Source organism: Fundulus heteroclitus, chromosome 21 (genome assembly GCF_011125445.2).
Source record: "Fundulus heteroclitus isolate FHET01 chromosome 21, MU-UCD_Fhet_4.1, whole genome shotgun sequence".
Lineage (NCBI taxonomy): Eukaryota > Metazoa > Chordata > Actinopteri > Cyprinodontiformes > Fundulidae > Fundulus > Fundulus heteroclitus.
The window spans coordinates 34,459,647-34,520,594 of NC_046381.1; the positions used below are offsets into that span (position 1 = coordinate 34,459,647).

At 40.2% G+C, this 60,948-nt stretch overlaps 1 protein-coding gene and 2 long non-coding RNA genes across 3 annotated transcripts; 1 reads left to right on the forward strand and 2 right to left on the reverse strand.

Moving 5' to 3' along the window:
- Window positions 1-16,727: 16,727 nt before the first annotated feature.
- On the reverse strand, window positions 16,728-48,323 carry LOC105920207 (B-cell receptor CD22-like). Its single transcript, XM_036125118.1, has 7 exons — window positions 48,260-48,323; window positions 47,698-48,063; window positions 31,636-31,935; window positions 28,118-28,375; window positions 27,916-28,000; window positions 17,160-17,199; window positions 16,728-17,056 (listed from the first exon to the last, which is right to left on the reverse strand). The coding sequence occupies exons 1-7, from the start codon at window positions 48,321-48,323 to the stop codon at window positions 16,817-16,819; spliced, it is 1,353 nt and encodes a 450-aa protein (XP_035981011.1). The 3' UTR covers window positions 16,728-16,816.
- LOC118556829 lies at window positions 38,769-39,460 on the reverse strand. The gene is made up of 2 exons (XR_004927403.1): window positions 39,061-39,460; window positions 38,769-38,850 (listed from the first exon to the last, which is right to left on the reverse strand). It is a non-coding gene; the product is annotated as an uncharacterized LOC118556829 (long non-coding RNA).
- On the forward strand, window positions 39,643-40,729 carry LOC118556824. Its single transcript, XR_004927397.1, has 3 exons — window positions 39,643-39,868; window positions 40,362-40,455; window positions 40,660-40,729. It is a non-coding gene; the product is annotated as an uncharacterized LOC118556824 (long non-coding RNA).
- Window positions 48,324-60,948: the final 12,625 nt, after the last annotated feature.

The window sequence follows — 60,948 nt, forward strand, 5'->3', positions numbered from 1 at the left end:
GTTTCACTTTCTGTTGCCGAGCAAGGGGGAGATGAGTCAGTGTTATAGGGAGGTCCCATCTGTCCCAGTCATCCAACGCCTCTTCTGACGGCCCATGTTCCTCTCTGTCGACCTCTGGGGGCGCCACAGGAGCAACTGGTGGGGCAACCACTGGCTTGACTTCTGCTGGATAAACAGCCTTGATACGCTGGACTTGTCCCAGCACGGTGCGTGGGCTTAGTGTGATGTCATGGCTGGTGTCATTGATGACAGGCAGTGCTAGGCGAGAATATGTCCCTTTTCTCAGGGTTATCATGTTCTCTGTCATACTAAGACCATCTGGCCAGGGGATTTGTTCGCTGGGCATAAAAAGCGCTTCTTGGTTGGATGGCAGAGATGTCGTCCTCACTGAGCACTTCACGATTCTCATCCGGCCCGCAGGAATCACTTCCTTCTGTCTCCCCATTCTCACCACCCCATCGCTGCACTCGGGGTCACTGGCTTTAATCGTTTTCACAAACATTTCCGTCTTCTTACAGTCAAAAGAGAAAGCTGCGCTAACTGCCTGTGTTATTACCTCATGTGGATGATCCATCCCACTCTTCAACAGCTGTTCGATAACATTGTAGCCAATGATCGGCTCCTCCGCAGCGCCTTGCGCATCGGTCACCAAAATGGGTACCTGAAGCGTGAACTGCGGGGCTTGTGATGGCTCTAGCTGGAACTGTACTTCCACCCATCCCCGGAAAGGGATATCAGTCTGGTTGACGGCTTTTCCGACCAGCGCCCCAGGGCCCAGCATCTCTCCAATGTTCCGAACTCTCACCTTAGGAATGTACTTCTTCCTCCATGCTTCACTGATGAGGCAAACTTGCGATCCAGTGTCTCATAAAGCCTGAGTCTGGACACCATCCAGGTAGCAATTCACCACACACTTCTTCCCAATGAGTCTTAACAGCTGAGAGCAATGGCGGGGGGAGATGTGGCTGACATACACCGACCCTGCCAGACCCCCGCCTGGTCCCGCTCCTCCTGCGAGCAGTCTCTCCTCCAACTAATGAACACTTTCCCTGAGGATAGCCTGGGTGCGTCGTGACTCATTCAGCTGTGCGTCGTGACTCATTCAGCTGTTCTTCAACCTCAGGGGATGTGCCTCCTATGCTTTGGCCATTCTCATCGAATCTTGGAAACTCATCTGCATTTTGGCATACTGCTTTTGCAAGCGCTCCAGCTCTTCTTCATTGCCTCCATTTTCTTCATCCCCCTTCGGCGCGTTTTGTCTTAGCCGCTTAGCCGTAGCTAGCAAATCACGAACAAATGTTTCTGCTACTTCCTCATCCTCACTTTCTACTGCCTTATCCACAGACTCATTTATTGCTCGGATCAATGTGTGCCTCTTTGCTTTGTCTGGAGAAACTTTTGCTTGGATACACACCTCTTTTAGCTGCTCGAACGTAAGCTGACACAGTAGCTCGGTTAGCTGATCTTGTAGCCGCTCCAGTTCCATCTTGTGTGTTTAACCCCTTTTTCCTTTTCTTCAGACGTATTTTTGCATCACGTTGAGTCCCTGTTCGGGCGCCAATTTTGTTGCACACTTAAAGAAAGGAAGGTCCTCAATCGTGTGCTAGTGCAGTTTTCTTGGGTTTATTTTTTTAGTTACAACTCCGTTACAAAAAGCTACCGTTTCTTCTCTTCTTCTTCGCTCCTTTCTTCTTCTTCTTCTTCTTCGCTCTCCTTCACTCCAATCGGCTACGCAGATGTATATCTCAGCTTATACTGCCATCTAGCGGTCAACTACCGTCACAACAGCATAAATAAGCAACACAAAGCCACAAACTATTTTTGAGCAAACGCGATAAACAGTTTTCTGATCCATACTGAATAAACCAATTTTCTGTGGGTCCAGGCTGGAGAGCAGGGGTCCACTTTGCTCCAGGAACTCAGGATCCAGGATCAGCCCAGGAAAGGAGTCCGTTGAGTCTGGTTGTCTCTCTCCCTCACAGTAGTCATGGAGGAGGCTCCTCTCCTTGGCTGACAGCTTTCCCCTCAGGAAGTCCAGGAAGCGCCGCACCAGCCTGGCAGACCGTACCCCCATCACGGAACCCATGGCCTCGACGTTGGAGAGGGACGGCCCCGCAGTCTCCACCAGCTGTTTCATGGCATATTTACATGTCTAAAAATGCAGCTGGCCACGTCCCTCCACACTAAGTCAGGGGACCCTGCTAGGTATTTCTGGACAAAGCTGCTGTTCTTCCGGCCAGGTGGACAAGGCCCTGGCCCCCGTCTTCATGGGTAAAAACAAGACAGACTGTGGCACCCAACTATCAGTCCAGTTAAACTATCCACACTTCTGAAGAATCAAGTGGGGGACATTAGTAATGCAAAAGTTCTAAGGGATGGAAACTTATTGATAAGTTGTAACACAGAAGAACAAAAAGACAGAGCATATAGGATGAAAGAAATAGGAAAGTATAAAGTGACAAGCATGATTCTGATACAAGAAGGAAGTAAATGGAGGAAGGGAGTGATTTGGGGGATCCCGATTGAGGTTTCAAATGAGGAAATCAAATCTAATCTCAGAGTAGGAAGAGTTAAAGATGTAAGAAGGCTTCGGGCCTTTAAAAATGGAGAAAAAATTAACAGTTAAAGTGTTTTGATAGAGTTTGATGAAGAAAGACTTCCAGAGAGAGTCTATTTAGGATATTTGACTTACAATGTAAGAGAAAATGTCCCACGACTGATTAGATGCTTTAAATGTCAAAAGTTTGGACATATAGCACAGACATGTAAAGGAAAGAGAAGGTGTACACGATGCGGAGAGGATCATGAATATGAACAATGCAATAAGAGCAGGCAGCCAAAATGTTGTAATTGTGGTGGCAGCCATAGTGTGGCATATGGGGTCTGTGAAGTAATGAAGAGAGAGGTGCAGGTTCAACAAGTCAGAATACGCAACAAACTATCCTATGCAGAGGCTGTTAAAATGGTAAAGCAGAGAACAGATGTCGGGGCGGAAAACAGGATGAATATAGAGTTAAACCAAACAAAAGAAGATAAAGTATGTGTGGATTTAAAAAAGTTAGTCACTTTCATTGCAGGGGTTATAAATGCAACAATGGCAATTAAGTCAAAAACAGAAAGTATTCAAGTCATTGTGAAAGCGGCAGCAAATCATCTTGACATTAATGAATTAACATGGGAGGAAGTGAGGGATGACCTCAGAGCTCAGGCCAGTCAGGAGGCAGCATGGATAGGATAGCTACACTATGGTCTGGCTTCTTCAATGGAATTTTTATTAAAGAAGGGTTCCAGTTTAGAGATGTTAAGAGAGGAAATGAAAATGAATTTGTAATTGTGGAGATTTGGATAAATGCAGATCCATTTATTATAATAAACTATTACAATCCATGTAAAAGATTAGAGTTGGATAAATTAAAAGAAATTCAGGAACAAAATAGAAATAAAGTTATTTGGTGTGCAGATTTTAATGCCCATAGCAATTTATGGGGAGGGCAGGGAACTAATACGAATGGAGATATATTAGAACAGTTGTTGAAGATAATCAATTAGTATGTATGAATGATGGGAGGGGAACAAGAATAGATGTGCATACAGGAAATTGCTCAGCTATAGATTTAACTCTGGTGTCCAGAGACTTAGCTGGATTATGTGAGTGGGAAATAGAGCAAGACACAATAATAGGCAGTGATCATTTTCCGATTTTTTGTAAAATCCTAATTCATAAAGAGAAGGGGGAGGTAGGGAAGAAGGAAAGATGGATATTTGGTAAGGTAAAATGAAATATATTTAAATATATATGTGAGAAATATATGGATGAAGTCAATATAAATCTAGATACAAAAAGTATAGAGGGGAAGATTAGGGAAGTTATATTGAAAGCAGCAAAGATAAAAATTCCTATAAGTAAAGGTAAGAACAAAAAGAAAGAGGTACCTTAGTGGATGAAGGAGTGCAGTAAAGCAATAAGGAAAGGAAATCGGGCTTTTAGAATATTGAAAATAACACATCATTTTAAAAATTTTATTTGATATAAAAAAACAAGCAGAAGTAAGGAAAGTTATTAAGAAGTCAAAGAAGACAAAATGGAGAGTTTTGTGATTCAATAGGCAGAACAACTCCTATAGCGAATGTATGGGGAATGATTAAGAAAATGTGGGGAAATAGACCAGAGACAACATATCCAGTTCTAAAACATGAAGAAGGAACAGCGGTAACAAATGAAGAGAAAGTAGAAGTAATGGCAAGAACATTTGCAAAGATCCATGGCTCAGATAATTTAACTGAACAGGGAAAATTTAGGAGGGAGCAGACAAGAAGGACAAATGATTTTATTTTAAAAAGAGAAACAACTCCAGGTAATGTCATGGATGTTTATTTTTCTATGCAAGAAATGAAGAGTGCAATATTTAGATCAGGATTAACAGCACTAGGAAAAGATCAGATATGCTATATTATGTTAAAAGACTTTGGGAATCAAGCTGAAGAAAAACTTTTAGGTTTATATAATAAGATTTGGAAAGCAGGAAGATTATCTTCTAATTAGAAGGAAGCAATTATTGTGCAAATACTTAAACCAGGAAAGGATCCAACAAACCCTTCAAGTTATAGACCAATTGCACTTACTTCATGTTTAGGAAAGATTATGGAAAAAATGATAACAGAAAGGATTACATATTATGTAGAAAGTAAAGGATTGTTGTCTTCATGTCAAAGTGGATTCAGAAAAGGAAGGAGTACAATGGATCCAGTTGTGTGTTTGGAATCAAATATTAGAAAAGGTCAGATTAATAGGGAAGTAGTGTTAGCAATATTTTTTGATATTGAGAAAGCATATGACATGGTATGGAAGGATGGCTTGCTTGTAAAATTATATAAAATGGAGATTACACGAGGAGATTACAGGAGGGGCTTATAATTGGATTAAAGATTTTTTTGTTCAATAGAGTTATACAGGTACAGATGGGAGTAACAAGATCTAATAAATATAAAATTGATAATGGAACTCCACAGGGAAGTATTATCAGTCCTTTATTATTCTCAATCGTGATTAATGATGTTTTTACAGAAGTAGATCAGGATGTCATGCAGTCATTATTTGCTGATGATGGAGCCTTGAGGAGGAAAGGGAAAAATGTAAGATTAGTGTATGAGAAAATACAAAATGCTATTAAATCTGTTGAAAATTGGGCTTATAACTGGGGAGTTAAATTGTCAGTAGATAAAACAAAGACTGTTGTATTCAGTAGGGAGAAAATTTAAGAAATTGATTTAAAAATGTACGGAGAAAAAATAGAAAAAGTAAGTAAATTTCGTTTTTTGGGAATCATATTTTATTTTGAACTTTTATGGGGTGATCATGTAAAGTATATTAAAGGGAAATGTAAAAAATATATATAATATATAAATATAATGAGGTGTTTAACAGGATTAGATTGGGGCGCAAATGGGATTAGTTTAAAAAAGATTTATGTTGCCTTGATCAGATCAGTGTTGGATTACGGATGTGTAGTTTATAGGCAGACTGTGAAAACAGTGATTAGTAAATTAGAAGTAATTCAGAATCAGGCTTTCAGGTTATGCTGTGGAGCTTTGAAGACATCTCCATCTTTGGCGTTATATTTAAGACAAAAGCAAATTATGATGAATTATTGGCAGAGTTTACAGGGACATAAGGAGGAGAATAATCCAGCAGTAAGAATCCTGAGACCTTGCTGGGAGAGTGGAAAAGCAAACAGACTGTTTTGCATGGGCAGCAGATAAATGCAGTAGGGAAATAGGTATACAGGGAAAGAGATACTGTGCTGTGGTGCCTTATCCAATTACACATTTTTGGTTGTTTCCTTCTGCAAATGTTGATCTAGAGGTTTATAAAGAAATACAGATCAATAAAGATAATAACTGGGTAAATTTTGTAAATGACAGAATTGAGAATATGTATAAATCCTTGTATAAATATATACAGATGGTTCAAAAGATTTAGTTTCAAATAAAACAGGATTTGCTTATGCTATTCCTGAACTAGGTGTCTTCTAGTCTGACCATTTAGCTGTATATACAGTGGAAATGTTAGCGATACTCATGGCCTTACATTGGATAGAGCAAAATTAAACCACCCACCACCATGCCGTTCAAGACACCGACCTGCCGCCGGTCAAGACCCGACGGCCACTAAACCCCACAAAACCCACCAAAAACCCTAAAAAACGAAAGAACACTAACTATATACATATTATGTACATACACTCAGTAAAAAAGGATAGAAAAAAGTTAGAAAAAAAACCACTCAAACAGAGTTTTCTCACACGCTCTCTCTACCGCTCCTTCACTCACACTCCTTCCACACGAAGAAGAAGAAGAACTGCTAGCCGACTGGCTGCAGAGCGACATAAACACAGCCAGGCCGAGCAGGGCGGCATTTTCAAATGCTGCTTTTTTTATTGTAAATTCTACAAATGACAAGAGCACCAAGGTGACACAGGACCTAAAATAACATGGAGTCATTGATGAGGGTGAAGACAGCTAAACAGCAGGGTAAGTCGTTATTATATCTGACGTTTGTTCATTTTCGAAGTTAGGAAACGCGAACAGCGTTTGGCTCGGTGCTGTAAGCGGAGTCTAATGCAGCTGTTAGCTTGTTAGCTGGTTAATGACAGGAGCTCGTTTGCGTGTGTAACCTTCCCGAATGTGATTAAAATGTGCTCGGATTAAAAGAAAAAGTATTCAGAATGCACCGTACATATAGACAGACAATCAAATAATCCGACCATGACTTGCGTTTACTCGCACCAAGCTTTATTCAAAATAAAAACTCTGACATTAGCAGAGTTGATGATTTCCATAAAACAGTAGAAGTTTTTTACTTTGTGAAAAAAAAAACAAGCGCAGAGGTGCGTTGGTTGGGCTGTGGTTCCATTCTTTTGCAAAAAAGGTGTTATATCCAGTGTTATTTAATTTAAAATTTCAAAAGAGTTTTGCGGCTCCCAGTGTTTTCTTTATTCTGTGAAACGGTCCAAATGGCTCCTTGAGTGGTAAAGGTTGCCGACCCTTGGACTACACAGACAGGGAATGTTGTACTACTTCTTTAAATAGAAAAAGAAGAAGACGAGAAGGAGACTATGAAGCAGTAATCTGAAATATACATCTGTGTTCTGGACCAGGGGCGTTACTGTTAAGGGTAACCAAACATCATCTTTTGTCCTGATATGCTCAGTTTTCACGTTCTGTCTGGGGCATCAAGGGGGGGATTCATAGATCATGTCAGGTTTTGATCGTTTTTCACGGAGACCAGTAGGCATGTGCTGTGCTTAAATGAATCGCTGAGATGCATTGAATACAGCAGCCTTTATTTCATCTCTGAGCCGCTGCTATCTGGGTGTTTCTTCTCCGCTCACAGATGGAACAGAGGGGCAGTGCTGCTACCGCTGTAGATTACATGATGTCAAAGGGCAGTTTTGATATCATCAAATTTAAAAAGAAATTTCCATCATATGTCGGGACAAATGTGTGGTGGAGTGTCCCACGTGCCTAAGGGTTTCTGTGTAAAATAAAGGTACCATAGATCTCGTAGGCCACATGTTCACTGTGCCAGTTGACTGATTTTGTTGCAGTGGTACTAAGACATTTTCTCAAGCAAGAGTAGTAGTAGTTCAACATAATTCTACTTAAGTAAAGTAAAAAGTGGCTGACCAAGTTATTACTCAAGTAAGAGTAAAAAAAAAAGTATTCAGTAAGAATAAAATCTACATTTAATATGTTAAAATGTATGCCATTGAACCTAAAAAAACATAAAGTTGGGTACACATTCTGATATTTTAAAGACTAAAATAAAAACAATATTTAAAAAAACAATTACAAAATAGCAGACTGAGGTAGAAAAACACATTTTGAACCTTTTTTTTTCCCAACATGAAACTTATGTACTTACAGCAGCTCATTCACGTTCTTTATTCCGTTAAGTTACTACAGGTGGGTACAGTAGCCAAAAATGTTACTGAACTAGGAGTAGCGATACTTCTTAATAAGATTATTAAAGTAAAAGTAAAATGCCACGTTGCCCCACAGACTGTCCAGGAGTTTGCAGAGATCCCTCAGGAGACAATCCGCCACCTCATCAGGAGCATGCCCGGGCGTTGTAGGGAGGAAATATAGGTACGTGGAGGCCACACACTCTACTGAGCCTCATTTTGACTTGTTTTAAAGATGTTACATCAAAGTTGGATCCAACTGTAATGTGTTTTTCCACTTTAATTTTTTAAATGTCCATGGGCTCATAAATCTGATTTTGATTAATAATTTCTGTGTGATCTTGTTGTCAGCACATTCAACTATGTAAAGAAAAAAGTATTTAAGAATATTTCATTCATTCGGATCTAAAATGTGTTAGTGTTCCCTTTATTTTTCAGAGCAGTGTATATAATCTTTAATTTAATTATTTAAAAAATATATGAGGGGCTGGTTTGAAAATTATCTCTACATTAGAATATTACAATACAGTTAACTTCCATTCAAATATTTAAATACAGTGAACATTGTATCTTTATACATGTACTTATTGTTGTATGTTTAGGGTTTGCAACAAAAAAAAAAACTTGTGAAAATCCATTAAGTATTCGGCGAGTTTTGCTTGAATAAAAGCGCTGACAGTTCAATCCTCCTACTATACATATTATGCTGAGCAGAGCTGCCGACCGCCCCAAGATGGTGGCCCCAAATCTCTTATGCGCCCATAGGTGAGAGCAGTTTTCTCTTTATAATGTCTATGGGTGATCATGCTGTCTAGTGAGCTACTAATGGGGAATCTGCTTGTGCAATGTGATTTGAAAGACACTTTGTCCAAAGACTTACTTATTTTGGTGAGCAACTGAAAACTGATGAGCAAAACCAACTCTACAGCAAAATATGGGGAGACATTAATAAAGAAAACAAAAGACTAAAAGTTAGGTAAATACCTGTCTTTGTGAGAATGACTTATTATAACATTGAAAAGAAAATATTACTTGTTTTCTTATAATATTATTTAAAATGTTTAGTTGTCCTAAATGACTCAAAAACATTAGTTCTAGTCATCACAGGTTAACTTTCTAATACAGAAGTCATTTATATCATTATTTAATTGCAAAGATTTTAAAGTTGTTTTTTATACTTGTACACTTATGGAAGACTATCTGAGGTTTATTAATTAACTATTCTATCGAACCACACAGAGAACACGCAGGCCCAATGATTGGCTCAGGAACCAGGAAGTAAAGACGGGCTACACACTGCACTGATTTAGTCCTTGACCGTACCTCTTGGTATGAAATGAGAAAAACGTGACTAAGACTAAGACTATTGATGGACGCGACAAATGAGAATGATTTAGGTTGATTTTACAGTAAATATCTTACTTATAGCTCCTTTAAATTATAAGTCTGCCTTAAGTAATCAGAGTATCATTAAACTGTTTCAGGACTGAGTCAAGTGTTCTCTTCATTGCAAATCAATGTATGGTAATCTGGATAAAAGCTGAAAATTAATAAAGAAGGATGTATCTTCTGACAGTTTGTTCAAAGGGTGCAACATGTGTGTTCTGGTTCAGGCAAATACTGATGAGGATAAACACCCATTTTGCTGATTCAGTCTGCCGATGCATGAGGACGGGAGGTAAGGTATCTCCTGTTAGACGGCGGCAGCTGTTTGCTGACATATAGACTGACGAGATGGATATGTGAATAATACACTGTGATAACATAAACCAATGATGGATGTGGGCAGCAGCTGGGAATCAATACTGGTGGTTGTATCAAAGATGTTGAAAAAAACGAAATAACATTGTCATTGACTGAACTGAGAGCTGTGGGCAGAGCTAGGACTTCAGACCAGTGAGTTACAATATGTTGACTCTTGAGATCTATTCTGAATTACCAAGCCAGTATGTGACAGTTTAGAAAAAACACTAAGATCCTGACAGAGCAGATAAATGTGCACAAAGACAGTCTCAGGCCCTCCTGAGCCCTCTGGTTGACAGAAAATGTACTGCACCTAAAGAAACATCGCTACAGCCACCAAGCAGTACTGCAGGCTAAAAAAGAGAGCACATTTAAATATTGAAACTGTATACACATAACAAATAATTACCTTTTCTTAGAAGGTAATACCATTTTTGGAACCAAATTTCAACCGATACACCCCAAATTGTTGTCAAGTTTGGATGACAAAAACACATAGAAAACTAACTTAGATTTGTTGGAGCAACACTTTACCAAAAAAGGCAAAACTGACTTTCTAGCAATTGTTTGAAAACATGTAGGCGTGAAAATAAAGCAACATCAGTGTCAAACAGTCTGTGCATTATGTCATATCTTTGCTCCTCAATCCATCTGCAGCTGCTCAGTTAGGAAACTGGAGCCCACTGTCATGCCTATTTCTCAAGTTAACATCTCATATGCAAGATCAACATGAGACATGTCTCCATGTCAATAAAAACATTCATAGAATCTGACATTTGTACGTTATAAAATAAACACAGCTTACGATTTTAGTAAATGCTTACAAATGGCTTCAAATACCTTCCCATAAGTGTAACTCTACGTGTAGTAAAAGTAGTAAATTGAGGAAGTGTCAGTTTCCATGACCTATTATTCTTCTTCCCTCAGCAAGTGTTACTACATAGCCTCGGCAGCAAGCCAAACATGATTCAGGAATTCAAAGAGCTTTCAAACTGTTATTTCAAGAGTCAAGAAGCTTTATTGTCTTTATTTTCTTTGTCATTATGTGTTAACATAATGTTGATGAGGGACACACCAGCTCAGAATGCACATAATTACATGTATCATGCAAACACAACAAGACATGATTTAACTGTTGATTGTACTGGCCAACAACAACAATCCCTGAGCGGTTTAATGGACACCTTTCCAAGTCAAAAAGATAGCAGTCTGTGCAATAAATGTAGTTGCAAAAATTGTGCAATTTGCATGGATGTCTAAATAGACAGACTCTAACAGACTGAAGTGTGTGAATGCACATTTGCAAGTGAGAGACAGTATAACCTGTTTAATCACACTAGTGCATTTGTAACATCTCCTAATGTTCTCCAATTTACACTATTTGTTGTTATTTCAACTTTTAACTTTTTGTTCTCTGTCTTTTTTCTCTTCATAGTAGGTACACCTGGTCAGGCGTTCTTTTAGTTGTGACATCATCCAGGTGAGTCAGATCACCCGCTATTACCATATAACATAGAAAGGATTCCTGGATCAATGTGTGCTTCTGTGGTTTTTGTGTCTCTGCCGTGTCTTCTTTAACTCCCAGTCGGTCACAGCAGATGACCGTTCACACTGAGCCTGGTTTTTCTTGAGGTTTTCCTTCCTGTGAAAGGGGAGTTTTCCTCTCCACTGTCGCTTCTTGCATGCTCAGTATGAGACATTTCTGCAAAGCCATTAACAATGCAGACAACAATCCGCTGTTGCTCTACCCTCTTTCATGAGGAGTAAATGTTGCTTGTCAAGACTTTATGCAATCTACTGGGTTTCCTTAGATTGGAAACTTTTTGACCAATCTGTATGATTTGATTCAATTTGACTTTGTAAAGTGCCTTGAGATGACATGTGTTGTGAATTGCCGCTATACAAATAAAATTGAATTGAATTTCACATTATTGAATCCAGTACCGCGGTAGTTCAAAATACTTGGGCCGTGGCGCTCCTTGATAGACGACCAGTAATCCCTTTTTAACTTTTTAAGCCTCTTCTGGCACTGCTTTTCTATTGACTGATAGCTAGCAGTGGCAAAAAGCTTGTATAAGTCTTTAATTACTTTTTGTTTTGGATTCTTAAGTCCAGCTCCCATTGTATTTTCTCTTCAGCTACCAAGCAGTGTTTGCACCTTGGACCACGTTGTTGATTTCAATGCTTCTATTTCCTTTAAAAGTCAGAATACACTCAGTCGCTGTTGTATATGATAATGGTAAATGGACTGAATTCAAACAGTCAAGATACATACAGAGATTTTTGTTGCTTGGTGCCTTGGAAAATTAAGAAATGATATGTGGATACACCATGTAGCCTAAGATTTTTTTAGAAAAAAGCAGCAAAAATTGATCACTGGAGAGTTTGCTCAATGCCATGACATGTTCCATGGACTACAAATTACAAAAACAGAGTGGGTCGCTTGGTGTTTTTTTGTGTCACATCCATAGTTATCTCATTGGTTCTAACCTGTTGACGCTGGCCCTGTTAGTCCCACTTTTGAAAATGAGCTCTACCACCTCCTTTCCAGACTGATACACAGTGTATACAGACTATGTAAGTCTGGCTGGCAAGGCCAGCTTTAACCACTTAATGTCTGGATTAGTGTAACTGTTTTGATTGGAGTTAGCCACGCCTCTTATTTTATCTCATCTTAAATGCTATTGTTTAATCCTGTTCTCTATTATATAGACCTTTTTATACAGCAGTTTGGTCAGCTGTTATGTTGTTTTGACGTGCATTAGAAATATAGTGATATGATATAGTAACAGGAATAAATCAAAGTGCAAAGACTACATGAATGAATGAAGAAACGAATACACAAATATATGAATTAAATTGGCAAAGGCAAGAGAACATAAGCAAAAGGGAAATGTTAAAAACAGACAAGATAGAAAACCAGAAACTCAAACCCCTAAGAATCATAACAGAATATTGTTTACTTTTAGTATTTCCTGTCCTGAAAAACAATGCATGTAAAAACATTGTGGCACAAAACACATGCTTGCCACAAAGAGAAATAAATATTTTTCTAAACTCATGTGTGATGTAATACTTTTTAAACAAGTCTTACCTGGTGTGGAACTGACTATTTGAATGTTATTATAAACCTTGTTTTGACAAAAGGATATTTGCTATTTTCTGATGTTGGTTTCATGTTAAGTGGGAGGATTTTATTTATGATACCCAAACAGACACAAGAAGAAAAACAAGAAGACATACCAACAAAGAATTGAAGAAGATATGACCATTTGAATGTTGACACGCTGAAAAGAAGATTACTGAGAAAACAGGCTTCAAAGAGTCAAATAGTCCTGAATATCGCCTTTAACAGACATATTATGGCAACAACAAAACACCGCTATGTTGGTTAGTATCTGTCGGAGAGACTCGATATGATGATGCATTGATTTTTTTACCACAACCCTGAAGGATTGGCAAGAAATCTCAGTGTTGGATACAAACTTATAGCCGAGAGGAGTTTACTATGGAATCTGACCAAAGACACATGTGTGCGCTCCACATTTCCTCGGTGGTAAGAAACCAAAACTTGAAAGTCCAGACCTAACATTGACGAATGCGACGTTTGTGCAGGTAGGCTACGTTTATTTGTCATTTTCTCAGTGGAATGAAAACACATAGTCCACTTATTATATGGTAAGTCACTTTAGGATTGTTTTTCTCTAAAGTCACTTGCAAGTTTCGTGAGTCGGCGGTTTAAGTTTCCACCACCCACCCCCACCCGTTCAGTGCATGTCAATACAGGGTCCAGATCAACTCACAGCACTTTTAGTTCATGTAAACATAATTTACAGCTCTACATTACAATATGTGTTAGATCTGTGCATTGAACAAACATCTTTCAACTGTCCAGAAAATTACAAAACTATTAACGGGGACACATAGATAAATACAAAACACTAAGTAAAAATGTGAAACACTTGTAAATGTCAAACAGTTTAAGTTTTTTTTATCTATGTGTTTTTTTCTCTTCATGCACAGTGGTATCTTTAATAGCTTGTTCTGTTTTTTAAAGGAACATTTCAAAAAGTGTTTTATGGGCACTTGTTAAGATAACATTTCTCTTTGCCACTACAAAACAAAGAAATCCAATATCCACATATAGCAGCAATCCATCACCGAATAGAAAGAGATTATGCACTTCTAGTAGTTTGAGTGTTGGTGATCAATGTTTGTGGCTGCTCAGAATGCATGTATGAATAAAGGTGTTCACATCTATACGCTACATTTTTCATACTAATAAGCTAAGCCCACAGTTGAAACACGAGAAATTTGTATTTTCTATGTCTTGTGTTACATTAAAAACACCTAACAAAATAATCTGTCACTTAAATCATGTTTTGAAATTAAAAAAGAAGGTTGAATAATACATGGCTTTAATTTCAGTATGATGCATCATAATATATTTCTTTAAAACTTCTCAAAATCACCTCATGTCCGATGATTCCCATGCCCTCCACACACTTTCAGCTGCTAAATAATTCATCCATTCCCAAGAGAAAGTTTGCTGTAAGTCCAAATCTTTCTTGATCTTCCTCATCTTCGGTTAACATCAGCCAAGGCTGGACAATATGGCTTAAATATAAAATCTCAGATTTTATCATACCAAATCTGATTTTAATTTTTGCTCCTAGTATTAAACAAGGTAGTTTGAAGTTAAACTTCAAACTAACTTGAAAAGAAGTAAACAAATATATAGTGTACCATCTTAACATTAAATAAAGTTTCCTTTTTGCAACATTTTGACAATACATTTTCCTAAACATAAGAGATAACATATAAATAATTATATTGAAATTGAGGTAGCTCTTGCTGAGAGTACACTTTTTCAGTGTATCATGCATTGCTGATGGGAGACTTGGCTCTGCTGGAGCAGCTCAGCTCCACCCAGCTACCTGCTGACACCAAACCTGATGGACTGATGGATGCTGAGGTGTCTTTAGGAGCATCTGAGGAAAATGGGACACACATTAACTTTACTGATCAGAAACAGCTGAACCATGACGTGCTGACAGGATCACTTTTGTCTCTGCTGTCTTGTTTCCTCCATTCTGGCGGAACAGCTGATGCTGTATCCATCTTGTGTGTCTGCCAGAGTGACACACATGAGAAGCCTGTTGTGTAATTATACACTGTTTAAAGTTATTTACTGTTCAATAAATAACTCTCTGTCTGTTAAGTATTGTCCGATGGATATCAGCTCTAAAGCTGATATCAGGACCATAGTTGAAAGGGATGAGTCGAGCACTGGCGATCTTTTAACAGAAAAGTCTGCACACACATAGAATAAGGAGTGACAATTTCTCTTCAAGAATTTATTACAGAAATAAAATGAACATCCAGAAAACATTACTATATAATGCTGTTTATCTGAATTAACACTATATTTCAATCAAAAAAATCCTTACGATAGTGCTATATTTTCTTTTAATGATTGTTAAAAGTGATTTTATATTTGAATAAACTTAGGCTCACGCTTACTATTGTGCTTTGCAGATGATGCCACCAAAAAAAGAAAGAAGACATAAGGAGCTATTTCAACACTCAGACAGTAAGTACCATAGGATACCATACCATACCATACCAGCTTTATTTATAAAGCACTTTAAAACAACCACAGTTGATACAAAGTGCTGTACAATCCAAAAACACAACAAAATAAAAATAATTATAATTAAAAGTAGTTTGAAAAATAAGACATATACTTTAAACTAGATCTCGCTGGTGTTGAAAGCCAAGTTAAATAGATGGGTTTTAAGACGAGCTTTAAAAGTGGACAGAGAAGGGGCCTCTCTGACCTGCAAAGGTAAGTCATTCCATAATTTGGGGCCCATAACAGAGAAAGCCCTGTCCCCTCTGAGCTTCCTTTTTGTTCTCGGTACCTCCAAGAGAAGCTGATTTGCTGACCTGAGAGACTGATGGGGTATGTGGAGTTGAAGAAGCTCAGTGAGGTAAGCCGGGGCAAGATTATGCAATGATTTAAAAACAAACATAAGAATTTTAAAATGAATCCTAATCCTAATAGGATGATATAAAAGGTTGTGTTACATTTAATCCTATAATACTAAAAACACACTTGTATAATAGTAGCATTATATGATTATAGGAAACACAGATCCAGTAATAATGATGCAGGGCAGCTTGAAGGTGAAGCTGTTGGCCCTTCAGTGATTCAGGTGATGTCTAATTGATTTTAATTACAAATTAAGTAGCAGCTTTTTATTTATATACAATATAAATATCAATTTGTATTTGATATGGCTGAAGTTAGGAAACTCAAACAATGAGTGGTGATGTTGCAGCACAGTCCGAACCTTCAGGGCTTCAGACGAGAGTTTATTTTTGTTCAGTATGAGTAATTGGATTCTGTGATCTCTTTTGGAGCTCATAAATGATGACACATTAATTTTAGTATAGTTTGCTTGATTTACATGTTTGTTTGGTTGATTAATTGCACATAGGAAACTCAAGAATCAAGGCAGGACAGTATAGAGGAGTCTGAGGGAGATGTTCCTGGACAATCAGGGCTTCAGGTGAGGTTGTTAATGTAACTGCTTTAATAATGAAGGAATGGCCTTTTGTAAGAGCTTGTAGTTAATTTGTTAGCTAGTGTGAAAACAGAGTTGTATGATTTTCTTTGCTCTTTAGGGGACAGCCAGTTTGAGTGAAGGTAGACCTCAAGAGAGTCAGTGTAGTGTCCTGGACATGGGCAGTAAGCCATACCAGCCGGATTCAAAGTTTGTTGAAGTGCAACAACTTAAAAACAAGACATTCAGATTCCAGACAAAGTGGTACCTTCAGTTTACATGGCTGCATTATAGCCCTACACTAAAAAAAGTTCTGTGTTTTGAATGTGTCAAAGCATACACCATCAAAAAAAAAAAAAACACACTGGAGAAAAAGAATTACCCTACTTTTAAAAAAATAGGAGCATGCATATTGCATAGGACCAATGACATCAAAATGAAACTTGAGACCAGTAGTGTCCCTACCAAAGTTGAAATCAAACCTACGCCCTTGATGCAAAAACAGAATCAAGGTCATGTTTCTTATCTTACAAAACAGCATCACCTTTTCATCACTTGGGCGTAGAGATTCTCTGGACTTTCAGCTGACTGTTTTAAGGAGTTTTCTGCCCCTGACACTTTGACCTGTGAGTACACCGTCTCCTGCTGTTCGTTGCCTTTCACGGGCCCAGAAGAAGCTTCAGAAATCTTTTGGGTGAAGTTCAAGTCTCCATAGTGGAGTTCTCCCTCTGTTGGGTTGGCATCTGACACCTGAACAGCAACATCCACCCCTCTTTGACTCTGTGGGAAGCAATAGAATATTTGTTTTGTTTTGTTTTGACATGCTTATGCAGTAACAAACATGAAACCTCACTGCAGTGCTGCACACAGAATAAGTCCTAACCTGAGTCTGTTGAGGAGTTGAACGTCTGTATTTGCAGCACCTGGAAGACAATAGAATGCTGTCAAATAAAATGTTGCTGTGTTTCAGTTGACAACACAAAGACTGAACAGAGTCAAGACTGATGTGAAACATACAGAAGATAAACTCCAATATAATTCATCAGATTATATTCCAGTTAGCGGAGAATGTTGGTAAAACTAAACGATGACTGAAAATATGAATTAGTATTTTTCAAAGACAATCCAATAGCGAGCGAGGCGCGAGGCGAGCGGAGATAGATGAGAGAGAGAGACAGAACAGACAGACATACACAACAGAGGAGAGTAGAGACATACAGAACAGACACACAGAGAGAGAGAGAGTAGATACATACATGACCGGTGACACAACAGAGAGATAGTAGCTTGATAGATAGATATATAGGACACAGATAGATATATATACACATATAGTATAGACACAACAGCGTATATAGAGATATATATAATATAGTATATTATATGATATATTATACACATATATATATACACATATATATATATTTCAAGCAATTTTCAGAATTGGAATGAAACATGTTAATGCCATGAAATGTTAAACTCTGTCCAATAATGGCTTAATCACAAATCATAACGCCCTGATGTTTACGCCATGTGTAAACAAATGTGTAAATAAATACGTTTTCACCTCAAAATATTTTGTTTGCCTCTAATTAGAAGGGGTGGAGCCAATTTTACATTTTAATAAAGTCGTAAGTTTTATTTAATTTTTCACTCTCTCACACACATCTAATCTTGAGCTTTCACGCCAACAACAATAATTTATATGTATATTTTTGTATGCTGTTTATATCCACGTTAATACACAGTTCTGTTCTTTCTCTCGGTGGGGGCGGTCGCATTTTCTTGCTGCTCCTGCTGCTGCCCCCCCTCCCTGCTGTCCCTACTTTTGCTATGTCTTGTCTTTCTGAGCTCTCTCTTCATATCACCTTAATTCTGAAAACTATGGATCTGGTCAGCTGGTCTCTCAGTGCAATTGATCACATTTCTTTGACGGGAAGGCAGGGAAAAGGGAACCCGTCCTGTCTTGACGGGCCATAGTTCATGGGATAAATCCTACATTCTTGGAACAGATGGAAAATTGTGTTTTTCAATTTTGTCAGTCGAGGACGTTGAAGATATATACATGTTTGGATTCATGATACTCAGATTTATTCTATTTGTATTTGGAGGATATCTGATGTATCTACAACTTCTGAGGTTGTCGGTGGCAATAATGGCCATGATCAGGCTCCCGGACGCATTTGATGCGATCACTAAGGCTGTGAACCAGCAGAACCACAACTTGGATGCGATGGAACACAGGCTGGCTTCGGTGGTTGAACTCAGAGGATAGAGGTAGCATAAAATCTGGATGGGAACGCAGAAAAATCCCCAAAAAATTGGAATATTGGATTCACCACGTGGAGCCAGTGACAAAGGACTTCAAAGCTGACGGAAAATGTGTGCAGCTTGCTCTCAAAACAAAAAGTGTATTTGGATTTCAGCAGAGGTGTCATGTAACGAAGTACAAATACTTTGTTACTGTACTTAAGTACATTTTTTAGGTATCTATACTTTACTCCATTACTTATTTTTCTTCCTACTTCTTACTTCTACTCATTATATTTTCACACAAGTATCTGTACTTTCTATTCCTTGCATTTTTAAAAGTTACTCGTTACTCTTGGCTTCAGTTTAAAATTTATAAATATTTATTTCACGTAATGTGTGCCATCCAATGCAGATCATTGCCGCCATCCACACCTAGTGAGAACTAATGTAATTGGATGAGTCATATAACGCAAACACTCATTGGTTAGCTATTCGTCTCTCTCTACGATTAGAGAGCAGCTCAGGAGCGATAGAGAGTAGCGAGCGAGGCGAGAGAGCGCTCGCGAGCCGAGAGCGAGCGATAGCGCGCGAGATAGCGAGGAGCGAGAGAGCTCGCTGAGAGAGAGAGAAGCTCGATACCTCTTCCTCTCTCTCTCTCTCGGCTATCTCTCTCTCTCTCTCTCTCTCTCTCTCTCTCTCTCTCTCTCTCTCTCTCTCTCTCTCTCCACACAAACTACATAGAATGTTTTTGCACCAAAGGGTATAGTTTGCCTTAGATATTTGATGGAACTCACACATTTATGTTCTGGCAATTCTGCAGGATTGAATACTACCTTTGTTTGGAATTGAATTCCAATAAAGTTTGAGAGAGAACATGCTCCTTGAGTGACTTTGTCTTTGACTAATCGGTTAATGATTATGTTGTGTCTTGGGCCACATGTAGAACTAATCAGTGTTTAAATTATGCTTTCAATTCATATAGTGGCATTTTTTTAAAGGTTACTTTATACTTTTATACTTTAAGTAGTTTTTGGAGCACATACTTTTTCACTTTTACTTGAGTAAAGAGGTCAAGTTGATACTTCAACTTTTACCAGAGTGTTTTTAAACTGCAGTATCTATACTTCTACTTAAGTAACAAATGTGTGTACTTTTGACACCACTGGATTTTAGCTTCCCCACTTATTAAAAAACTCCCCTGGATATTATGGCGGGAAGGCCCAGAACTACTCCCTCCCCACTCCCTCCTCCCCCCGCGGACACCTGTGGATTCATTCAGAACTGTGACACTGGCTGAAAAACTTTCCATCATATAAAGGGCAATGGCCTCTGGGCAGCGTTCATGGACAAACTACACACACTCACTCACACACACACAGAACTGTTGCTCAAATACTACATGGGACTCACACTGCGACACCAATGCCTCCAGTGTAGCCCTCTGCTAGAATGTTGTCTCGTCATATGTGCTTTTCTCGAAATTTTGTTGTTTTTTAATATCTCAAACTGTACCCTTTAAGCGTAAAGTGTGAAATATGCCTTTTTCTTCTCCCTCCCCAAATATGGCTCCTATCTTTCCGCAGAGTTAAAAGGCAGCGCCCTATGGAAACCACGTCAGGCGGGGTCCTTGGCAGTTTGGAAGAATGTGCCTAACGGCAGCGTTCTTTGGCAACGCATGGCCTCAGTTGACCGTTCCGCCCAAATGTATGTGATGCACGTTTGTACTGGAACAGTAATTTCGATTACAGTACAAATTGTACTTTACAATAAAGACTGATTGATTGATTGAGGGGTTTTTTAAAGCCTGGAAAAAAGTTTTAAATTTCCAGGTAATTCCAGAGTCTTACATTTTTCTTGCAACTGGGGCAGGAGCTTAATAGCCTTGAAGAGACTGTTTGCACAGCTTCATGTACTGACACTGTAACTCCAGGGTACTTCGTTTAGCAATGTGATTCAGCCTTAGTTTGTTAAATATAAAGACAACAAATTAATAAGCATTAAATGTGGTTTATGGGTTGGGTTTCTGCAATATTATCAGTGTGTAAAAACTCATCTTCAGAACCAATCTCTGTTCAAAATGGTGATCTGCCCCATGTAGAAGTCCCAGAGAATTTCAGTTTTCTTGCAAGCCCCCCTCCCCTATTCAAGTTTGTGTATTCACTCTACCTTGCTAACTATCCCAATTGTAATGCAAATAACCTGTGACGGGTCCTAGTTCCTGAGCTGAGAACAGGTCAATAGCCATGCTTTTCCAACCAGGCAAGGCAGAGCCTATTTATATTGTCCATTCCCCAACAGACTAATTTATATTATAAAGCTCACTATGTGAAAGAAAGAGCAACTTAGAGAATAATAGTGTTTTGTCTTGTCTCGTCTTTTTATGTCATTCAACATTTCAGCTTAGAAAATGACAAACAGTATGACTTCAGTATTGGAGTAACATTTATTTCATCCAAGGAAAAGCACTACATATAAAGCTACAATTGTCCCATTTAGCAGTTTCCACAAACTCAAAGTGAGTCCTTCCTGCATTTGCGACAGGTATACTTTGTGCAGTGCACACAACGCTCAGTGCTGTGGTTCCTGTTGCAGAGATTGCGCACCTGGCTCTGTGTTGTTTTACCATGAGAACGTCTCTTCATCTCGCAATGCTTTCTTATCTTTTCTTCTTGTATTGCCTTTTCCTGCATAAACCTCTAACAAAGTTCATCAAATTGTCCCTAGTTACAGTCCTGCCCTGGTCCATAAATGGCTCCATCAGTTTCACAACAACGTTCTCAGACAGCCTTTCTCCTGTGGGGTGGGAGGGATCTTTTCCCAAATAGGGGATGGCATTACACATGTATTTTGTGTCCAGATCCACTGCAATCCAAAACTTAATTCCAAATTTATCAGGCTTGGATGCAATGTATTGCAGAAAGGGACAACGAACCTTTGATGGAAATAACTAATCATCAACAGTAACATGTTGCCCTGGACTGTAGGACACACAGTTCTGTACAAACTGTTGCCAGATGTTTGAAATTGCAGCAAATTTGTCCGTTTTCACACGTTCCAAACGAGTGTCTTTGTTGTAGAAGCGCAGATATTTCATTATCAGGGGCGCATTTACCATTAGGCGAAACTAGGCAGTTGCCTAGGGCCCCCAAGTTCCTGGGGGCCCTGATTATCCAGCCAGGCTTTGATAATGATGTTGTTCCACCAGACTGAGAGAGTCCAGCATCATCTACTCTGCTGGTAAGCAGTCAGCACAGTATACTTCCTTAAGATGACCCAGGTCTGGCCAATCAGCTGTCTGATCGTGCACGCTGCTCAATAGTACTGAGAGGACCGCTCCAGTGTGAAGAACAGGATCTTGCCAAGAAATGGAGACTGGGGCAGATTTACTTCCAGCTATTATTTCATTCAAATAAAAAATGGAGAATAGATAAGCAGATCATGGCTTGTCAACTAGAAAAAGGGACAAAAGAAAACATTGAGGAAAACAACAAGAAAAGGTATAAGTGAGGGACAAAATAATAATAGAAAAAATAATGTATATCTGTTCTATTAAAATTTTAGTATCTGTACATAATGGGTATATATACAGTGAGTTCAAGAAGTATTTGATCCCTTGCTGATTTTCTTCGTTTGCCCACTAATAAAGATGTGATCATTCTGCACGTTTAATGGTAGATGTATTCTAACATGGAGAGACAGAATATCACAAAGAAAATCCTGAAAAAAAATCTAAGGAATATATATTAATTAATTTGTATTTCATCGAGGGAAATAAGTATTTGATCCCTCAGTATGCATTAGGAGTTCTGCCTTTCACAGAGCAGTTAGACACTCCCAATCAGCTTGTTACCTGAACTGAAGCAACCTGTTCTCACTACTCACTTGTGTGAAAAACACCTGTTCACAGAATCAGACAATCTGACAGATTTTAAGTCTCCAACATGGGTAAGACCAAAGAGCTGTCTCAGGACCTCAGAGTCAGGATTGTTGACCTCCACAATGCTGGAATGGGCTACAAAAAGATTAGCAAGGTGTTGGATGTGAAAGTAACAACTATTGGTGCAATTGTTAGAAAATTTAAAGAGTATAACATGACCATCACCAGACCTCGGCCTGGTGCTCCAAAAAAGATTTCACCTCGTGGGGTGACAATGCTCCTGAGAACGGTCAGAAATAATCCTGCAACCACTAGTCAGGAGTTGGTAAATGACCTGAAGGCAGCTGGGACCACAGTGTGCAAGGAAACAATTGGCAACACTTTGCGCAACAATGGACTAACATCCTGCAGTGCCCGAAAGGTACCCCTGCTCAAGAAGGCACATGTGGAGGCGCGCCTTAAGTATGCCAATGATCACCTGAAAGATGAACCAAGTTATTGGGAGAAGGTTCTGTGGTCAGACGAGACCAAAATTGAAGTTTTTGGCCTCAACTCTACCCGCCATGTGTGGAGGAAGAAAAATGCTGCCTATGACCCCAAGAACACTGTGCCCACCGTTAAGCATGGAGGTGGAGGCATAATGTTTTGGGGGTGTTTCTCTGCCAAGGGTACAGGGCTACTTCACCGCATCACTGGGAAGATGGATGGAGCCATGTACCGTACAATCCTGAGGGACAACCTCCTCCCCTCTGCCAGGAAGCTGAAAATGGGACGTGGTTGGGTCTTCCAACATGATAACGACCCGAAACACACAGCAAAGGCAACAAAGGATTGGCTCAAGAAACATCACATGAAGGTCATGGAGTGGCCCAGCAAGTCTCCGGACCTCAATCCGATTGAGAATCTATGGAGGGAGCTGAAGGTCAGAGTTGCCAAGCGACAGCCCACCAACCTTCCTGATTTAGAGAGGATCTGCAAAGAAGAGTGTGCCAAAATTCCCCCTGGTGTGTGTGCTAAACTTGTGGTTAACTACAACAAATGTCTCACTGCTGTACTTGCTAACACAGCCTGTGTTTGGCTAGAGGGATCAAATACTTATTTCCCTCAACGAAATACAAATTAATTAATATATATTCCTTAGATTTTTTTTCAGGATTTTCTTTGTGATATTCTGTCTCTCCATGTTAGAATACATCTACCACTAAACGTGCAGAATGATCACATCTTTATTAGTGGGCAAACGAAGAAAATCAGCAAGGGATCAAATACTTCTTGGACTCACTGTATATATATATATATATATATATATATATATATATATATTGTATATATATATATATATATTGTATATATATAGATATATATATATATGTTTATATATATATATATATATATGTTTATATATATATATATATATATTTTTATATATATATATATATATATATATATATATATATATATATATATATATATATATATATATATATATATATATATATATATAAAGGGCTGTCAGTTTTAACGCTATTAACATGTTAACTTTGTTAGACTATCACGCCGAAGAACGCGTCAAAACACACAACGTTCCCTAATGTGTTTTTCCCCGCAGCACTCTACGGACTGTGTTTTCTTTTACCCTCTGCGATTTCCGTATGCTAAAGACGGTAGCATAACAGACACGCGCTCACTGTTTCCAAATCTGCTTATTTTATGAGACTTTGAGCCTCAGACTTTTTCTAAAGTCGCTTGTAAATTTCATGAGTCACAGGTTGCATTTTTTTGGGCTTGTTCCTGAAAGTGAAGTCGCTTATTTGGGCTCTAAAAATAAGTGACGATAAACAGGAGTTATAAAGAGACCTGCTGCACTACAGACACTTTGAGTATAACCAGCTGAAATATCCATCCGCCTCGTAAGGTGCTGGAGCGCATTCCTCCTCTACAAAAATTGAGGCAGTAAAGGCAGAGGGAGCCACTCTGCCCATATTTCCTGTAGTTTAGGGTTTCAGTAACCGGTGATAACGGCTGAAAGTAGATTACGCGGTGCAGATCACCATTTTGAGCAGAGAGTGGTTCTGAAGATGAGTTTTTACACATTGATAACAATGCAGAAACCCAACCCAAACCGTATTTTATTGCGGTTTATGGGTTGGGTTTAATTTTACAATTTAATTTTAAATTGTTGTCTTTGTATTTGACAAACTAAGGCTGAATCCAATTGCCAAATGAAGTACCCTGGAGTTACAGTGTCAGCACATGCAAGTTGTGCTAAACAGTTCTCTTTCAAGGCTATTAAGCTCTGCCCCAGTTGCAAGCAAAGTGTAAGACTCTGGAATGACCTGGACATTTTAAACCTTTTTCCAGGCTTTGAAAAAAAACTGTGTATGAACGTGGATACGTGGCATGAAAAAATATACTGTCATGAAATGATACTGATGAACCCATACACAGCCACACACTGAGCCTTGTTTTTGGAGTTTTATTGAAAGAGAGTGAGTAGTGGAAGGATAACCGGAGGCTTTTCCAGACTGGGGCTGAGTAGAGAAGTGGCAGGAACTGGCAGGCAGACGTAGAAAGCACAGGCAGGCAGACGCAGGGAGCACAGGCTGGCAGACGAAGGAAGCACAGGCTGGCAGACGAAGGAAGCACAGGCTGGCAGATGATGGAAGCACAGGCTGGCAGACGTAGGAAGCACAGGCACGGCTTGGGAGCGCCAGTGTGCTCGGGCTGCGGCTTGGGTGCACTGGGTGGTGCAGACTTGAGAGCAAACCTTGCAGGCTTAAGAGCAGCGGCGAACCCTGCAGACTTGAGTGCGCTGGGCAGCGAACCCTGCAGACTTGAGTGCGCTGGGCGGCGTACCCTGCAGACTTGAGTGCGCTGGGCGGCAAACCCTGCAGACTTTAGTGCGCAGGGCGGAGGCTCGACTGGCGACTTGGGACCAGATGGGAGGCGCCTGCTTTAGAGCCATGGAGGCCTAGGGCGGCTGTTTGAGAGTGCTGGTGGCCTCGGGCAGCTGTTTGAGAGTGCTGGTGGCCTCGGGCAGCTGTTTGAGAGTGTTGGTGGCCTCGGGCGGCTGCTTGATAGCGCTAAAGGACTGGGGCGGTGACTTGGGTGATCAGATGAGGCCGGCGGAGGACAGCCTGGGCACGGCAGGGACCGAGGCAAATGTTGCGGAGGACGACGCCGACAATGCAGAGTCTGGTGCGGGCGTTGCGAAGGCCGCTGGACCCCCTCTCGAGACTTGAAAGCGATGACAGGAGGCGAGTCTTCCTGGACCACCTCACTGGACTACGGAGCACTGGCTGGAGGTGGGTCCCCCTGAACCACCTCACTGGACTGGGGAGCGACGGCTGTAGGCGGGTCCCCCTAGACTGCCTCACTGGACTGGGAAGCGACGGCTGGAGGTGGATCCCCCTGTACCGTCTCACTGGATTGGGGAGCGATGGCTGGAGGGTCCCCCTGGACTGCCTCACTGGACTCGTGAGCGGTGGAGGCTGGCGGGTCCCCCTGGACCCGGTCCTCGTGGGACTCGTGAGCGGATGTGGCTGGCGGGTCCCCCTGGACCCGGGCCTCATGGGACTCAAAGGCGGTGGAGTAGAGCAGCTTCCCCTGGACCTGTTCCTCACAGGGCTTGAGAGCGTCGGGCGGAGGCGGGTCCGCCAGGACCCCTCTCGGGTCTCAGGAACGTGGACGGAAAGTGGACAGAAAGTGAAGCAGGCCCTTCAGCATCCACCAGACCCTCGGTGACAGGCATGGAAACTAGCCAGCTGGGGAACAGGTCATCCCTGTTGCCATAGAAATAGTCCCATAGCTGTGACTCTTCGAGGCGCGGTGCTCTGGCTGTTGGAGATGTAGTCCTCCAAACCACAGCTGCTGATCCTACACAAGGAGCCAGCTGAGTGTCATTGGGGTGGCGACAGAGATGACGTGCCATTGACAGGCGTCTATTTGGGCTTACCGGAGCAGTGCTGGAGGCGTCAGGCCAACTCACCGAAGGGAAGGAGGCTCTAACAGGTGGCCAGGCAGCACTGGTGTCGGGCGTAGCCACAGGTGGATTGGTGGTTGTCCTCTTGTCTGCGCTGAGAGGTGCCGTGCTCCAATGCGGAGGTGGCGACCGGCGACAATGCAGCAGCGGGAGCTGTAGTGGAAGCAACAGCATGAGCGGACAGCCTGGTGAGCGGAGGTCTTGGTGGTGGCGGCCTACGTAGGATCTCAGCATAAACTGCCTGCTTAATCCACTCCACCTCCTCGGCAAGGCCGATTATCCCCAGGTGGGAACAGTGTGCGACCTTATCCCTCCAGACTTCCCATAAGCCCTCTACTGCAGTAACCCGGAACCAAGGCGGATTGAGGGTGGCGTAAGTGTCCAATAGTCCCATCAGTTCCTTAAAAATATCCTCCTGGCTCAGTGTGGGCACCAGGATTGTACTGGGGGGTCGGATTATACTGTCATGAAATGTACTGATGAACCCGAACACAGCCACACACTGAGCCTTGCTTCTGGAGTTTTATTGAAAGAGAGTGAGTAGTGGAAGCATAACCAGAGGCTGTACCAGACTGGGGCCAAGTAATGAAGTGGCAGGAACTGGCAGGCTAGATGGAGCCGGCTAACTGTCAGGCAGACATAGGAAGCACAGGCAGGCAGACGCAGGGAGCACAGGCACACAGATGTAGCGAGCACAGGCAGGCAGATGAAGAAAGCACTGTCAGGCAGACGTAGGAAGCACAGGCAGGTAGACGCAGAGAGCACAGGCAGGATGAGGTTTGAGTGAAGACAATCCCGCTGGGAATAGCAGACTGAGGAAGTTTTAAGTAGGAGGGTTAAGAGGTGAAATCAGTAACGGCAGGTGACAGGAATCAGTGGTGGGCGGAGGAATTGGGCTGAATGAATGGTGGAAGGATCTGGAACTGTCCAGGATGAGACAGGCAAAACTGAACCCTGACATATACAAAAATAATATTGTTGGGGTGAAAGCTCAGAATTAGATATGTGTGAGACAGGGGGAAAAAATTAACATTAAAACTTGTGACTTTATTAAAATGTAAAATTTGTATTATATGTAAATGCTTAATACCATTTCTATCTAAGTGCCAAAAAAAATATTTTGACATGAAATATTTATTTATTTACATATTTTTTTACACATTGTGTAAACATCAGGCGGTTATGATTAGTGATTAAGCCAATTATTGGCCAGAGTTTAACATTTTATGGCAACAGGATGTTTACATTCCAATTCTGAAAAGTGCTTGAAAAATAAAAATATTTTTTTAAAAGCATGTTTTTTACTTGTGGAATTTATTGCAAAATTACATTTTAAAATGTCCAAATAGGCTTTTACACTTTCAGAAATAAAAAGATAAAATATGCGATTAATCTCGAGTTAACTATTAAAATTATGTGATTAATCGCGATTAAAATTTTTAATCGTTTGACAGCACTAAAATAGATATACATACCTATAATGCTATTGATTTCCTTGTAATTAATCAAATATATTATGATACTCACCACACAGACACAACCAGGACAACAATAAGGGATAAGGCCACTGATATCCCCACTGTGATCGGCAATAAGGGCAATAAGAGTCCATCTGCTTTTCAGCAAACAGGTAAAAAACAAAACTCGTCAAATCAAACTTTAAATAGGTCATAATGAATGTTTCATTTTAAATATTTGAGCAAAATTCAGTGCAGTAGAATATATTTACCCTTAGTACTAACAAGGATCACAGATGATGTTCCTTGGCCCAGATCATTTGTAGCCACACAGTAATACTCTCCTCCATCAGTGACATTGAAGCTGTAAACCTGCCCCAAGGATACATTAATGGCCCCATGTTTGCTGTTCCTGAACCAGGAGAAGCTGGCAGAAGGCTTGGCTCTACTGGAGCAGTTCAGCTCCACCCAGCTACCTGCTGAAACCAAACCTGATGGACTGATGGATGCTGATGTGTCTTTAGGAGCATCTGAGGAAATGGGACACACATTAACTTTACTGATCAGAAACAGCTGAACCAGGATGTGCTGACAGGATCACTTGTATGAAACACTGAGAGTCATTTTTGTCTCTGCTGTCTTGCTTCCTCCATTCTGGCAGGATATCTGGCAGAACATCTGATGTTATATCCATGAGGGGTGTGTATGTGAGCTTCACTGTTGCATAGTTTGCTTATGATAAGCAACTTTGGGCTTGTTTTCCTCTAAAGTCACTTTTAACTTTGGTTTCTTTGGTTTGTTTTTGAACGTGAAGTCCCTTTTTGGGGCTTGACTTTTTCTAACAGAACCCCTTTTTTTGTTTATTGCACTGCACAACAAGAGCTATTAGCCGGGCTAATATAAACCGCCCATTTGCACCATCATCCCTGAATATTTTATGAGCAGGAAAAGTCCCGGTGTGTAGAAATACAGGTTAGGCACGCAGCTGATCCGCGTTGCCTGCTGATGATGGGAGGCATTTAAGCGGAAGGCTGCCAGCAGAACACCGCCAGAGTGTTAACCTAGTGTGATACACCTCGATTGGTCACTGTCTCTCGACAGCCTTCCCTCGTTTCATGTTTCTAACACTGTGTCTCTTGTGCACCAGGTTGCCTTGCTTCGGATCCCACTCCACAGCGCCTCTCACTTCCCAAGCCAAGTCCCAAGACCTGCCAAGAACCCCTTCGGTCCTTCAGTCGGTAGCCAGGCAGCTCTGCCTCCTAAGCCGCTCCGACAGATCACTCCCACCTTCCACCGGCCCACCTTCCTGCCCCACTGCCACCTGCTCCGCCGGCCCGCTGCTGAACCATCACCAGCTGCTCGCCCTTGCTGGTTCCACTCTCTGCCAGCGTCTAACCTCTCCTTCTCTGACCCACAGTTTACCTGTGTGTTCTCGCCTCCGAGTCCCATCTGCGGAGGCCCAACTGACGCTGCCGCCAGCTCCCGTCAGCTCCCGTCGTCCTTTTGAGCTTTCCCCTTACAAATAAACACTGCTAAATCTGCACTTATTCTCCTGTGTGCTCTGCATGTGGGCGAAAGCCTTAAAAACCATGAAACTGGGTTTCTCGTTTGAACCATGTGGAAATGAAGTTCCTGGGGAATCGTCATCTTATAAAATGTCATGATTTGGTATTTTGTTTATTTTTGCCTCTGGACTTATCTGAACTTTAGCCTGTCACCTCTCAGCCACCATCTACCTGCTTCTGCCAACTCATCCCGGCCAGAACGTCCCTTCTCTCTTTTCTTCTCATGCAGTGTGATGTATCCTGTCTCTACCAGATCCTGTGTGCTTAGCCAGCTTGCCTGGATCTGCGTGCTGCAGTTCTCCGTGATTCCCAGCCTCTTGCTCTGCCTATGCTGGTGTCTGTCTTGTCTAAATGACAGTGGGCTTGTTGAAGGAGTTGTAAGATGGCATCTTCAACTCTAGCTCAATGACAATAAGCAAACTGCAGGGGGTCCTGATAGCTGCTTGTTTGCTTACTCAGGTGGGCCAAAAGGACTCTCTTTAGTCATGATTTGGGATCTCAGGACAACAGTTCTCAAGTCAGTGAGGATAATGGGTGAGTTACTTTGGTACCGGGACAATGCAGGAGATCTTCCACAACACTGGAACCATCTCCTTGGTCATACTAAGGTTGAAGACGTGCTGTAGAATCACAGAGACCTGTTCTGAACAGGTCTTCAGGACTTTGGAGTAGACACCGTCTGGACCTACAGCCTTATTCCAGTTCAATCTCTCCAGCTGCATCTTCACTTGACTTCTAGATGCAAAAAAGTGGAAGGGGGTAGGCAAAGGCAGAAGCACCACATTCTGCTGAGAACAAACATGCTGAAGCAGAAGGATCCATGGCTGAGACAGAAGATAAAACAGCCGAGGTGTGACTGAGAAGTTTAGTGTCAAAGGAGAGTGACACTATTTGACTGTGGGCAGGAGAGAAGGAGGCCGAGCTTGTTCCTGAACTGAACCTGTTGAAGAATGTGTTCAACTCATTGGCTCTGTCCAGACATCCACCTATCTGATCCTCTTTCTGCTTGTAAAACTGTGATCTTCTTCATCCCTGACCACACATCTCTTTTATTGTTCTGCTATCGGCAAAGCAGACTGAACATTTTGAAGGAGCTTAAAGGTCCTTCAATGTTTGTAGCAAGATGTTGCAGATATTTTCTGTTGTTTAGTGTGTTATCTCTTCTGCCATTATCCGTTGGGGTAGCATCAGATGCAGTTGAAGCATCAGAGTAACTGACTTGAAGAAAGCTTGTTGAGCTTCTTTAATAACAAAAGTTGACTCTGTTCTGGGGACTCCTCTATTACCTCTGGAGATGAATTTACAAGGAAGTATTCTTCATAAAACTAAGAAAATTATGAACAACCCTGATCATCCTCTTCATCAGATTGTCATACAACAGAAGTGTCTTCAGTGAGAAGCTTCACTCCACTGCAAGAGAGCTACAGGAGATCCTTCCTGCATGCAGCCATGCACAGCTCATTGAAGAAACTCCAATAACACGACTTATACCAACATTGATTTTACCTTTGAGATTCAGAATGTATTTCTTTCTCAAATTTGATACAAAAATTAATAAGTAAATACACAACACAGTGATAGTGTTATTTACACACAATAAGTGATTCGAATTTGTCCTTCATTCTAAATGTGCCAGCAAAATTGCTGAGCACAGATTTATCTGTTGTAGCAACTGTGGAGCTTACTCCACAGTTGCTACAACATGTTGAAGTTTCTGCAAAGGAAAAAATTTTCACAAATATTATAGGGTGAGGCTGCTTTCTGAAGTTACCATTAAAATATAATCCTGCCTAGAAACCCCCCAGCTGTTTTACATATTAGGATCTAACTTTACACATTTAGCTTGGGTGTAACTGACATTCAGAAGCCTAAAACAAATGCACATATTGTATATACTGCCCCTGTTCTTAACTTCACCCCACAAGATGATTTTCTGCTATATATCGTAGTTTGGTGGTCTGCTTGTCTGGCTGTTTTTCTTTTCTTTTTTTTTTTTAAACAATGTGAGTGTTGGAATACAAATTTAAATTCCTTGATTGTACTCAGAAACTTGACAAAGTTTAGTCAGTAGCATTGAACCTGTAAACATGCCCCACAGATACATTAATGGCTCCATGTTTGCTGTTCCTGAACCAGGTGAAGCTGGCAGGAGGCTTGGCTCTACTGGAGCTGCTCAGCAGGGCTCAGAAACAGCTGAACCATGACGTGCTGACAGGATCACTTACATGAAACACTGAGAGTCACTTCTGTCTCTGCTGTCTTGTTTCCTCCATTCACAGGATATGTGGCAGAACAGCTGATGTTGTATCCATCATGTGTGTCTGACAGAGTGATGTTCTCCTGGATTTTAGTTGTAAAGGTTCCCTCTGTGTTTTTCTCTGTTTGTCTGTGAGAGTCTTTTTGGAGATTCCAGGTGAGTTCAGGAGGTGAGTGTGGACAGGGAGTCAAAGCTGAGCAGCTGATAGTGACAGACTGATGCTCCTTCAGATCAGCAGGGATGTTAATGCTGGGACTCCAAGGAGAATCTGGGAGTTCACACAAGACATGGTTTAAACGGTATTTATTTTTTCCTGTTATTATTTCACAGTGCAAATTTTAGAGGCAACCAAAAGTGTGACACACAAACAAAATTACACAATAATAAACACAATAAATACTTTTTGAAATAATTTTACAATAAAAACTGCAAAACCTCATATTCTGAATGAAGTAATGAACATGTGATGAAATGCTTTAGTTTTTACCACTCTGAGCTTCCTTGTGGTTCATCACTTCATGTTATTTTACTACTAACAGTTGCCTGAGGAATATTTAGTAGCAAGGACATTTAATGACTGAGTTTATGGCACAGGTGGCATCCTATCATGGTACAACTCTGGAGTTCACTGAGCTCCTGAGAGCGACCCATTCTTTCACAGCTGTTTTGTAGAAGCAGTCTGCATATTTAGCTGCTGGATTATATGCACCTGTGGCCAGGAATGAAACATCTAAAATCAATTATTTGATGGGTGAGTGAGTACTTATGGTAATATGGTGAAAAAAATAAAGTGTTCATAAAGCAGTAAAATACCTTGTTGCCTGTAAAACAGCTGCTAATTATTGTTATGCCATTACGGGACGTGACAAACTGCATTTCCCATGATGCAAAGTGGTCAAAATGGCCACCAACTCACATCATGCAACGCGGCCCAAAATGGCCACCGACCATAGCAACCATAGACATAATGGCCGTTTCTCAATTCACGAGAACGCGAGTCCGTACTCGCGTTCTCGTCAAGTCTGTTCTCGGTAAGAACACAGGAAGATCGGACTTGACGAGAACGCGAGCACGCAGCACGTATTGTGCATTGGAACAGAAGTATACTCGTAACGTCATCACACCCACAGCGCTTGAGCATTCCTTTAACGTTCAAAACTATTTATACACTACACCATCATATCTTATTGAAAACGTTTTTTATTTAAATTAATTTCTAAAAAGTATAAAAAATATCTAAAATAATTACAGAACTGTGGGTATAAAACCAGCAATAGCGGGAATTTCTTTGGGAGTTGTAATTGTTGTAGTTGTAGAGGCGATTGAATCTTCTTTAAAAAAAATAAGCACTTTGTAGAAGCAAAATGAGCAATACGAGCAATGTTGCTGTTGCTTCGGTCGTTGGTCAGCTTTACCAGCAGGCTGAAGAGGAGGTGATGCAGTTGAGGAGGCAAATCCGAGCAAGGAGAAAATTGATGCAGCAGAGGAGGCTCAGAAGGCAGGCTTTGCTCACCCATCTATTGCCAACTGGTAGGCATTTTAAGATTGACAGCCTATTTCCTACTTTTATCTTAAAAAAAAAAAACATTGATGATGATATTAAAAACGTGATCAGGTTGAGATTGTGACTATTTTCCCTATATTAATAAAAATGAAGACCCAGTTTTAACATTAATAACAGTAGGGTTAAGCTACTTTATTGCACCTCCTGACCTTCACAGCATTGATCATTAAGGAAGGAAAAAAAAAAAACATTTTTATGTCTGTCCACCTTTACAGTGATTAATCTATAAATTATGTGCAGTTAGTTCAGCCCATTTTTTCAGTGAAATGGTAAAAATACCAGAGAAGGGAAGCCATTTGTTACATTTACTATACTTGACTCGTTTTACAACACTATACATTTTATCTTTTCTTTCTTGAGAACTATAATAATCTGCATGTTAAACAGGTATAGTTTTATGCATAGAAAACGTGACAAAAAACAATTAACATTTGGCATTTTTTATTTACAGGAAGAAACAGAAACAAAATATGTGAGGATAAACACCTCTGTGCCGATCCTCCAAATATTTTTTAATGAAGGGGACCTGAAACCAGCCTTCTAGCTAAACAGGGCCACCATCGTCCTCCTCCTTCAGCTGCTGCCCATCCAGAAGGTCCATGGATGGCCACAGGAGATAGAGGTGCTGGTGACCCTCTGCTGGCTGGTCTGTGGTGCATCCTATAGGGAAACAGCTTGCCAGTAAGATCTCTTACCTTCTTGTCCTTAAATAGAGCCAACAATGACACACAATTGATACATAGATTATATCAATTGGATAGAAGATTAAGACAGATCAGCATATTACCTAAATTACAAGTTAATTTTATATTTGGTACAGGTCAAGTGGAGGCACGCTACAACAGACACCACGCCAAGGCTGATTAACATCATTGAGCGTGTCTTTGGTGGTCTGAAGACACGGTGGCGTTCCATCTTCTTCAGGGCGTTGGAGGTCTGCCTGACGTTTGCCCCAAAAGTAATCGCTGCCTGCTGCATCCTTCACAATATTAGTATAGAGGCAGGTGACCAGCTGGACGTGGAGGATGAGGAGGTGGATCCAGAGGAGGACGAGGAGGTTGACCCAGAAGACAGGGAGCTGCTCCAGCTGGCTGCATGTTTAAGTGAACATGAGTACACCTGACCTAACGTAGATCAGTTCTAGTCATGTTCACATGCTGCTTCATTTAATTTTTAACCACCTGGAAAAATACATAAAATAATGCGGAAATTAATTTCCATTCCAACTATTTTTAATTGTAAGTTTATAGGCATTGTCTGTTTGTATAAGATCTTAATGAGTTATTTTGTTGTTTTAAACCATGTTAGTAACTGTTAATAATTTGTTGAATATATTACACCTTCATTCTGTTCCAAAGATAAAACATTTGTATAAAATAAATTTCTGTTTTTTCATATACTATTATTACTATTATTTTCTTTCCCTCTTTCTCCTCTCAATTATTCGTGTCCTGACTCAGAAGAAACTCACTTAGATAGGAAAAACATTCATAGAATGTATTTATTTATTTATTTTATATGCTGCTGCCGTCCTAGGGAGACATTTACAATTTATTCCAGCAAGTATTGAGTTAATAAAGCAACACACGTCAGTCAGATAAACACAAAACAAATAAATCATAACCAGCGGTACTATGCACACTACTTTTTTTTAATTACGCACCAACTCTGTAAACAGGCCACATAGGGAAGCTTAAAAGTATAATATTCTCGCCTCAAACGATCTTAAAACGTACTTTTGAACAACAACAGCAGCAGAAAAGGAAATTTTTTAACTTACCGCTGTGAGCTCTGTTTGCGCTGTCTCAAATCAAGCTGCGGCCGCGGTGCATTCTGGGCAAGCGGTCAGTCTGAAGAACGCACAAGTCTGCTCTGATGCATGCTCGATAAAGAGGGCGGGCGAGAACAACATCCGGGGAATTCGGCGCGTTCTCGATTTGGCGTTCTCAGCATTGGAACAGTGCTCGGGCTGAGGCTGATGACGTATCACGAGTACACGAGCACACGAGAACGCTCAAGAACGCATATTGAGAAACGGCCAATATAAGAGTAGACCCCGCATTGACTGTCGCTGCGCAGGAATTACGGGCGCCACCTTGGGGCGGTTGACTTGATACCTAATCCTGCTGATTCAAGCTGACACACTAATGATGCCTCAGCACTGTGCGGCTCATTTTTGTTTAAATCGAGGGACTATTTATGTCAGGGCTCGAGGGATAACTTTCACAAGCAAGATAAAAAGACATTGTTTATATTTTTGATCAGAATGTAAGTTTTCTATAGGAGATACAAAGTTAGGGTGACCATATTTTCATTTGGGAAAACCAGGACACCTCGGAGCGGGGGGGGGGGGGGGGGGGGGGGGGGGGGGGGGGGGGGGCTTGTAAGGCAAACGCGGACGAGGACGTTTGGTCACCCTATACAAAGTTGTTGTTAGACATTAGTGAATAAACAGCATATATATATATATATATATATATATATATATATATATTATATATATATATATATATATATATATATATATATATATATATATATATATAGTGAACCCTCGCTATATTGCGGTTCACCTCTCACGGTGTCGCTGCTTCACGGATTTGCATTGATGAGCCGTTCATTACAGTTCTCATCAGGTGGCGTGTCGGTTTATAATAATCTTTTTGCCCAGAAGAAAAAATAGTGACAACTACCGATAAAAATGTGTTCTTCTCCCGAAAAAAAAACTCACCTGCACCGCGGGCTTTAGAAGAAAAAAACGCTACAGACCGGAGTCACGGATGCAGCGCCTCAGTCAAAAGAGCAGTGAAATACACACGAGTCACTATTTGTCATACTGTACTTTGTATTTTTTTATATTAATTTTTCATTTTCTCCCGTTCTAATCCAATCACTCGGGTCGCGGTGGGCCGCGCTGATCTCCGCAATTTGAAGCCTTCAGTTCGTATTGATTAAAATTATTATTTTACAACTTATTTGTAAATAATAATAAAAAAACGTTTATATAGTACTTTCATTTGTTAAACAAATGCTTGGGCCGGTAAAAAGGTTTTGTTCTATGGTTTCAATATACTATAGTGTATTTCATTGTATATAATAATTGTAAAAAAAATAAATAAAGGTTACTACTTTACAGATTTCGCCCATCACGGGTTCTTTTTGGGAAGTATATGTACATATGTACATGTACAAATGTGTTTGTTTATATAGCAATAAAAAAATTATAAAGATGTGTGCGTGGCTGTGTTTTGAAACATACATACATCATGTCAGAATATTATATTACTTTTAACCCCACTAAGATTATTTAAACGCATTGGACCATTTGTTATAATAGCTATAGTTTTAAAGTTTTAAGCAAAACAAATGTGAAAATTAGTTCAACATTAAACGAGTTATAGTTGATTAAAATTGATTCTGCACCTGGTTAACACATTAGACTTAGCGGAGTTGTCGACCGCCCCAAGATGGCGCCCCTAAATCTCGTCAGCGCCTATAGGCGAGAGTGGTCGATGCGGGGTCTACTCTTTATATATGTCTATGATAGCAACGAGATCATAAGCTGTAGCTGTGTCTCAATTCGGCGGCTGCGTCCTTCGAAGGACCCAGCCTACACAGCCTTAGGAGGACCCAGCCATCGGAGGATGCTCCGGAGGATCCTCAGCCGTTGGTAAATGGGACGGTCTAGCCTTTGGAGCACTTCCTGGTTGCGACACGACGTCATCACGTCTACCCCAAGCCCGGCGAAAACAGCACCAGCGCCGATAAACGACGCAAAAAAATGGATATTGATTTTTTTATTTTATTTACTTGTTATTGGTGGAGGAGAGTCGGTTTAGCCGGCTTCGGCGGCAGTAAAACCGGCGACGAATTTTTCTCAGGCTGGAGGAGCGCAGTGGAGAGGTAACATTTACCTGCTATTATTTTCACCCACAGGGGCCTGCTAATGATCATAATATACCAGTTATTAAACAAACGCTTGTCAGCAGATTGATGAATATGTTTAAATATAAAATGTTATATTTATTTGTAAGACTTGATATAGGCTTGTTTGTAACTTTAGTAATTGAATTGAATAGTTAAATGTGTACAAACCCTGTAAATAACTGACTTAAATCACTACTTTCACTATCACTAATGTTGTGTTGAGAAGCCAAACTAATATTGAGAAATAAATCATTATTTGTCTAAATTGTTATCCCCTTACTGCCTGATTTTATTTGTAATTATATAATGAAAAAATAATACAGGAAATATAAATCTAAATATAAAAACGTAAAAAAAAAAGTTAAATAGGGGATCTAGATGAAGTAAAATAAGTAAAGGCCAGAATTGTTTGGTCACAAATTAGCAACACCAGGCGTTAAGGGGTTAACATTCACTAGAATTATATCAGCTAAAATGACATTGCTATCATCTAATCCTGTTGTTCTTAATCTTCATGTCTCTATCCAGACAAGGCCGATGTACCGCTGCATCAACCCTAAATGCACAACATCTGCCTGGGAGCCGGTGACATCATGGCCCCATACGATGAAGTGCAGGACGACATGCCAGAGGATGAGGAGGGGGAGAACGTGTTGGAGGCAGTCAGTGGTGCTCCCTGGCGGGACCAGCTGTCTGCCGAGGTGTCTGCCCTGGAGGAGGGTCTACCCGACCACGATTACATTTAGATGGCAAGTATAATCACTTTTTAGCTTTTCTCATGTAAGGGTTATGAAAACAGTTGTAGTAAAGTCATTTTCTGCGTCGTCTTAAACATTTTTTAGGAACATGGCAGCCGTCGATTGGGTCAGCCCCTGCAAACCCTGATGGACGATGTGGTGAACAGTGGAGAGAGGCATCCCCCACCCCCCAGATGATGTCCCACTCGCAGTCAGAAGACTCCAAGGTCATCTGTGTGGCATCCCATCCAGTCCAGCAGCACCACCAGAGACTCCTGCTCAGTCAAAATTGTGTATATATATATACATATACATATATATATACACACACATATATATATATATATATATATATATATATATATATATATATATATATATATATATATATGTTCTTTAGTAATATTTATTTTATATCTTCTGTAAATAGTTAAAATGTTTTTGATAGTTTATTGTAAATACTTGTTTCCCTAAAAATAAATAGATGTTATCACTGAGAAGTTGTTGTAAGTTTACTTAAATTGTAAAGAAGTGATGAAACAGATGATGTAAAAGGTTAAAAGACTTTAAGAACACACAGACAACAATAACTTTTATAAACAATTTAATAATTTAATTTAACAATAACAGCAACACAGAACCTGAGGATAAACCATGGCCAGGTGGCAGCAGTAGGCTTCTCACTGAGCCCCTGCCCTGTCCCTGGATCTTTGCACTCCTAAAGTAGAGGAAAACAATTTGTGTCAACAGATGCAATTTTCTGTAGTGTTTCTTTGAAGCTAGAAAAAAGGAGTGTTTATATATATATATATATATATATATATGTGTGTGTGTGTATTTCATTACATTAGCCAAACCTGAACATACTTTGTATTTTTTTTCCAAGTTGTCCCACTTTTTTTTGGCCTGTTGTGGCTCAACTTCACCCTCCAGGCCCGTGTTTTGCAGGATTGTTCTAAACAAGAGAAACAAGAAGAGATAAACACACAAGGATCCCTACTATCACAACTATAAGATTTATTAAAAAAAAAGTAACATCTGGGCATCATTTGATGTGATCAAAAGATTATATTTGTACGTTGGTGTTTGAACAGGACTTCTTTGAACTTGTGTGACTTTTACATATAAATGCAACATGTATATGGATTTATGTCTCAACTATTACCTCCATCAGACTGCGGCAGTGTTTTTGGCCCTGGTAAAGAGGTGGTCATTTTGCCCACGGAGTTTTATCAACTCCTCTGTATGCTCCCTGCTCCCTAGAACAAAACGACATGTAAAGCATATTTCTGTTATGTCAACAGGAAAAATGACTGTTCTGTATAATTACGCTGGTATTGTTCTTCAAGTGAATTATACTTTAAACCTTATTATACTGTACTGTAAATTAACTATACGTTATTAAGTATTCAAACAAAACGTTTGCAGTATTGACAGCCCAGCACAGCTGGACTGATGTTATTTCTTCAGCTGCATTAAGCTTTGACAGTTCTAATCACTTGTAATAAACTGTATGAGAATAAATTGATCGGATTTGTGAGGGACATGGCTATCAGCACAGTTACAATAAGAAAATTTTGACATTTTTATTCAGTCTTTTAATGTTGCTAAAAGTCTCGTATCAACAGATTAGCTCTAAGCTTTAGCTATAGCTGGCCTTACAAATTCCGGTGGCTCCGTTACCGTCATGTATTTTAATAATGTTCAGTTAAAAAAAATAAAAACAAACTACTTACATAGCTTTGGCAAAAATTCTGAGGACGCTTAAAATGCAGCCTTCAAATGCGTCCTCCTTTTCCCCGAATTCTGAGGATGCACCGCGACCATCCTTACTGGCCTTGCCTGCCATAATATTTCCCAGGGTGCTTTGCTCGCTTTTTTTTTAGTAGTTTAAGAAGAAGAAAGAAGGCGGATTTTCATCAAGACTAAAGGAAAGCAGCAGCAGCGCTGGCAGTAGTGCTGAGTACAGCTATGTAAGTAGTTTGTTTTTATTTTTTTTAACTGAACATTATTAAAATACATGACGGTAACGGAGCCACCGGAATTTGTAGGACCAGCTATAGCTAAAGCTTAGAGCTAATCTGTTGATACGAGACTTTTAGCAACATTAAAAGACTGAATAAAAATGTCACAATTTTTTATTTTAAACTACATCTTATTGTAACTGTGCTGATAGCCATGTCCCTCACAAATCCGATCAATTTATTCTCATACAGTTTATTACAAGTGATTAGAACTGTCAAAGCTTAATGCAGCTGAAGAAATAACATCAGTCCAGCTGTGCTGGGCTGTCAATACTGCAAACGTTTTGTTTGAATACTCAATAACGTATAGTTAATTTACAGTACAGTATAATAAGGTTTAAAGTATAATTCACTTGAAGAACAATACCAGCGTAATTATACAGAACAGTCATTTTTCCTGTTGACATAACAGAAATATGCTTTACATGTCGTTTTGTTCTAGGGAGCAGGGAGCATACAGAGGAGTTGATAAAACTCCGTGGGCAAAATGACCACCTCTTTACCAGGGCCAAAAATACTGCCGCAGTCGGATGGAGGTAAGAGTTGAGACATAATTCCATATACATGTTGCATTTATATGTAAAAGTCACACAAGTTCAAAGAAGTCCTGTTCAAACACCAACGTACAAATATAATCTTTTGATCACATCAAATGATGCCCAGATGTCACTTTTTTTAATCTTATAGTTGTGATATTAGTGACCCTTGTGTGTTTATCTCTTCTCATTTCTCTTGTTTAGAACAATCCTGCAAAAAACGGGCCTGGAGGGTGAAGTTGAGCCACAACAGGCCAAAAAAAGGGGGACAACTGGAAAAAAGACAAAGGAGGGGCAGGGGGGGCGAAGGGAAGGAAAGACACACACACACACACACACACAGAGACAGAGAGAGGAGAGACAGAGACAGAGACAGAGAGAGACATGAGACAGAGACACAGACAGAGAGAGAGAGAGACATAGACAGTAGAGAGACAGTAGACGATGACACACAGATATAGAGAGAGATAGTAGAGAGAGATACACATAGAGATAGAGATAGAGAGATATATATAATAGGAGATATATATAGATATAGATATATATGATATATATAGATATATATAGTATATATATATCTAATATATATATATATATATATATATATATATATATAAACACTCCTTTTTTCTAGCTTCAAAGAAACACTACAGAAAATTGCATCTTGTTGACACAAATTGTTTTCCTCTACTTTAGGAATGCAAAGGGCCAGGGCAGGAGGTCAGTGGGAAGCCTACTGCTGCCACCTGGCCATGGTTTATCCTCAGGTTCTGTGTTGCTGTTATTGTTAAATTAAATTGTTTATAAAAGTTATTGTTGTCTGTGTGTTCTTAAAGTCTTTTAACCTTTTACATCGTCTGTTTCATCACTTCTTTACAATTTAAGTAAACTTAGAACAACTTCTCAGTGATAACATCAATTTATTTTTAGGGAAACAAGTATTTACAATAAACTATCAAAAACATTTTAACTATTTACAGAAGATATAAAATAAATATTACTAAAGAATATATATATATATATATATATATATATATATATATATATATATATATATATATATATATATATATATATATATATAATATACAATTTTGACTGAGCAGGAGTCCCTGGTGGTGCTGCTGGACTGGATGGGATGCCACACAGATGACCTTGGAGTCTTATCACTGCGAGTGGGACATCATCTGGGGGGTGGGGGATGCCTCTCTCCACTGTTCACCACATCACCCATCAGGGTTTGCAGGGCTGACCCAATCGACGGCTGCCATGTTCCTAAAAATGTTTAAGACGACGCAGAAAATGACTTTACTACAACTGTTTTCATAACCCTTACATGAGAAAAGCTAAAAAGTGATTATACTTGCCATCTAAATGTAATTGTGGTCGGGTAGACCCTCCTCCAGGGCAGACACCTCGGCAGACAGCTGGTCCCGCCAGGGAGCACCACTGACTGCCTCCAACACGTTCTCCCCCTCCTCATCCTCTGGCATGTCGTCCTGCACTTCATCGTATGGGGCCATGATGTCACCGGCTCCCAGGCAGATGTTGTGCATTTAGGGTTGATGCAGCGGTACATCGGCCTTGTCTGGATAGAGACATGAAGATTAAGAACAACAGGATTTGATGATAGCAATGTCATTTTAGCTGATATAATTCTAGTGAATGTTAACGCCTGGTGTTGCTAATTTGTGACCAAACAATTCTGGCCTTTACTTATTTTACTTCATCTAGATCCCCTATTTAACTTTTTTTTTTTTACGTTTTTATATTTAGATTTATATTTCCTGTATTATTTTTTCGTTATATAATTACAAATAAAATCAGGCAGTAAGGGGATAACAATTTAGACAAATAATGATTTATTTCTCAATATTAGTTTGGCTTCTCAACACAACATTAGTGATAGTGAAAGTAGTGATTTAAGTCAGTTATTTACAGGGTTTGTACACATTTAACTATTCAATTCAAATTACTAAAGTTACAAACATAAGCCTATATCAAGTCTTACAAATAAATATAACATTTTATATTTAAACATATTCATCAATCTGCTGACAAGCGTTTGTTTAATAACTGGTATATTATGATCATTAGCAGACCCCTGTGGGTGAAAATAATAGCAGGTAAATGTTACCTCTCCACTGCGCTCCTCCAGCCTGAGAAAAATTCGTCGCCGGTTTTACTGCTGCCGAAGCCGGCTAAACTGACTCTCCTCCTCCAATAACAAGTAAATAAAAAAAATAATTCAATATCCATTTTTTTGCGTCGTTTATCGGCGCTGGTGCTGTTTTCGCCGGGCTTGGGGTAGACGTGATGACGTCGTGTCGCAACCAGGAAGTGCTCCAAAGGCTAGACCGTCCCATTTACCAACGGTTGAGGATCCTCCGGAGCATCCTCCGATGGCTGGGTCCTCCTAAGGCTGTGTAGGCTGGGTCCTTCGAAGGACGCAGCCGCCGAATTGAGACACAGCTATAGACATAATATAAGAGTAGACGCGTCATTGGGCGGGTTCTGCCTATGCTGCGATGCGTCTGAGCGTCCGCCATCTTAAATGTGGCAAATCTGCAGTTACTCAGTCACTTAAACAGTATCAGAGGGACTTTAATCTCTGAATATACTTTGTATTCGTAGTATTTTTTTTGTAATATTACAAGTTTATTTTCGTATCCCTTTAGCTTCATTCTCCTGAATTTATTCTCCTAAAGAATAAAAATATTTAAAATAATCTTGTCAGGGTTCTCTGTGTTGTCCTGCTCTAACTCTACTCCTCAGGTGTGTCTAGTTGGCTGAGGGGGCGTGGCCCACACCTGCAGCTCGTTGCAGGCGGCTTCCTCTGGCTTCTTAAGCAGAGCGCTGACAGATGGAAGACGCCAGAGCCTTAACCAGTCGTGGTACGACGTGGCCTCTGACCCAACTCCTGAAAACCTGCTTGTGAGTTTTTTTCGTCTTTGAACTTTGACTAATTTTAGATCTCCCTGTTTTTGTCACAGTTTTGGTGCTTGGATGCACTCACCTGTCTTGACGTCTTTTCCGAAGAACCAGACCTACAGAATCCTCTTGCTCAGATTTTGCTCTGGCGCTCCCCTCATACTCCCTGGATGTTACCCAGCGGGGCCTGAGATTCCCCCTCTCGGATTCTACTGGTTCTTCCCTCACTCTGGTCAATCCATCTGTCACCCACTTCCGAGGAGGCTCGCTCTGGATCCCTCACCAGTAACATCAGCCACCCTCAGCCACTAGCCACCGAACACCAACAGGGGTAGGATCACAGAGTTCCCTCGGCGCTACTTCTCCCCGGTTAGGTCCGCCCAGCTTTATGGTAAGCAGGGCAGCTTCTAGTAGTTCTTCTGGTTCACCTTTCAGAGTCACTTACTCTTCTTCTCTTTGCAGTCTCTCCAGCCGTGACGTTCTGACCCTGCCGAGTTTTCCGTAGTCCCGTCCGTTATATCTACCTGTTTCCTAAATAAACATCTTAAAACTGTGCTTTGCTTCCCGATCGTATCTGCATGTGGGCTCGTCATCTGAAAACCATGACAAATCTAAGCTGGCCCTATTACTCCAGGAGTGAAATAATTCTGCAAGCTGTGATTATTCTGGAAATGTTCCCCCTTAATTCTCATAATATGATGTTTTTATCATAACATTATCACTTTTGTTTTTGTTTGTTTATTTTTACTTTATTGACCTAGGACTTTTTTTCCTCATATTATTAATTTTACCTCTTTAATACTCACCCAAAAAGTCTGTTCCTAAAGGTTTACATGTGACACGGTTTTATGGAATAATGAAGACCACAATGTTTAGATTTAACAAATTGATCCTTATATTCATAATATATATATATATGTGTGTGTGTATTTATTGCAGCACAGGAATGAGGCATCTTCTCTGATTCACGTTCACAATAACAGAACTCAACTTTTTTCTGCCACATACAATATGGCGGTGACGTTGACGCGTCTATGTATATATGTCTGTGAACGAGATAACGTTACTATGGAAAGGGATAAAACTCGATCACACACAAAGATCTTTCTTCTTCTTGGCAACCAGCCAGTCAGGAAAGGCATGCAGCTGCTACTCCAAACTTCCCCCCGCTCCGCGGCACGTACTCTAGTTTCTCGCTGGACCGAGATTTTTCGAAGCAAACTTTATTCCCTGCTTTGCTTACGCAGGAGGTCGACTTAAAAAGTACATTTTAATTCCCTCTGATCAAAGACTGGGAGCCGCCTTATCTCCCACTGATCGAAAGAGGACTACGCTTTTGCTGGGCCGAGCAAAGCGACTGGAAGCCCGGACAGAGAGAGAGACGGAGGGACTTTCTCATCCTGTTCCCGCTGTGGCGCGCACCTGCGGTCGTCAAGAGCTCCAGGACGCTCACGGACCCCGGAGTCGGGACTTCACTCCTGAATCACCTCAAAGTAACGGGGTTCTCCTCTTTTATTTATTTTTCACCCACAGGGTGTTTCAGAAGTGCCTGGGCAGGTGTAGGAACTTAGGTTGATGCTTTTTACTCCAAGACGGAGTTGGGTTTATTTTGCTGAATATTTTCTTTGTATGTACATGCATTTGTGAATGTGACTGGCTGTGTTTGTGATTTTGTGGTTCGTCAAGACCCCACTGCGGGTCCTGCTGTAACTTTTTTTCCGAATTATTCCATTTTTTTTCTCTCTCATTGTTTCCATCTTTGCTTCCCGCTTATCAGCAGTTCAATCTCTTTGTTAGAGCTCAGTTCGCGGTTTGTTTAAACTGTTGAGTCAGCCGTTCCCTAAAGTCCCTTAAATGAAAGTTGCGCCAACTCAGCGAGTGGCGCCATTTTGGGTCTAAACTTGCCACAGGCAGGCACTTTAACACTGTTATGTTATGCGCGTTTCGCACCTTCTAATACCCTTCAGGCAGGTGTTCTGAATAAAACACAACTGAGTGTTGATGATCACCAACTAGGCATCCAGAAAAGCTGATATTACATTTTAATAAGACTTGAGAGAGACATTTTTAAGTGAACTGTATACTTCTCTTTTACTGTCTTGAAGTCCAGAATTGGTCCCATAGGACAAAAATCAGACACACATTATGCTACAGCACAATGAAATAAAGCAAGAAGTCCAGAAGAAAATTTCACATAAAAAAATCGGACGGTCGGTGAAAATCAAACATGTTTGAAATTCAGTCGGCTGTCGTGAGGTTTTCGTGAGCGCATCCTGCTGTTCAAGCAGAGCTACGAGGGAGCGCCCTCCCCTCCTCTCCGTCCCCGCCAAGGGAGGGAGGGGAGCAGGCGTCCCTGAAGCGACCTTCGCCCGGCCCGGGACCCGCGGGGCCCGGACGTCGGCTCGCGGGGCGGGGGGAGGGCAAGCGCTCCGGTCCGCGCGACGCGCTGGCCGCCTGTTTCGGCACGCCTCCGCTCGCGGGGCGGGCCGGGCGACCTGCCGTGCCGCGCGGCCGCCGGTGTGGTGCGTGAGCTGGGCTCGACCCCCTGCTCTGGGTCCCTGTCACCCACCGTCGCTCGCCTGCCTCTGCCACCACAGCGAGCGGTCCCAGAGGGGGCACGCAGTCCGGTCGCGTCCGAGCGTCGCGCCGCACAGATCGTGAGCGGTGAACTTTTTAAACCCCGCGGTTCCATCGTACAGTTTGAGATGTATATAAGTACCACCACTGAAAAACTCGTACAGTGTATGCCCGGCTTAGCGGTTGGGGACTGGCGGGGAGAGACAAGCTTTGCGCGTTTTTTTTTTTTTTTTTTTGTTTTTATATTAGCGAGGTGGCCGCCAAACTTAGCGCTGCGGGAAACCCTGACTTCAGAAAAAAAAAGCCCACATACCTCACACAAGCCAGAGTTTGTTGTAGGTCTCCAAGTTTCGTTCGTCTCTTGGTCCAAGCTACTGACTCGTTGATCCACAATAAACGCCGCTCTTCATCGCTTGGAAAACGGAACATCCGCGTCCCTTTATCAGTGCTGTTGCTGCAGCCGTGGGCACAACACCCTGGCATGGTGGCTTATTTTCGAAATAAAGAAATACTCGAAATAATCAGAAAAAATAAAATAAAAATAAAAGAAATCGGTCGCTCGCAGTGTTGTAAACGCGCTGAGCTTAGCTGAGCCTAGACCCAAAATGGCCGCATGAGATCACGTGACCCGAAAAAAATGGAACGCCCATGACGACACTTTCATTTAAGGGACTTTACCGTTCCCCACTGGCCGAGGCACCGCCCCGCTTTAGTGTAAGTGCTGACTGCATCATCAGGACCTCCCCTCACGCATCACGCAAGCTTGTAGATCATACGTCATCGTAGCAGCCATCTTGGGAGGGTGTCGGGTGACTGAACTGTAGGTAGCTTAGCTGGAATAGCTTTTGACATCAAAGCATCCAGTGGGACTCTCAAAGCTGTCCTGTTTGTCAACGCTGCTACGTCAGATGCCGATGTTTTGAAGGTGGTGTTAAACAACCGTGAGGTGGACTTAGATTTGCTAACCGCTCATTTTAATCCATTGTTTTTTTTTCTGTTTTTTTTATTTCCACATATATATTTGGCATGTTTAGTTTTAGTAGTGAGTAAGATTTCTAAGGTTGTTGAATCAGAGAATTACTGTAACAGGGAATTGCTTTTGGTTCAATAAAAACAACTGTGGAATAGAAATTGTTTTGTGTTCAATCCAATTCACAGTTGCATGGTTTTTCAGAATTCAGATCTACCTCCTATCAGAGTTAACATCTGATATTAACACAGACATTAACGGTGGATGGGTGATAGGGAATAAGTATTTAAACTCTAATTGCAGTTATATTGGGGTTCTCACAGTCTGCCGGATAAACCTCTTCGGTTAAAATCCGACCAGATCATTTATTCCATTTCATTTATTGAAATTATTCATTTATTGATTTATTCCAGATCATTTATTGAGCTGGCAGCGCTTTTACTTATTTTTATTTATTTTATCTCTTTGTGCAGCACTTTGGAAACCTTGTGTTTGTTTAAACCGTGCTACATAAATAAAGTGGATTGGATTGGATTCCAGCAGAAATTAGTTCATAACAGCTAATTAACTAATGCATTAGTAGTATAAATCATTACAAGCTTTTAGCCTAACATCACCACCATTTGAAGTATTGAGTTGAATGACTTATTACTTAAATTATAATACCAAATTATAATTAATAATAATAATAATAATAAGCATATTCAAACAGCTTCTGGCATAACATAATAATTTGATGTTGGTGTCAGAGAGGGAAGTCTTACCTTGAACTGTTATATGAAGAGGAGTAGAACAAGCTGTTGCCTTGTAGCCACCGTTCTCAATTCTGAGGAAGTATTTGTCTTCTTGACTCTTGTTTATGTCAGAAAACACAGTGGTGCAGTTTCTTTGTCTCAGGTTTCCAGTTATTTTTGCTAGATCTGTGTTAACCCCTTGATCGATGTCATAAATATTATTTTTACTTTGAATCCATGCTCCACGGGTTTCTTTTCCACTGTTAAATTCAGTGATTCCTTTCTCAGCTCTAAAGCTACATGGAACTAGCAAACATGATCCACTCAGTGCTTCAATCTTATTTGGTATGGTGAGGAAGAGGAGTGGAGTATTACTACCACAATCACCCATAACGCCTGTAAAAAAAAAAGAAGAAAAACATTGAACATAATATGAAGGAAAATCTGAGGAGAAACTTCATGATCCTCAAACTTCAGTTCAGCTACAGCTTGTTACATATGGAGCCTTTAAACAAAATCAGAATTAATTATCTCAACTTAGAAATGATTCATGTTTCGTCTCCAAATGAAAGGAGGTGAACAACCAGCTCACCTGGAAGAAAGAAGACGCTCAGTAACATGTTGACTGCCAGCATGTTCTCAGACAGAGCTGCCATCAGACTCTGATAGTTAAAAGATTTCAATATAATTCAGTTTTTTAAAATCAGTGCTAGTTTTGGATAAAACCTCTATTGTCTTTGACAGGAAATTAAAACAGACATTTTAAGATAGGAAATTAATGGGAATTTAGAAACATTTCTCTGGTAAAAGAAGGAATCAAAGTCAGTTTTGATCTTTTCAATGAGTGGTTAAAGTAAAATAAAAAGAACAAGTTTCAGTACAATTGCTGACACCTAAATTAACTACAAATTAATAACTAACTTTGCTTTTTTACCATGAAAGTTACAATAAATGTATAAGTGATAAAACATTTTCTTACCCAATAAATATGCAGCAAAAACAATAAAAAAACTGTTTTAAATCCAGAAATGTGTAGATTTCAGCTGGTGAGCCAAAGATCAAAAGAGTAACTTCTCTGTTTCAAAGCTGATGTTGTGTGAAAGCCTGCAGCCGTATTTATTCTTCCTCTTCTGAAAAGGAGGATGTCAGGAACAGCATGTGCTTTCCAGAATGTGTTTGATTACATCCGTATATTATCTCACAGTTTGAATATTTAGACAAGGAACAGGTGATTTCATACAAAAGAGCATATTTGTTTGTTTTCTCATTTTTAGTTATTTGTGTTTTTTTTTAGGTTTAGTTAATCTAAGTTTTCACTGTCTTTTTTGCAGTTACCCAAACAATGTTATTTAATTGATGGGGATATTCATATAGACAGTCAATATTGTTAAAGTAATGATGATAAATAACTAGCGGTTATTGGTGGGCTGTAGCTGTTTAAGATTAATATGGTTATGGCACAAACCAGCTTTATTAACAGCTGCACAATAACAATGATAGTCATTCCTATTATAGCATTAGAGTTAAATATGTCATCTTTGCAAGGAAAACCTTTACACATATTGAACCAGTATGATGTAGCAAAAATCAAAATAAAAAAAATCAAACATTCAGCATATCAGTGATAAGGTTGCAGTGGGAAATGAGATTAATCAATAACAATAACATAAATTTAACGCATTTAAACCACCTGTAACAAAAAGGAAGCTGAAGAAGCCCCACACGGTTGGATTGCTCTTTGCAAGCCACATGGAGAGGACATAAATGCCATGACTGAGTGTGTGACAGACTATATGAACTTCTGTGTGGACAGCATCATCCCCACCAGAACAGTGAGATGCTTCTCTAATAACAAACCCTGGATCACCAGTGACCTGAAGTAACTGTTAAACAAGAAAAAAAGAGACTTTAGGGAGCAAGACAGTGTGTTCACAGAAGAAGCTCAAAGTCAAGATCAAAGACAGCAAGGAGGTGTACAGGAAGAAGCTGGGGAGTAAACTGCAGAGGAGGTATCAGAGATGTGTCATCAGGGATGAAGAAGATCACAGGCTTCCAAGCAGAAAGGGGATCAGATAGATAGAAGTCTGGACAGCAAATAAGCTAAAGACATTCTTCAATAGGTTCAGATCAGGAACAGGCTCACCATCCTCCCCTCGTGCCCCCAGCCCAACAGACATCCCACCCTCCTTTGACCCACAGCTTTCCTGTCACACCTCAGATGTTTTATCCTCTACCTCAGTCATGGACTCTTCTGCTTCCACTAGTTTGCCTTCAACCAAATTAGGAGATGCTGCTGCTCCCTCCCATCCCACTTTTCTGTTTCTAGAAGTCAGGTGAAGAGGCAGCTGGGGAGACTGAAACGGAACAAGGTAGGTCTGTGCAGAGCAGCTCGGTGGGATTCTGCAGCACCTCTTCAATCTAAGCTTGACCCAAGAGAAGGTACCGCTGTTGTGGAAGATATCCTGTCTGAATCTGGTACCAAAGAAAACTCTCCCATCAGTTATCAATGACGACTACAGACCCGTTCCCCTGACATCCAACATCATGAAGGTTCAGGAGAGACTCCTGTTGGCCCACCTGTGTAAGCAGACAAGCACATATCAGGACCCCCTGCAGTTTGCTTAGTGCCGTAGAGTTGGAGTTGAAGATGTCATCATACACCTGCTTCAACAAACCCACTCACATCTGGACAAAGCAGGCAGCACTGTGAGGATCATGTTCTTTGATTTCTCCAGTGAATTTTACACAATTCTGCCTGAATTGCTTTGTCAGAAACTCCAGAAGATTCAGGTGGAGGCCTCAACAATCTCCTGGATCAGAGACTACCTTACAAATAGACCACAGTTTGTGAGACTGAAGGGCTGTGTGTCTAACCGGGTGGTCAGCAGCACAGGAGCACCACAGGGGACTGTACTCTCACCGTTCCTTTTCACTCTGTCCACTTCAGACTTCCAGCCCAAGTCCGATTTCTGTAATTTACACAAATTCTCAGATGATGCTGCAGTTATTGGGTTCATCACAGATGGACAAGAAACTGAGTACAAGACAGCTGGTGGACCACTTTGTGGCATGGTGTGGAAGCAATCATCTCATCTTGGATGTGAACAAAACAGAGATGACTGTAGATTTCTGGAGAAACAGGATTAGCTCAAACCAGTTTCCATCATGGGAGCAAAAGTGGAGGTGGTTGATGAATATAAATATCTCAGTGTTCATCTGGACAACAGACTGGATTGGAGACACAACAGTGAAGCTATCTACAAAAAAGGACAGAGCAGATTGTACTTTTTGAGGAAACTAAGATCCTTCCAGGTTTGCAGCAAAATGCTGCATACCTTATATAAGTCTGTTGCTGAGAGCATCATCTCCTTTGTCATCATCTGTTGGGCAGTAGCATCGGAGCTAGGGACCTAAAGGCTCAATAACCTGATAAAGAAGGCTGGTTCTGTTCTGGGGATGACTGTGTAACCTCTGAGGATGATGATAATTTGAATTTGAATTTAATTTTAATTTTAATCTCATTTCAAAAGGGGCAGTGTGTGAGAATCTGAAACTATTGCAAAGCGATACAAGGGACAGCAATGAGTGTCCTGCCTTTGGAGCCGGGGGCAGAGGTCCTGATTTATATTATTAAAAGTTGCCCTCGACTTCCTAAAGTTATAAATAAATTTTGTCTCTGTGAAGTTGCTGACATCCCTGCCCCACCATTCATAGCTGTGTCCCCTCATCCAAATAGACCTCTGTGCAGCCAACGCTTTGGAAAATGCAAGTTTCACTCTTTTATTTGAGCAACTCCCCCTCAGCACCTTCTAACAAAATAAATGGTATCTGTTGGACACTTTAAATCAGAAAACATATTTATACCATGTTTGCTGGACCAAAGCAAGCTGTGTGAAGTCATTGTTTTGTTCTTTTGACCGAACGGGTCAGTTTGGAGCCACAAACAGGTCACACTGGAGACAGATTTAGGCAGTGGTTTAAAAGTAACGGGAAAAACCTTGCAAAGAAATTTGATTTCAGAAAACATTTGGAATGGAGCATTAAGACCTGCAATGAGATCGTAGCTAGATACAATAATTTACATCTTGTACACTTACAAGTAAGACATTAACGTGTTGTTTGTTACTGGTTACTGGTAGCAGTGCCAGAAGCAAGCAACCTTGCATCCTTGGATTCTATTTTACCAAAAACTAAAGCTGTTCCATGTTTTGAAGTCTCATAGTTCTAAATCTTGTACAAATTATCAGTTAACATTTCACCATTTTTGTCCAGGGCACTCATTATGACTAAGATATATAGTTGTATATCTGATCACGCTACTACTGTGATAAAAGGAAACAGAACATATCGTGCTTGGCCCTGAAACACTTAAGTATAAATATTTCTGGCCATCAGCAGCATACAATCACATTTCAAAAAGATGTTAAGTTACTATTTTACATTAAGAATAAAATCTGTATAGAAAAACACACAGCAGATTAATTCGATTTTGGTGGTAATTCGAAAAATTACAACACTGGGAAGAACAGAAGAAAGGCAATAAACGCAGCTGAGCAAATGCAACAAAAGTTCCAAAACTAAAACTGCACAAACCAAAATTAGAAAAATTAGGAATAATACACAAAACATAATGAAACATGTCATGACTTCTGAAAAAAGCTTTGCTTCTGATTACACAAAAAAATCTTCAACCCACTCTTTATGTATTACAGCAACAGCTTTGTGAAGAATAATGAAGGAATCACCCTGTGTCCACACCTGTCATCTAATGCTGTCACTTCAGTTAGGAAATCCCTCTTACAATAAAATACATCTTAGAGTGAAAGTCTCATTCAAGTAAAAATTTGAAAAAGTTTTACTTTAAAAACTTTAGTTTGGCCTTTTTACTGCTACTACTGCCCTGTGATAGCCTGGTGACCTGTCCAGGGTGTACCCTCGCGACCCCAATATGGATAAGCGTGTAGGAAGATAGATGGATGGATGGACTTCTACTACTACTACTACTGCTTATTTATAAAGCAGTTTAAATCAGAATCAGAAATACTTTAATAATCCCAGAGGGAAATTGTTGTTTCAGTACAATCGCCCTGAGACGATTTACTGAGGCCTTGCTGCCAAGGAACCGCCTTACACGGTGCCTACATGGCGCTGCCATAAAACAACAGCAGCAGTGACACAGTGCTGTACAGACAATAATCAATAAACATTTAAAATGAAAAGAAACAAAAGATTACAATAGAAATATAAAACATAATAAAAGCAAGAGTCTCATCATTTGTTAAAAGCCAAGGAATAAAAATTTGTCTTGAGGCGAATTTTAAAAATGGACAATAAAGGGGCACATAAAACATAACATAAAAATGTTCCATAACTTGGGAGCACCATCACTAAAAGCTCTGCCTCCTTTTTAATGAGTAATAGAATGCAATGTTAAACAAACTTAGACCATTTAATAGAAAATATGCCTCTGGCATCCAGTTCCTCTTTGTATTCTTAATAAGTAAATAAGTAAAACTTTTCAGGTTCAAACGTTGGTGTATCACCTTTCATAAAGGTTTTTATTTTATTTTTTTATACGGTTTGTTAAAGCTGCATGAAACACTATTGTGTAACTTCTTATTTCTCTACTGTCAACTTACAACACGGCACCAAAAGCAGAAGTAAAGCAATATGTCATAGTCAAATTCAGGAGACGCTGTACATCTAAAGAACAATAGGCTTTATTTTTTTTATTGTGTCCTGTCACGGCATTTCAAACATACCACAAACAGAAGCTGGTTAACCTTTACTAAAAATATATCCCAAGATGGAATTTGAGTTGCATGTCTGACTTTGTTGAAACAAAACAATCATTCTGATTTTGTGTGTGAGTGGGTGGCTGAGCGTTTGTGTAGAAACACACACCTTTCCATGTGTAGCAGTTGTGATGAATGCAGACGTGTATATCTAATATGCATTAACCTTGGGATTCTGGCGAGACCCAGCTGCTTGCTGAAAGTAGAGTATCCCTTACCCCAAAGCCATAACTGTCTTCTAAAGCAGGGGTCTTCAATCCTGGTTCTCAGGATCCATGGTCCTGTACATGTTTTAGATGTGCTTCTGCTCCAAGGCACCTGAATCAAATGATTGCATGAGCTCTTTAGCAGCCATCAAGGGCTGCAGAGGCCTGCTGATCACCCATTTCTTTTGGTCAGGAGTGTGGAGGCTGGGAAACACCTGAAATATGTTGGACAGTGAGTCCTGAGGACCAGAGTTGCAGACCCCTCTTCTAATGTATTAAAAGTGAGGTGCATGATGGGGCCATCGATAACTCATACGTTACCTCCCCATGTCTGCAAGGTCCATTGTCCTTAACATTATCACCCCACTGATGTGTGGGGCTATATGTGTTAGGGAGGAAGGGACGGGTGCTAAGGTGACGTGACAAAATGTTTGTGGGACAGAATAACAAAACTTAGCATGGATGCGTAGCTAATAAGCGAGGATCTCAGTGTATATTTTTTTCATCAGACTTTAAACAGGTCCCGAAGAAGGGACAAGGAGTTGACGGAGAAAAGAAAGACAGGAGAGAACTGAGAGAGCGGAGGAGAGGAAGACTAAGATTAGGCTTTTGGAAGCCACGGATTGAATTATTAGCTTCACCCTATGTGTACCAAGTAAGCTAATGTAGTTCAAGCTTGCTATGTTGTTCAACCTTATAAAGCCGTCCATGTAAAGCATAGAAGGAGCTTGTATGTGTGGGCAACTTTCCCTGATGTGATAAAAATGTGTTTGGATTAAAATAAATGAAAGTATTCCAAACACACCGTTTAAATGGGCTGGAAATCAAATAATCCGATCATGACGTGCGTTTACTTGCACCCAGATTTATTCAAAGTAGAAACTCTCTGACTTTATCAGTTGTTGAATTTCCGTAAAAAAAAACAAAGAAGATATGTTCGTCATGCGGGGGGAAAAAAACAATAAACACAGAGGTGTGTTGGTGATGACTGCTCTGAGTGCATAGAATGGACCTGTACCAGATTCTGAGATGGTTGAGACTTTGCTTTCTATAATTATGCTACAGGCTCAGTAACTCATGCTGTGAGAGTGGGAGGAGATTCTGATCATCCCAAAATGTTCTGTGCTGCACAGCGCTGCGGCCCCATCCTCCACATGCAGGCGCTGTAAATCCATGAGTTAATCGGAAAATTCAATTCAATTCAATTTTATTTATATAGCGCCAAATCATGAAACATGTCATCTCAAGGCACTTTACAAAATCAAGTTCAATCAGATTATACAGATTGGGTCAGATTATACAGATTGGTCAAAAATGTCCTATATAAGGAAACCAGTTGATTGCTTCAAAGTCCCGACAAGCAGCATTCACTCCTGGGGAACCGTAGAGCCACAGGGAGAGTCATCTGCATTGTACATGGCTTTGCTGCAATCCCTCATACTGAGCAAGCGTGAAGCGACAGTGGAAAGAAAAACACCCCATTAACGGGAAGGAAAACCGGGCTCAGTATGAACGGTCATCTGCCTCGACCGACTGGGGTTACGGAAGACAGAGCAGAGACACAACAAGAGAGACAAAAAAGCACAGAAGCACACATTGATCTAGTAATCTGTTCTACATTAGATGGTAGTAGCAGGTGAGCCGTCTTCTCTGGATGATGTCACAGTTAACAGAACGCCAGACCAGGTGTACCTACTATGAAGAGAAAAGAGAGAGAGCAAAAAGTTAAAAGCTGAAATGACGACAGTCATTTTAATGTAATACAATGCAAAACTGGAGAACAGTAGAAATCAGTAGAGTGAGAAAATTAGACCCTGATGTCCTCCAGTAGCCTAGGCCTATCACAGCACAACTATAGAGATAGCTCAGGGTAACATGAGCTACTCTAACTATAAGCTTTGTCAAAAAGGAAAGTTTTAAGATTAGTCTTAAAAATAGATAGGGTGAAACACGAGGAGTTCCCAAACGTGATGAGCAGCCACAGACAATGTTTTAAAAGTGCTTATGTTTGGAAACAGATGTTACAGCAAAGAGGTTTAAAGATAAAAAGCGAGAGAGCCTGGAGCAAAGCTCCGTTGTTCACACAGCAACAACAGGAAGTGACACAATACGCCTTACCGCAAACAGGAAGTCCGCACACATTTAAATCCCATATTAAACAGGTTTCCAGAGTTTCCTTTTTTCACCTCCGGAATATCGCCAAAATTAGAAACATTCTGTCCAGGAGTGATGCCGAAAAACTAGTCCATGCATTTGTTACTTCAAGGCTGGACTATTGTAATTCTTTACTATCAGGAAGTCCACATAATGCAGTTCAAAGCCTTCAGCTGATCCAAAATGCTGCAGCAAGAGTTCTGATGAAAATCAACAAGAGGGATCATATTTCTCCAATTTTAGCTTCCCTTCATTGGCTTCCTGTTAAATCAAGAATAGAATTTAAAATTATTCTTCTAACGTATAAAGCCCTTAATAATCAAACTCCATCATATATCAGAGCTCTGATTACCCCGTATGTTCCTAACAGAGCACTTCGCTCTCAGACTGCAGGTCTGCTGGTGGTTCCTAGAGTCTCTAAAAGTAGAATGGGAGGCAGATCCTTTAGCTATCAGGCTCCTCTCCTGTGGAACCAACTCCCAGTTATGGTCCGTGAGGCAGACACCCTGTCTACTTTTAAGACTAGGCTTAAAACTTTTCTTTTTGACAAAAATTATAACTAGTGGCTCATGTTACTCTCAGCTACCTTTATAGTTTTACTGCTATAGGCTTAGGCTACTGGAGTATATCAGGATCTAATTTTCTCACTCTATTGAGTTCTACTGTTCTTCAATTATGCATTATGTGTTGTCATTTCTGCTTTAACTTTCTGTTCTCTCTCTTTTCTCTTCATAGTAGGTACACCTGGTCTGGCGTTCTGTTAACTGTGACATCATCCAGAGAAGACGGCTCACCCGCTACTACCATCTAATGTAGAACAGATTACTAGATCAATGTGTGCTTCTGTGCTTTTTTGTTTCTCTTGTTGTGTCTCTGTTCTGTCTTCTGTAACCCCCAGTCGGTCGAGGCAGATGACCGTTCATACTGAGCCCGGTTCTGCCGGAGGTTTTTCCTTCCCGCTAATGGGTGGTTTTTCTTCCCACTGTCGCTTCATGCTTGCTCAGTATGAGGGATTGCAGCAAAGCCATATACAATGCAGACGACTCTCCCTGTGGCTCTACGCTTCCCCAGGAGTGAATGCTGCTTGTCGGGACTTTGATGCAATCAACTGGTTTCCTTATATAGGACATTTTTGACCAATCTGTATAATCTGACCCAATCTGTATAATATGATTGAACTTGACTTTGTAAAGTGCCTTGAGATGACATGTTTCATGATTTGGCGCTATATAAATAAAATTGAATTGAATTGAAATGACATGTCTTGGTCGAAAACAACACCAAGATTTTTAACTTTATTACCAGAGGCCAAGTTAATGCCACCCAGATTAAGTGATTGATTAAGAACTTTATTTTTTGAAGACTCTGGCCCAAAGATTACAACTTCTGTCTTGTCAGAATTTAAATGCAGGAAATCCAGCTTTTGATGTCATCAAGACATGACTGGAGTCGAAGTAATTGATTGGATTCGTCAGGATTTATGGATAAATATAGCTGAGTGTCATCAGCATAACAGTGGAAATTAATCCCATGCTGTCTGATAATTTTGCCAATCGGAAGCATATATATAGTAAATAGAATTGGTCCAAGGACTGAACCCTGTGGTACTCCACAAGTAACCCTAGAGTTTGAGGAAGATTTATTATTAACATGAACAAACTGGAATCTGTCCGACAGATAAGACTTAAACCAGCCCAATGCTCCTCCCTTAATCCCTACAGTATGCTCAAGTCTTTGTAGGAGAATATTGTGATCAACTGTATCAAATGCACCACTGAGATCTAACAGGACAAGTATAGACACAAGTCCATTATCTGAGGCCATGAGAATATCATTGGTGACCTTCACCAGAGCTGTTTCAGTGCTATGATGAGCTTTAAAGCCTGACTGAAACTCCTCAAGTAGGTCATTACTTTGTAAATGTTCACATAGTTGATTAGCAACTACTTTCTCAAGAATTTTAGATAAGAAAAGAAGATTAGATATAGGTCTGTAATTTACTAACTCATCTTGATCAAGTGATGGTTTCTTAAGTAAAGGTTTAATAACAGCTACTTTAAAAGCCTGTGGTACATATCCATTTACCAAGGATAGATTAATCATGTCTAAAATAAGTATAGGTGGACGCTGATCTGATTTTGGATCATAAACCAACCCTCACAATCAGAATACAATTTCATTCTGATGGTAATAATTTGTTAATTAGTTTTAAGTTTTAATTTGATGGCAAAGTCAGTGCCATTTTAAGAAACGTGTAACATCGGGGCTTCGGCTCAGACCCCTCATTCCTCCTCTTCCCTCTAAAGGAGCTCTTTATACTCTTTATTTGCATAAAAAGTGCTGTATGTCCTGTAGAATTCCACCTTTAAGACTATTAGAGGGCTAAAGGCAAAGCAGAAAGTCATAATTTCGTCCGCTCTGACCACAAACAAAATGTGTTCGGACAACAACTTCAAACTCAGCCAGAGCAGACAACCAGAAATGACTCAGGAACGTGGAGTTTTTTGTGGCAGCAGACAGGGTGACAATAAGAACAAATTGTATTTTCGTCAGAAATCTGGAAACAACCACAGAGCCGTTTATTTGTTTAGAAGGTGCAATATTGAGTGTGAATGTTGATTAAACAGACGTGATTATCCTCATATTAGGCAGTCTTGGTATGTTGAAACGATCACGGGGGAACAGTTGTGTGTTTTTTTTTTCAGTTTTAACCCATTAACTGACCAATAAAGTGTCGACACTCCTCTTACACTTCTTAACAAAAGTAAAACGTCTCTACTTCCATGTCTAGATGTCGACTCTGTTAAAAACAAGACGGAGTTAACTGAATCCGCTCTTCCAACGTCCAGTTGCTGAGACAATGAAACTGAGACATTAACAACCAACCGCTTCAGTGAGTCTTGGGTTCACTGTAGACCCAATTTAGAGAACCAAAGTTCATCATGTAGAATATGGAACGAGGTTAAATTAGCTTAACTAATTTAAAACAACATTTGGAATGTGTTCAACTTGTTCACAATGCAACTCCAAGTTAGATAAAACATTATTTGCGGAAATAACATTTTAAATAATGATTAGCTAAGAAAAATCAGAAAACGTTAGGACACTTGATTTTCATTAATGTAATTATTTCTCCAGAAATAATTACATTAATGATTGGTAACTTAACACTCTAGAGTAGGACTGCAACTAACTGTTATTTTAATAATTCAATTGATTATTTTTACGATTAATCGATAAATTGGACGAAAAAAAATGTATTTCCATTTTTTCCCACAAAATTGAACATTTGGAATTAAAGAGCTAATAAGCACATCAAACGCAAGTTGCTACTTAGGTTTTCTGTTACAATAACATTAGCCTCCATTACAGCCTCCATTACATAATACATAACAATAATAACATTATTTGAATTTTGCTTCAAATAATGAGGTTTAAGTTTACTAGATTGTTAGTCAATGTTGTCTACATGAACAGCTATTTAAAACTACAAAATTGAAGCGGTAAAACTGTGGTGTCAAATGTGGTTTGGGTGAACCTCACCCTTGAACTAGAGCATCTAGGGAAATAATTGGGCATAACAATGCTACTAGTGCAAAAACACTTCTGATAATCAATTCACCAGCCCATTTCATAGACCATTGCAGCATAATCTTCATTTTATGTAAATACTACATGCTCCATTTGTCCTTCTACATATTTTACTTCCAGTAACGTTATTTCTATAAGTTTTTTAAAAAAATTCTTTGAAGAGTCAAAAAAGGGTGTTAGATATTTAATAATTTTTATTTGTTTTGAGTTTTAAAATTTTTGAGAGTGTCCTTTAGGGATGCTTATGTCTCATTTTCCTGTAAGTGTTTTTATTTTGGGTCTGCCTCTTATCATTCTTAGTGTCTCACCAAAATTGCATTATGGTTACATTACAACAATAAAGACTGTTTCTTGAAAAGTAAGTTTTTAGAGCCCTTCTCCTCTCTCCCCTGTTAGTCCAGGACCGAAACTAATCCAGTTTTAACAGCAATAGTTGTATACAGATCTGTCTTATTAAACCAAGTTCTGTTGTGGCATTAATGTTAAAACAATGTCAGGACAGGGTTTCTGTGATATTCAAGCAGTGGCTCTATTCTTTTCCAGAGCCCTTTAGCAGTTTTAGACTATTTTACTGCCAGTCTGTTGGAGGCCGGGTGATGTGCTGTAGCTCATTTTGACACATTTAGCCATAAAAGTGTCTCAAATCTACTTGATGAGAATGAAGCTCCACTGATTGTCATAAATTCTTTTAATGAGCAAGTTACTCAACACTCCAGTTGTTCAGGCTACACAGGAAGGATTTCATGCTTGGATGCATTAATGACACCAAAATACAACTGATTAGTTTTCATGATATGACATTTATTCATTTAAACATTTAGAAAATAAAATATGCAAGAACGGTAACGTTTTATGCTTATGCCATTTTGCTTTCAGCTGCAACATCTAGTGTAAAGGTGAAAAATAACACACATTTCTATTTGTAGCAATAATAAACAGCAAGCGAACTCCTAAAAAATCACGTTCTATTGTTTAGATAAAAACATTTTACACTGAGCAAAAATACTGCTTCAATTCAAAAACTTTTTTTCACTCTTGCATTTATAGACCTCATCAATGATTCAGTGGTTCACCAAAGCATTTCTATTTAATTAAATTGTAAATGTAGAAATGAGAATCTAATACAACTCATTTCTAAATCGCAATGTGTGGCGAGGTGATGGACGGGTGACCTGTCCAGGGTGTATGTGTGAACAGAGTTCTAAACAATAGCTGACTTCCTACAGTAATTGAATGAGGAAACAGTGGAGTGATGAAGTTCCAGCACTTTTATTGAGAAACAGAGCAGAGATCATATAGATGGAAAGTAATCGCACCCCACGGTCCCGCTGCCCCTCTTTGCTTTCGGCTCACCCTAATACGCAATAGTTGCCTTGGCATGAGACAAAACAAAGACAGTCTATCCTAGACAATCAACATCTCGCACAATAGCAACAGTATCCACCGTTTTGCTCGTTGGCCTTTGCAAATAGAAACCAGACTTTTGAGACGCTGAACTTGAACAGTTCAGCGTCTCAAAACTAGATGACTAGATA

Excerpts from the sequence above, each read along its gene's own strand:
- LOC105920207 (XM_036125118.1), bottom strand. The coding sequence starts at position 48,323 with ATGGCAGCTCTGTCTGAGAACATGCTGGCAGTCAACATGTTACTGAGC. Across the intron at positions 28,376-31,635 it reads AGTGACTCTCAGTGTTTCAT|ATGCTCCTAAAGACACATCA; the intron begins GTAAGTGATCCT and ends CCATTTCCTCAG. Across the intron at positions 17,057-17,159 it reads CAACTCCTCAACAGACTCAG|AGTCAAAGAGGGGTGGATGT; the intron begins GTTAGGACTTAT and ends TGCTTCCCACAG.